The 62,792-nt window shown below is 41.9% G+C and overlaps 3 protein-coding genes and 1 long non-coding RNA gene across 7 annotated transcripts in view; 1 reads left to right on the forward strand and 3 right to left on the reverse strand.

The window, feature by feature from the left end:
- VTI1A (vesicle transport through interaction with t-SNAREs 1A) overlaps positions 1-9,991 on the reverse strand; it is a 306,094-nt gene extending 296,103 nt beyond the window's left edge. Inside the window, exons 1-2 of one of the 4 annotated variants that reach the window (XM_068139374.1) lie at positions 9,694-9,985; positions 1,274-1,332 (exon numbers count right to left, since the gene is read on the reverse strand). In XM_068139374.1, the coding sequence (XP_067995475.1) occupies positions 1,274-1,332; positions 9,694-9,787 (153 nt within the window). In that variant the 5' untranslated portion in view covers positions 9,788-9,985. Of the gene's footprint in view, positions 1-1,273; positions 1,333-9,693 lie in introns of all 4 variants that reach the window. The other 3 variants (XM_068139375.1, XM_068139376.1, XM_068139377.1) reach the window with 3 other exon arrangements.
- LOC137441700 (uncharacterized) lies at positions 4,312-9,680 on the reverse strand. Its single transcript, XR_010987480.1, has 3 exons — positions 9,255-9,680; positions 8,040-8,178; positions 4,312-7,202 (listed from the first exon to the last, which is right to left on the reverse strand). It is a non-coding gene; the product is annotated as an uncharacterized lncRNA (long non-coding RNA).
- A 261-nt stretch (positions 9,992-10,252) lies between the features above and the next one.
- ZDHHC6 (zinc finger DHHC-type palmitoyltransferase 6) lies at positions 10,253-21,335 on the forward strand. Its single transcript, XM_068139372.1, has 10 exons — positions 10,253-10,717; positions 11,967-12,058; positions 14,229-14,388; positions 15,666-15,827; positions 16,408-16,461; positions 17,981-18,148; positions 18,370-18,411; positions 18,788-18,933; positions 19,020-19,063; positions 20,757-21,335. Exons 1-10 carry the CDS (start codon positions 10,469-10,471, stop codon positions 20,858-20,860), a joined length of 1,221 nt encoding a protein of 406 aa, XP_067995473.1. The 5' UTR covers positions 10,253-10,468; the 3' UTR covers positions 20,861-21,335.
- Positions 21,336-25,476: 4,141 nt separating this feature from the next.
- On the reverse strand, positions 25,477-57,582 carry ACSL5 (acyl-CoA synthetase long chain family member 5). Its single transcript, XM_068139378.1, has 22 exons — positions 56,216-57,582; positions 48,003-48,184; positions 38,258-38,443; positions 37,619-37,727; positions 36,937-37,001; positions 36,757-36,858; positions 36,364-36,463; positions 34,925-35,103; positions 34,222-34,254; positions 33,958-34,009; positions 32,835-32,908; positions 32,321-32,398; positions 31,704-31,838; positions 31,093-31,227; positions 30,923-31,018; positions 30,309-30,381; positions 29,344-29,432; positions 29,148-29,264; positions 28,553-28,696; positions 27,227-27,328; positions 26,826-26,897; positions 25,477-26,426 (listed from the first exon to the last, which is right to left on the reverse strand). The coding sequence occupies exons 3-22, from the start codon at positions 38,411-38,413 to the stop codon at positions 26,286-26,288; spliced, it is 2,052 nt and encodes a 683-aa protein (XP_067995479.1). The 5' UTR covers positions 38,414-38,443; positions 48,003-48,184; positions 56,216-57,582; the 3' UTR covers positions 25,477-26,285.
- Between the last annotated feature and the right edge of the window lie 5,210 nt (positions 57,583-62,792).

A 62,792-nucleotide genomic window follows, 5' to 3' on the forward strand; every position in this document is an offset into this window, starting at 1 on the left:
ACACATCCAGGGTTGGCAACTCAATCACCTCCCTGGGCAGCTCATTCCAATGCCTGACCGCTCTTGCTGTGAATTTTGTTTTCCCTAATGTCCAGTCTAAAACTACCCAGTCATAGCTTGAAGCCATTCCCTCTTGTTTAATCACCTGTGAGAAGAGACCAGCACCAGCCCCTCCACAATGTTCTTTCAGGCAGTTGTAGATAGCAATGAGGTCTCCCCTCAGCTTCCTCTTTTTCAAACCAAACAGCCTCAGCTCCTTCAGTTGCTCTTCATAAGATTTATTCTCCAGGCCCTTCCCCAGCTTCATTGCCCTCCTCCGCACTGGCTCCAGCACCTCCACATCTCTCTTGTATTGAAGTGCCCAAAACTGGACACAATATTCAAGGTGTGGCCTCACCAGACCTGAGTACAAGGGGACAATCACCTCACTGCTCCTGCTGGACACAGTATTTCTGATACAAGCCAGGATGCCATTTGCGTTCTTGGCTACCTGGGCACACTGCTTGCTTATATTTAGTTGCTTGTCAAGTAGAACCCCCCAGGTCCCTTTCTGCCAGACAGCTTTCCAGCCACACTTCCCCCAGCCTGTGGCATTGCTTGGGGTTGTTGTGACCCAAGTGCAGGACCCAAGAGTCGGTCCAACAACTCCTTTACTTTCACATTCTATCCAGATGCTGGACATGACAGCCTACAATGGGAACAAAAGGAAAATTAAAAAGTAATGCAGCCAAAGCTTTCTTCTGTCAGTGTGGACCACTACTTCATGCTTGGTTTACATATATACTCTCCTCAGATCAGTTCCCCACACTACCATCACCCCCTTGATCTCAAACAAATAAATACCTTTATGCCTCACTTGCTAAAAGAGAACAAAACATCTACTGCTCCGTGAGACATTCAGACAGATTCAATTAGATGCATGTGTCTCACAAGAACAAAACAAACAGGCCAGGTGTGTAAATATTTAATTAAAATCCTAAATTAAAAGATCTAAATCCACAACTCAAAGCCTCCAGCAGGCTTAACAGCAATAATAACAAACACAACTTACAGCAATAATACAAACCTTAAATCACTTAGCACACAATTAAAAACAATTATATACTTGAGTATTTCATATCCTCAAATAAGAGGTATTTTAAAAAGTAAATCCATTTTCTAATATAGTGCTGTGAAGTATTTTTAGACCACCATGTGCACTGGATGTTACCACTCATGATCCCACTATTTTCCCTAGGAATTTCTAGTGAACATATGAAAAGTCAGAACCTACCAGTTCCCTCGCTTCTTCGAGCTGTTTCTCAACATTTGCAACCATCTGCTTCTTCTCATCTGAAACAGAATTGTGACAATACCAACACAATTACACTCTTGCCATGAAAGAAAGATAAAGAGAAGAGTTTCAGAAGCCTCTATAGATCAGTTAAAACGGGCTCAAGGAATTTATTGTGTGACATCATCACACACTGAAACCAACTAACCAAAGAGACTGGAAATTCCTTGAAGTCTTCTGCTTTGTTACGCAGCATGCGCTAGTTAGGAAAGCACTTGAAGCTGCTCCAGGTGTAGGAGCTGTGCCTCAGCAGGCTCTTACTGGGTGTGTACAAATGCATGAGGTGGCACATACTTCACATCAAATGGAAAAAAAAAAAAAGACAATCTGCCTGAAGAACAAAGGCTTATCCTATTTATTTGCAAAATATGAGATGCACAAAACTGAGCATCCCGCTCATAATGAATCCAGGTACTGAAGAAAAATGAGGTTTCCATTCTGCTGTGCCTATGCTGGGTCCGGAACCGTCTCTTTTGCTTCAACAGAGACAAAATGAAATGTCATGGGAACTACAAGAGAACCACTGCCCTCTATCATCAATAAACATGTAAATTTGGAATAAAAGATGAAAATTGAAAACAAAATAAAAATAAAATCAGCTACAAGCTGTATGTAGTTATTAGCATACACCAGGCTCCCCAACAAGTCTACACCCCAGCCACAGAAAGCTTGCCTGACTTTTGATCTGCCTCTAACCATCCATTCTCAGGCAGAGAATCCGGTATGAAGCAAGATTTAGTGTCACATCTGCCAAATATTCCAATTGCTTGACCACTTGGTTTGTTATGGCATGAAAGGGGATTTTCTGAGGAGTATTCAGTCACTGGATAACAAAACCTCCCCACATTGATTAATTACCGTGGGCATTCAGGGGCTTCAAATAGTACCATTAGCACTCTTTTGCATTGCCCTGTGCCCCTCTAATGGCTACATCCTTCACCCTTCAGACAGTAAATCCACCCTTTGCCTCAGTGATGTTAGCAACAAAACTCTGAACATAGAACCCTTCAGACCACTGTTTGCAGCCAAGATCATCCTGAGACATCTATGCTAGCAGTTCACTTGATAAAAAGTGAATTACATAGAAGTATCTCCATTCGTTGCTCCTCAGAGATCACAGTGGATAAGGTGGCACAAGAGTTTTGATCTGTGTATCTTCAGACTTTATGGGTTTCTTTGTTAGCCTGAATTCCTCTGCTTGTTCCACATGATCGCTTTGTATCCCGAAACTGACATGCTGAAGACTATCTGATGATCTCCTTTAATCCTCTCAATGCTACAAGCCACTGAATTTCAAGAGGGACTTCCTTTACTAAATGTACATAATTTAGCTTCTATCAGACTGAAATGCTGTTTTTAAGCAAACCTAGTGCCATAGGCAGGAATCAGGGGATGCTGAGCTAGCAGACTGAACCAGAATGTCTGTCACCTAAACATGTCCTTAGAGCAACCTTCCTCAAAAGGAACTTCAGAAAGGACTACATTGCTGGTGAAGCATCCTCTGCTTAAGCAAGTTGTGTTTCAGCTGAGTCCTCCCACTACTGTTCCACAGTATCCTGCATCATATTTGCATGATTCATCCATCTTCTCATTTACCTAAGCTATTTTACACTCTCATTTAAGGACACATGAACATCATGATCTGTCCTTCAGTTACATACATTGGAACTCTGTCCAGAGAGCAGATCAGATTCAAATCATCTTTCCACCTTTAATATAACAGAGATCTTTGCAGATAACTGGCCATCTTCTGAGGATAGGATAAAATAGGAATAGGAATTAGAATATAATAGGAATTAGAATAGACCAGACCAGACCAGGTTGGAAAAGACCTCAGAGATCATCAGGTCCAACCTACCACCCAATACCATCCAACCAACTAAACCATGGCACCAAGCACCCCATCCAGTCTCTTCCTACACACCTCCAGTGATGGTGACTCCACCACCTCCCTGGGCAGCCCATTCCAATGGGCAATCTCTCTTTCTACAAATAACTTCTTCCTAACATCCAGCCTAAACCTCCCCTGGTGCAGCTTGAGACTGTGTCTTCTTCTGGTGCAAGCCACCTGGGAGAAAACCATACAGCTCATGATTCACAAGAATAATAAATTCACTGGGCTACCAAGAATCTGTTCTAGTACTCAGAACATGCAGGTAATTAATTTACAGTATAAAACCAGAGACTATAGTCTGAGGTCCTTCACTATGACAAAATTGCTCTCAGAGAAGCCCAAGTTCTCAAGAACATCTTACAGCCAACTGAAAAGGCAACAAAGACTCCTTCTGAGACTGGACTTGATACACAAGTAGTCCAGTGCTGATGAGTCACCTAAAGCTGAGACTTTCAGGCTCTGACCCTGCCATATCCTGTATGAACAAATCAAGGTGTTTCTGGATGGCAGCAGAACAAACTGAACAACAATTTGTCTGGCAAAACACAGCTAGAATAAAATCTTGAATTACTCTGCAGGCCTCTGAGTACAGGGAACTCTGCCAGAGACACAAGAGAGAAGGTGGCACTTTGTCTCTCCCCCCCAAATTAAAAGTTAGAGCTCACCTCTAATTCCTCCCAGTTTCCCTTCATAACCTTGAAAGAGGCCCAGAATTCCATCAAAGCTAAACCATGAAAAACCAGCATCTTGCTTACAAATCTGGAATTCACACTGCCACATCAGGTGGACTCTACTACAGCAGAAGATGCAGCAGATGCTCATTTCTGTGCAGCACTTTTAGTTCTCTGCTAATAATGCCTTTCTTTAATTCACCACAAGGTTCTCATGATGGCACCCAAGTCAGAAAATGTAATTAGTGAAATTTATCTTCCTGACATGACTAAACCCAAAAGAAAAGAGAATTTACCATGTTTGCAGGCACATTTCAATTCTCCTACCCAGCATCCCCGAACACTTCTATTCTTTGCTCCCTTTGGAAGCAGGCAAGGTGGCAATGGATGAAAGAAAAAAAACAGTGTAAGATACAAAACACAGAACACCAATTTATTGAAGCTGAAATAAAATTCAAATACAGCAGCAGAAAATAAATGTACTACAGCAAGGTCAGATTTCCCTGAGTTTGACTGGTTTACAATTTCCATATGCATTAAGTAACATGAAATTTAGGAAAATAAAGTTGGGGTTTGGGGGATGATATTTCATGATGTACAAATTGTCTGTATTTGTGATCACAAGAACTGCACAGCACTCCAGTGACCTGCAAGACCTTACCTACCCACAGAGACACTAAAATACAGACTTCTGCTAGGGAAAGTACATATGAAGGTCTGGCTGAAACTGCTCCCATAAAGCTGGAGAGGTATTCCAATGATCTTCAATGGTTAAGTTAATTAATCTCCAACAGAACACCAGAGTTGCATTTTGACATCATCTCAGATTTGTCAGTACATAATCACCCAGACGGTGACCACAGCAAATGATGGGAGCAAGGCCTGCTGACAACAGCCTTTGTTCCTTTAAACACAGATGTGAGAGCAGGCACAGGGTAACATCCTGGCACTGCAGCCTCGGAGGGATACCTTCACAGATTTCCAGGAAGGCAGCTGAACTTATTGTAACTGCTGCTCCTCTAGGGCACACAATGCCAAAGCAAGAAGGGGCGGCAGGATCCACCTTCAGCAAGGAAAAGCAAGTACACCAAAATATCAATCATTGGTTTCCATTCTCCTCTCTTCCTTTAGCTGCATCCATGTAAAATCCTGGTGGGAGTATGCTGCTTGAAGCCACTTGCCTGCAGGACTGCCAATACCTCTAGGCCAGTTGTTGATATGAACAAAGGAAGCATGACATTTTACAACACTGTCAATCAGAAATCCCTTGCTGGAATGGTTTTCAAACAATTTACTTCCAATTTTAATGCCATGGTTAGGCTAAGGAAACATTTCACAGTCAGAATCCCCAGAGAAAGGAGGACACAATATCCACAGGATGACTTGCTCAGAGACTGCAGAAGAGGCAAGAGTGAGTTACTGAGAGAAGCTTGCCACTAATCTTGCAGATCAGGACAAACAAGTTACAATCCAATTAAAGGTCCTCATACTATATACCATACAACTTCACTATGTCTTAGTAGTTCCCAACCTGCTTGCTTGTTCATTTCCTTCCATCATATGTAATAATTAAAAAGGAGGGTTAAATACTTTTTTTATTAAGAATACAGAATTGGCAACATCCTTCCAGAAAAACAAAATATAATGCTCCATCAAATCTATCCAAAATTAGAACAGAATTTTTCTCTCAGCATTGCCAGATAAAAGGTCCCAAAGAAAACATCTCATGTAGCCTCTATAATTTAACTGGTCAAATTGACTAAGTATGGATAAAGACAGGGGAAAAAACAGTGGACTTTTTTCCCCTCTCTAGGTAAGGACTAAAACCAAAGAAATCCAGTCTGTGTTTTTCAAACAAGATGGTAGCATTTTTTTTTTCACAAGAAACAAGCTTTTACTGTGTTTTCCTCTGTTCTTTCAGCTTTGACCTTGCATTAGTCACCTGTTTGTCCCCTGAAATACAGCACTTACAGAAAGGCAGAAATTAGTAGACAAGCGCAGAAAGATAACACAGCAGTAGTTGGATCTCACAACCAATGAAGAGATTAAAAAGTGGACTAAGACTGAGGAGTCTCAGTGCTTGTGGAATTGCTTCTTTTTATTAGTAGATTCTGAGGAAGAGATGGAATAGCAAAGGGTTTAGTTCATAGACCATTTACAGATTTTGCTGTGCTGGCCAGGGTGGTTTATATGTTCATCCCTGCCAGAAGTTACTGTCCAACAGAAGAGACAAATGGAACAATACAGATGTGATTCTCAATTTGGGTTATAAAACTGGGTTCAAGAAGCACAACACAATGAGCCAGACCTGAAATAGAATCATATAATCATAGAATCAATAAGGTTGGAAAAGACCTCAGAGACTGTAAACTCCAGTACAGGGGTACAGTAGAAAATTAAAGGTGAGACTTTCTTCAGCTAAATCTATTAGACTGAAATAGAGTGCTGTGATTTTCCAGTAGAAATTGCAGGTATCACGAATGAGAGCACTCAAGGCTAAAACCATCACAACCCAGAGGTTATTGTGTTGGGAAAAGAATAAGGTATCATCATTTGTGCTGATAAAACTCTCTTTCAGATCAAGCAATCAACATTTATGTGAATTTTTGGACAAATCACAAGACAGGTGTTTCTCTGAAACACCATTAACATTAAAGAACATTAATAAAGCACATCAGGCAATGATCTTATTTTTTCAAAGATCTGCAGCATGATAGAACATCTATTTAAAAGCTATTTCTCTATTCAGAAAATTTTCTTTAATTCTCCAGATGAGATTTGCCTCAACAGAAGACATTTCTTCCCAAGACATTCTGTTGTCCCTGCTGCTTACTGTTTCTGTAGAATCAGAGTGCCTTTGTTACATTTCTTGCTGAACTGTTTATGCATTTCTGACAACAGAATTGTTTGTTGAGCCATCATCCTCCCAAAACACAAGACAGCATCATAGAAAATGCAGGAATGTTGCAAAAATAATTAACCAGTATTTCTCCAATTCAACTGAATGTGAAGCTTACAGCAGGTCCAGCTTTGGCAGCAGAAGGAAACAAACCCGTCACTAGACTTCAGGAGATCTCTGTATTATGCAGCAGTAGTGTAAGTCCTTATGCCTTTCATCCTGCCTCTTCCAGTGTGGAGGAAGAAGGTCATCAGCAATCTCTCTCAAATCAGTGCTGCTGAAAACTGCCACCTCACGTTCATCTCTCCTCACATCCCCCTCCCACCTCATAATTCTCTCTTTGAGGCTTTCCCAGCCATTTCCACAAGAACTGGTGATGAAGAAGAAAAGATCTTGCAAACATTCCTATTAAGAAACAAGGGGAAAATGTGTATTTAAAATAATTCTGATTAAAGTGTTCAGCATATCCAGAGACACTTTTTCCCCCTAGGTAGTCAAATGCCTCTATTAGCTATGACTGCAAAACGTTTTGAAGTTGTAATGAGTATTTTGCTAATCAAAGACAGAACAGCCCTGAAAATTGAAGCAATGCAGTCACTCATAAAGGTACAGTGCAAGAAGTAGCTATAGTGCAAGCCAGATCAAACCATGTACAATCAGACTCAAATCCTAATATGGAAAAGCCATATCTTAAAAAAAAAAATAAGAAAAATAACACCTGTCTTATCTTGAGACCATTTACCCAGTACCACACTACTCTTTCTGCAGGTGTGGTGGAATATGAACTCTTTCTTCTCTGAGAGGACAGTCAATTCTCAAACCAAAAAACCCTCTTCTCATGGCTACATAAAAGAGTCATGATTTCAAAGCCTGCTGCTTCTAGGGTATGTCACTGTTTAAGACAATACTCTTCACAGATGTCATGTTTAAGCTCCAAAGTCTTTGTGAGTGAATAAGGGAGGCTGATTGAATAAGATTCCACTACTACTGAGCAGAACATTCTTCCTACTATTGATCAGACAACAATTACTTTCAAAATGAATATGGTTAAGAAATTAAATCTCTGTTCCTTCTCTACAAATCACAGTAGCACTACTGATTCTCAGAAGAGGAGTCAGCAGTGCATTTATGTCTCTCTGTTCCTACAAGAGGTCCTTGAATTTACCCTGTTTAAAAGTGAGCATCCCTTTGTGAAACACTAGGAAATACTGCCTTGATTAAATACATTTGTGAGGAACTCACTGCATCCTTGCGAGTAAATTGGTTCCAGTAGCCATTTATGGGTTAAATATCATCGCTGAGCAGGCGAAATTATACCAGTTCTAAATTTCAATCACAGGAACTCTTTGGATTTCTCCCTTCTTCCTTTTGTAAGGCTTCACTACAAAACAGAAAAAGCTTTTTGTCTCATAAGCACCTGCAGATTTTAACTTTTTGTTAAGCTCAACAGCCAAATAGCTCTGCTCGCCATAGTTTCCTGTACTTTAATCATGCCTGTGACTGCTCATTGAACCCAGATTTATCAGAACACATTCTAACTTGCTAAGATTAGAATTGGACATGACCTTCCAGAATCACACAGGCTTCTCCTCAAAAAATCCATGTTTCTGTATGTCAGATTTTGGTTTGGACTTAGGAATTAACATTGGTTTAGGTGACCACCTATCTCAAATCCTTTTTACAGTCCCTACTTCATCACTTAATGATGCATTTCCCCGCTCACAAAGTAGGATGTTATTCTTTGGTCCTGAATGGGTAATACCTTTTCCTAACATAAAAATACACCATAGTCCCTTCTTGTAAGATACCCACTCCTACAGTTTAAGCTTTGGAGATGTGCATAGGAAGCACAGGCAGAAAAGTATAGTGACCTGGAAACAGAAGAGGCATTAAGTTAAGCTAGAGGAGAAACAGACCAGAAATTCACTAGCTTCAGCCCTGTCTGGTACTAGGGCACTAACTTACTATGCACTAGGCAATTCAGCTGGACTGGTTAAAGGGATGATCATTTTCAGTTTTCTACTCTAACATCCTTACAGAGAGATTATTTTCTCTACTGCAAGAATACATCATGAATCAGATCATGAATGCTGCAGGCAACTCACAAACACATTAAAGCAAATGAACAGTGATTTCTTTGAGTCTCTCCTACATGTGAGTCACCACAGTCAATTATCCAAATCAAACGTTTCAACAGTAAGCAGGAAAAAACCCCATATTTGAATTAAACCATGCACCAATTCTGTCTATGCTACATAAAAAAGATTTGTTTTCTATTACTGATGCTGTGGCACGATCATAGTAACAAGCATTCAGCAGTAACACTTGTACAGCAAACACTCATCCTGCTTTGGCAGGGGGGGTTGGACCCAATGATCTCTTGAGGTCACTTCCAACCTCTAACGTACTGTGATACTGTGAACACCCTCCCAGCTCTGACCCCTGCTCTTGCTCAACCTTTCAGTTGCACTGCCGTAACTTTGCGTGGCTCCACAGCAACGCAGCAGGGAAGGGCTGATCCTTACAGCTGTCCAGCCAACAATATTCTGTCCGGTTATTCACAACACATTTCACGAGAGAGCTCGCTGGGGCAGGGAATACGGGGCAGGGAAATCAATCCTGACTTTCCTGTAGCAAAAAAAGCACATTCCAGTGATGGGACACAGAGACACCACGCTGAAAACACACTAACACCTTCCCCAGCACTTGTTGCCGGGAGGCCGGAGGCGCCGGGAGTTGGAGAGATTCTTACGGACGAGGATCACAGGCCTGCGGTGCGGAGCGAGAGCCGTGAAGTCGGAGAGCAGCGCAGGTGAGAGCCCAGCGCGCCGGGCGACTACGGCCTCTCGGAGCAGCCAGGCGAGTCGCCCCCCCGCCGCAGGAGCCCGCCGCTCACCTCCTACCAGCTTAGGCACCTTCCCGATCCTGCCCGTGATCTCGGCCGTCAGCACCGCGAAGTCCTGCTCGTAGCTCTCGAAATCGGAGGACATGGCGGCGGTGCCGGGGGAGGCCGCGGCCCCGCTACGCTCCGCGGAGATACCGCGCTCAACCGGGATGGGAGCGCTCAGCCGCTCCGCACCCAGACGCTTCCGCGTTCTGCTACCCGCAAAGGCGTCCCCCCGCCTCCAGGCGCCGCTCCACAGGTTCCGGCGAAACGCTCCGCCTCTTCTCAGACGCTTTAACCCGCACAGCACGGCCCAGCTCCCCGCTACCACCCCGCCACCCCTTAGCACTCTTAGCTTAGGGGCTCAAAACTGTAGCCCCTAGGCCCAAAGAAGGAGACGGAGGAGGCAGCCTGCTCACGTCTTGCAACCCGAGATCCCACAGCCCCACGCCTCTCAGCCTTGTAATCTCCGGGATCGGAAGCACAAGGCTGCGGCGCCGGAGGTGGGACGCTGTTTCCCGGCAGGATCCTATTGCCAGCGGACTGCCGGGAGGGCGGGAGCAGCTGACCGGGAGGCGCCCGCGGGCGGAGACAAGCGTGGGCCCCGCTCCTCCCGCCTCCCCAGGCCGGCGGAGCGGGGCCGAGGTCCGGCGGGTCCCGGCACCTCCCCTTCCCTTTCCTCACAGCGCTTCTTCTGTCTCAGAATCCGGCGGGACGGTGCGGGACTGAGCGTGGCGGGAGTCATGGGCGGCGGCCGGGCGGCAACGGGTGGGCGCCGGTAGCGGCCATGGACGGGCCGGGAGGGCTGCGCCGGGCGCGGCGGCTGTGCCACTGGGGGCCGCTGGTGGCCCTGGCGGTGGTGGTCGTGTGTTCCGCCACCGCCATGGCCGACGCTGCGCTGTGGTACTGGCCCCTGGACACTGCCGGAGGAAGCGTCAACTTCATCATGCTCCTCAACTGGACCGTCATGATCCTTTACAACTACTTCAGCGCCATGTTTGTGGGCCCGGGGTACGTCCCTCTGGGGTGGACACCGGTAAGCGTTGGCTCACGATCGCACTATCCTCGTGGCGGGCTCGGTAGGGCGGGGGCTGAGGTGAGGGGCAGGGCGAGCCGCGGGCCTGCCCTTGTGGCGGGGCCGGCGTCTCTGAAGTAGTGTGTGCAGGGGTTAGGAAAGCAGTGGAAGTCGCATGTTTTTTGGTCCCACCCTTTGCCGTTTCTCCCGCTCCAAACATGCAGCCAGCCCGTTGGGCCACTCAGTTCTCCTTCACTTTCTGCTCTTTCTGCTTTGCTGCTGCTTCACTCGATGCCTTCCTTGTTCTGCCTGTTACGGCGAGCTGGGGCTGAAGGGTAATGTTTCTTCATTGTCAGCAGCTGAAGGTTTTCAAAGCAGACCAGGAAACGAGTACTGCTAACTGGGAGTGAGAACTTGAGATTATTTAGCTACATGCTCATGCAGACACTGTTGCATTGAATACTTTGTTCCTACTAATAAGGATTAGGAAGAAAACCCGACGAACTTAATTTAGCCAATTTAATTCTTTGGCGTGAGTCAGAAAATCGCGTATGATACCATGTTGAACGTAAGATAAATACGCAAATTTCTACCTTAACTTGTCCTTTGCTTCAGTAAACTCTGGGAAGAGTAATGATACAGGTTAAGTACCTTAAGACAAACGGAGAGAGTTTGTTATATTACACTAGAGTGGTGTAATATAAAGATTAATAATCACGTTTCTGCTTGTGGAGTATTTCTCAATAGTAATGATTAGAGGATGCTGCTATAGTGCTAGCAGGATAGCTGGCTATTAGCTTGTAATCTACAAGCCTCAATCTCTCCCTCATCTTGCTGTGGTTGGGGTGTGTGTGTAAAAGAGAGAGTGGTGAAGGAGCTAGTTAAACATTAATGCTTACCAGTAGTAAGCCTAGAGTGGTTTATGGTATGTTATGGAGAGACAATGTGCACAAGGTTTTCTTGAAATTGTATAGGTGTCGTGCTGTTTTTTACTCTTAGAACCTCACTGTGAAACCTTACTTGCACTTTTCCAGATGGAAGAACTGTTGATTTCTTTTATCAACCAGCACTTTCAAGAGTGAGAGATAGCTATGTTGACAGCTAAGAGATTTCATATGTTTCTCTTCTCACCACCTACAATTAAATAGCGTTGGGTTATGAAACACACCTAGTCAGAAGAAAGCAAAGATGCTTAGCTTAGGAAAGTGCCAGGCTATGTATTGCCAGTAGAGTTTCACCTACATCTAATGCACCTATTTTTCTGTTGAAGGAAAAATCTCAGGATTGCATGTATCTTCAATACTGTAAAGTGTGTCAGTCTTATAAGGCACCACGTTCACACCACTGTCGAAAGTGTAACAGGTACTGTTATTATTTAAAATTGTTTTAAGTCCTTATTAAAGGAGTTTCACATCTAATGATGGGCTGTGAATATAGCTGGTTCTTCCAAGTTCTGTACTGCTGATTTTTAAGACTGCCATGTGAACACTGTACCCATTTCAGATGTTTCTGCTTCCTAGTTGTGTCATTTCTATACGGTTTTACTGCAGTTTGCTTTGATAAATCTCTCTTTATTGTTTTCTTTTTAGCTTGAAATCAGTTCCTCTTAAAACCTTCTTAAGAGCACTAACAAAACATTGCAATACTGTTTAAGGAAAGCAAGCCTATTTAAACACCTAAAAATCTTTAAGACCTTTAAGTTATCACAATATCACCAAGGTTGGAAGAGACCTCAAAGATTGAATTCTCAGTCCAAACACTCACCTGCTCAGAGAGTAGAAAAGCTTATTCTGACATCTTTCCAAATGCAATATAGATGTTGATTTATGTGGAAATTTTGGGCTGTGCTTTACTTTTCACTGAAGGTTGGGGTTTTTTTTTGAGGGGTGTCTGCATATTAAATTAAGAAGCCTTCTGAATCAACTTGAAGAGCTCCAGCCTTGCTATGTGTTAGTCTTCCAGCAGGCTTGTTCTGAAGTAAAGGATGTTTCTATTAAAATTAGCTGCCCTGGAATTTAGTGCAGCTTGAAAAAGGCAAGTCACTTCAGTTGTCTGCAATCCAGACTGTAGTTGTATTTATTTGGGTTCACAGGGCAGGCCCTCCTTTGAAGGACTGTTAGAGAACACAGTGAAAGGATATTGCTGCATACACACTCGTTTATTTCTATAAACAGAAGATGTGCAGTCATTGTGACTGCCTCAGGAAGTGGAGGCTGAAACTGTGCAGTAGTGCTGTAATTTGGCTGCATCATCCCAAGATCTAAAATCAGACTGTTTTTCTTGAGTGCCAATTTTAGCAGAAAATGGCAGCAGAACGTGATGATTCTTTGCAAAAGCAAGTTCTTTAGGTGAAATAAAACAATAAACTGCAGCACATTCCCCAGCTTGTTTTGCTGATGTGCTTCAGGAATTTTCTTTCCCTTCAACTCTGGCCAAAGTAACTCATTCCACATGTTATTTCTAGCCTGTTGCAATGAAGTAGGTAACTTGAGCCTTTGCTGAAAGTCTTCCATGCTAGCAAGTTTCAGTGCTCAAATGGAGCCACTTGTGGCCCACCTGAACAGGGTGAGGTTTCTAGCTAAGATCTAGGAACTTCTTCAGAAACACTTTGCTTAAAATTATGATTGCATGTTCAAGAACTCATAACAGTAGCAGCTGAATATATGCTAATTAAGAATAATTAATTCTTTAAAGGGAGAAACAGAACTTTTGGGAATGGACCAGCTTAAAGGATAATGATGAGCTTCCAAAACATGTAACTTCTTTTCAGAGGAAGTGGATGTTTGTGCAATTCAATCCCTTGTTTAGGTTTGGTGTAGAGGAATTGGAATGTTACTCTGATTCCATGATTTTTAGTTAGTGACTTTTATGCCTGTTAAATTAAGTCCTTGCAGTCTGTGACATCAGCAAATCTGTTACCAGATACTTTTTTTGCACCTGTAAACTACACCAAAATAACCAGCTTTATATTGAATACAAGAGTGTCTCTAGAGTGTTTAGACTTGTTAAACAGATTTTGAAAAGGACTTAACAATATTGTGAGGTCGATATGTAGCAACTGATGAAGCTTTCAGAGGGTCTGCTACTGAAAAGAAAGAGGCATTGACATGCCTCTGTGTATCTGTATGTTCTTTCTGCAAGAGTTCACAGGGGATTTGATGGTTTCTTTATTTTTCTGGTGGGCTTATATAGAATTTGGCAATAGTATTAGTGCTAATTATTGTGTTGATAGCTCTTACATGTACTGTTCTAGGCCTCTGGCTCTGTAATATGCTGTTTATTAGCAGACAGCAAGTTTGTGTGAAGGGGAAAAGGCATAACTAGGGAGGGTAGGGCACGGGAGTACTTTTTGTTTTGCTTTCTTTTGCTCTAGGACATAAAATATCTTGGAGTAGCAACAAAAAAAGAAAGTACTGTGTTGATCCTATTGGAAATTGGTGGGTTTCAATGAATGAATGGAGGTTGAAGAGCAGAAATTTACCTGTCCTTTGAGCTTTTGTCCTTTATATTAATCAGTGTTTATTATTCACAGATGTGTCATGAAGATGGATCACCACTGCCCTTGGATCAACAACTGTTGTGGATACCAGAATCATGCATCTTTCACTCTGTTTCTTCTCTTAGCCCCACTGGGATGCATTCACGCTTCTTTCATATTTGTTATGACTATGTACACTCAGCTTTACAACAGAGTAAGAAAACATAATTCAGTGCTAAAATACCGTTAAGTCAGATGGGCATTTAATCTATGCAAGTATGAGACAATTTGGTTTCCTGAGAAGCATCAGAGAATCATAGAATGTTTTGGATTGGAAGGAACCTTTTAAAGGTCTTTTAGTCCAACCCTCCTGCAATGAGCAGAGCATCTTCAGCTAGATCATGTTGCTCACAGCCCCATATAACCTGACATTGAATGTTTCCAGGAATAGGGCATCTACAACCTCTGAGGGCAATGTGTTCCAATATTTCACCACCCTCATCATAAAAAAGTATTCATTGTAGGTGGTCTAGAGCTACCCTCTTTTCATTTAAACCCATCACTACTTTCTTGCAACATGTACTCTTGGTTCTGCTCTCTGCATCTCAGATGTGTGTTTATTATTTGGAGGAGGATTCAGAGAAAGTGCCTTCTGTTTTTTTTCCTGTTTCTTGTCATAATCTGAGAGTTTCCCAGAACGTTGTATTGACTGAAGACAGTTTCAAAGTATCACTTTATAGAGAGAAAGAGACAGGCTGTGTTTTGGCTGGCACAGAATCTAGCTGCTATTTGTTTCCAAGACAGAAGGTAAACGCTGTTTATTGGCTTTTGCTAGCCATTTTTTATTTTGATTGTGTCTAATTCTTCAGGAAAAAAAATAAACAACATTAATTTTTAAACTAAACATAAATTATTTGGCCTGTTTTTAAATGGAAAAATTTAAATGTGTTAACAGTGAGCAAGGCTTGTTTGAAATGTGTCTCTTATCTCAGATCCATGGTTAAGATTTGATTTCAGCTTTTGTGGTTGCAATGAGCTGCTTGAAAACATCAGCTGAGCATGACAGATAAAGGCTGTGTGTTGCATTTGCAGAGCAGTGATGTTGAGAACTGTTATCTGCTAAAGATTTGGGAGGAAAATGTGTTGTGTGTCCCTTGAAAATGGATACTGTGCTATTCAAACGTTTTCTCTCTGAAACTGGTGGATAGGTTTTTGTTCATGTGCCGAAGCCCAGATTTATTTCTCTGATTTTGGGCCTAACTTGTGGAGCTTCCAGGATGGTGACTTTAGTTTAGCTTTCCATCTATCAAATAATGTATTTCTGAAAAGTCTTGGATGCCTCTTGTTTATTTGGGGGGTTTTGTTTGTTTCTTGCATTATAAACCTGTCAGAAGTTGAGCACTTGGCTTCAGAGCCAGATTCCCTGTTGGTGACTTGTTTTGTTTCAGCAGTCTGAATGTTTTAGGGCTGAGTTGTATTTTCTCTCTGCAGATATCTTTTGGGTGGAGCTCTGTAAAAATTGACATGAGTGCAGCCAAAAGAGACCCTCGACCCATTATTCCCTTTGGACTGTCTGCATTTGCTGCATCTTTATTTGCCTTAGGACTGGCGTTAGGAACAACTATAGCTGTCGGTATGCTGTTTATTATTCAGGTAAGTTTTATGGCTTCTGTGACAAAAAAGTTAAAAGCTTGTGGAGCAGAAACAGAATTTGGGACTGAGATAGGAGCAGTTGTTTAGAGCAGATGTTGCTGTTTTAAATTTTCCAGGCGTTTTTATGTTGCTTTCTTCCAATTTCTCTGTTGTTAGCACAACACAGAATTTGAAAGTGAAAATCTAATGAACTAAGAAAACATGATGTAAGGGTTCATAAACTCTCTGGAAAAGGCAAAAAGACTTAATATTTCAGCATTACATTGCCCTGTCCCTGAAAATAGGTATAAACATGCCTGATATGTTGCTTCCAATGTTTGGTATGTTTGGAAGGAAGCAAAAAAATGCACATATTAAGTATACACTGAAATATCTGTGTGCTACTGTCATAGCTGTATCATTCTAGAGGACAGTATTTATCAATACTGAATCTTAATTTTGAATGTTTTACATTTCAGTTAAGCATTTAAAAGTTGTTCTGTTCTTTAAAGCAAATTAGCTTGTTTAGTGAAGTTTTCTTAGCCTAGCTTGCTTACATCTGCAGAAAATCTGTGCTAATTTCACCTAACTTTTATTTCAGATGAAAGTCATTTTGACAAACAAAACTTCAATCGAGTCCTGGATTGAAGAAAAGGTAAGCTTCTATTACAGTATTCTTGTAGTATCTTTCAACTTCTTGTTTTATCTCTCTGGATTTAAACTAAATGTCATGATGTCTTGGGTGACAAGTTGGACTTGATGATCTTTGAGGTCTTTTCCAACCTTACTGATTCTATGATTTCAATTCACCACTGACTTAACACCTACAACCAAATTTTCCCTTACTGTCTCTGACATTCACTGAAACATAGGCAGTTTAATGATTTCTCATATATTTTTCTTTCTTGTTTGGAGGAAATTGAAACTGAGAAACATTACCTTTTAAGAGACATGTTTTCTTGAGTAGTCTTTGTTTCTCTTTACACCTTCCTTTTAACTGTCCACCTTCCCTACCCATTCTGGATGGCATGTTCGGGCTCGTGATTTTCCTAATATGCTGCTTTTCTCATTAAACTTGGGAGGATTTTTCCTTGATGTTGAAGAAGCACTAGAAAATAATGATATACGTAGTCTTCTTTATATGTCTTTTTAACTCCCATATCTTTTTAGAGATTTTCACAAGATTTTTCAGAAGAAATAGCTTCTGCTGCTTGGCTGTAAGTTAAAAGGAAGCAAAAGTGATTCGATGATTAGAAATTAGTTGTGCCACTAGGTTATTTTGTATAAATCCACAAACATTTCATGATTATTATCTTGTTTTCCTTTTATTCTGTGCCAACATTAACATGGGGATCTTGACTGTGTCTAAGTACCTCAGTATTGTAATACCTTTTTGCATGGAATCAAGCAGAGCTGGAACCTAGTGCCATTAGGCTGTTGTACTCAATCTCTGGAGGTCCCTTCCAATCTCTAATTTACTGTGAGTAATAGATCAACGGAACATAAATGCATGAAAACACTGTTAAAAGGTATAGGAGAACTTGGAATAATTTGTTGAAATTTTTGCTGTAAAACAGGCTGCTCTTGTCCCTTCTGAAAACTGAACACAGTATTGCAGATTGTAATACATAAATAATAAAGAACAGCAAAGAGAACAAACTCTTCTGTGGCTACTCCACTAGATGTCATTGTTTCTGAAAGAATGAAAAGTTCACAACTGCAGAATGTGGCAGAATCTCAACATGCTTGTGATAGAGTAGACACTGCAAATGTTAATTATGCTCGTGATCCTTAAGGAAGGAACCCTGAGCTGTGGAAGTCCTTGTGTGTAACTGAGAAATAGTCAAGCATCAGGCCTTAAAAGCCTTCGTGAAATAAAATCATAGCATGGAGTGTATTAATCAGTATAGTTAGTTGTCTGTATTGTTAAAAGAGTAAGTGGAAGGGAGGACAGGGAAGTCAAACTAGACACACTTTGAACTCCTGTAACTGTGTAAGTAGCCTTAAAAGCCTGGCGTAGTATAGCAGGAATTCACTGCTTTTGCCTTAAAATGTTTGCCTCACAGTCTCATGGACTCATTCAGGACTTATGACCTGGCCTTCTTAATACTTCCTGCTTGATTGCGGTTTGTAGAGTATGTTCTGATGTACTGCATTTCTGAATTCTTTGCCAGGCCAAAGACAGAATCCAATACTACCAAACGGGTGAGACCTTTGTTTTTCCCTATGACATGGGAAGTAAATGGAAGAACTTCAAGCAAGTGTTTACATGGTCTGGGATTCCTGAGGGAGATGGCTTGGACTGGCCAGTAAGAGATGGCTGTCATCAATACAGTTTGACGGTATTTGTTCTTCAATCATGTCTCAAGTGAATCCTCACTACCCAACTGCCTGCTTTCCTTGGCCAGTCATATACCAGCTTTTCAAACAACGGATTAGTAATGCATATACTTAAACAGGAGTTCTGTCAAGTGTTTTTTAAATGGTTTCAATACCTGAATTCATTTTCTTTTGAATGCCCAATTCCTCTCAAACTAAACACTGCCTACATTTCTGTTTATAGATAGAGCAACTGAAACAGAAAGCAGACAAGCGAGTAAGAAGCGTAAGTATTTGTGAAGCTTGGTCTGAAATTAGTTTCAAATACCAGCATAAATAAATGTCCTTGCTGAGACTCTTTCTTTTCTTGATTTTTAAACTTGACCATTAAAGACTTTGTTGCCACACAATGTGCTGCAACCTCTACTTAATTAAACCTCATGTTTAGCTTGCTTTGCGTTTGTTCCTGGGTTTTCAGACAGTGAGAAATGGGGTAATAAAGATGACTGTGCTTCATTGTTAAGCCGTTTAGATTTTAGTCCCTTTGACAGCTGTTGTCATTATGCTTAGATCTGATGGTATGCTTGAATTGTTTTTTTGTGGGGTATGAAGCTGTCAGCTGCTTACAATAATACATTGCTGTGTTCTGTTCGCATCTGTAGGTGCGGTATCGAGCAATAGAAGATTACAGTGGTGTCTGCTGTCCTATGACGAAAGGCATTAAAACATTCTTCACAACACCATGCACTGAAGAACCCAGAATTGCACTGAGCAAAGGAGATCTGATTTTAGCCACAAGAGGCTTAAAGTTAGTGGCTCCACAGCTTTGTTTGATTAAAAGAAATGTTGAGATGATTTCTGGCATCTAATTAAATTTTACACTTTCTTCCCCAGACACTGGATGTATGGTGAGAAGATTCTCGACTCAGCTGCTGATGGTATGAAGCAGTTATTTTCACTTTGTCTGTTGAAAATTGGAAATCCATTGTATAGCTGTCTAGAAATATGGACAATATTTTATGTTCAGCTCTCAAAGTGTATAATGACTGACCTTACTGGCATTAGCTTTTGTTCCCACAAAAATCACATCCAGTTCTTACTCTTTCTGTTAGATTTGCCAATTTTGAGAAACATTAATTCAGTCTGTCAGATTGAAAGAGCACTCATGTAGTACCTTATTTACAGGTGAGTTGGAAGGGCAGCACTGCTTCATATTCTCAGTTGTTAGACTTCTAGACTCTGAAGAGATTAATGATGATTAGTGGTCTGTCTTTCTTTAACATACTCAGATTTCCTATCTAAATAACACATATATTTATAGGACCTCTACACTTTGTAGATCTTAAAAACAAAGAGATGTTATGTCTTTTGGTCTGAGATCAATTCCAAGGACTTTGATATGCTTTTACCAAACTAACAACTACAGCTATCAAAAACATTAAAGACTCCTGCTGGTCTGCAGAGAGACAACACCACAGCTACCTGCACAGAAATACCTACATTATTTAATTTAGCCCTTCTGCTTAGGACTGAGCTAAAACTTTACCTGCCAGAGTGTGCAGTAGATGCTGTCATCTCTTCCAAACAATTGTTCATTCATTGCATGTATGAGAGGCAGCTAACTGTTGCTACATGGAAAGTTTCTGTGCTTTTCATGGGAGGTCTCCTTCATGGGCTGGAATTGCTTTGGCAGCTCACTAAGATGAACTCTTTCAGACATCAAACCTAAATGAGTCATTGAAATGATTGTGGTAGTAGTTATTATGTTGCATATTATGAAGATTAGCAGGAAATACCTGTGCTATAGTCATGTCAGTTTTAAATCAGGTGAAATGTGGTCTGGATGGGGGACGTGGTGTCTACTGAAAGGCTGGATTACAATTCAAAATAACATTGGCTTTTTGGTGAGCTGGACTTCAAATTAGGATGAGATTTGTTAGGAATGTGTAGCAAAAAGCTATAAATAGGCAAGGAATAACAAGCTGCACAACAACAGGATGGAAAAATGAAGGATTGAGTAGCAGCTCTTCTGAGGAGAGAAGAGTCAATGTTAATCTTAAAATGAGTCAACCCTTCAAAAAAAAAAGCCGTAATAGCTTCCCAGATGCACAAAGTAGTCTTCCCATCCTACTCAGCGTTGGCAGAGACTCAGCTGAAATACAAGTTAAAACAGTTACTGCATCTTGAAGAGGAAGATCAGCTGTGGAGGATTGAGAGGAAAACAATGAGAATAAGCAGAGTACTAAAAAATGTGACATTTAAGGATAAGCTGAAAGAGGTGTGGAAGTCTGTAGCGGAGAAGGTTAGCTACTTCCTGCATCTCCAGTGCGTAGAAAGAAGAGTCATGAACTTGAATTATAGGCAGAAAGATTCAGATGGAGCGTTTGGAAAGATTTTTCTCCTAATAAGGAAAGCAGACAACTAGAAAACTTTGGAGATTTCTGAAGATATTTTAGGCAGTGGGAGAGAATTCGCACGTCCTCAGGAGGTGATGTTAGGAATGACTTAGGTGTACTGCCTTGAAGAAGAAAACAACCTAGGTAACCTCTTGATGTCTATTCCAGTCCTGTGTCTTTCCTCTACAGTAGCTCATGTTCTGTTCCAAGTTAATGTAACTTTTCATCTCTTAAGGTGGAATAAGAGAACGAGGCTGGTTCCCTAGGAAGTGTGTGGAAAAATGCCAGTATGACTCTGAAACGGATCAACCAGTGGATGGAGAGAAGAAGAACAGATAGCCTTCTTATTTTTTAAATAAGAGATGGAGTTTTTACTTCAAACCACAATCCTTTACTTGAAATTTTCTGTGTATTACTTTAGACTTATGCAATGAATATGTTAGGACAAGGGTTTCTTTTCCTTGCAGCTGAAAGAGGTTGATACACCTGTGCCATGGTTCCCATACTTTTTTGAACGCTTAATAACTGGAGAAGCCATTCAATGGATTGCCTTCAAAATTCATCTTTATCATCCAAAGACAATTCTCGTTTTTTTCCTGTTTAAATTGCATTCTGAGGGTTCATATTTTAGGTTTTTCCCTCAACTGCATCCAATCATGCTGTGTGCTGCTTATCTTTTGTATTTTTCTTTCTCTGAAGCTGCCCTTGAGAGCTCTGAAGGAAACACTTGATTCGAATTCCAGATGAAATTTGTTACCTGTGGCTTTTAATGATGTGAATTGTCCACCTCAAATAAATGATACATTCATATTCACTTGTGGATTTAATTTTTCTTAATCCTCCAAGGCATTGTTTATAGGCATGGGGATACAAACTAAGAAGTAAAGATTTTACTGTTAGACATCGGTTTTTTTTCAAGGTTAGAAAGACTTCAACACTTCCTTAAAAATGTTCTGTGCCTTTACTGACAAGAAGATACGTCCAGCTTAATCTGTGCCCTCAGCAACCTAAGCCCCAAGAGGCTGAAGTTCTTGATCTTAGACTGAAGCAGCACTACCAGGAATGAAAATTTTTGTGAGCCTAGTTGCTACTAAGTGATGAACACTGTTCCTTAAGCTGTTTTATGTAGCATCTGGTATCAATTATTACAAGGAAGACTTTTAAAAGGAGTAGCCTGTACCAGTTGAAGGCTTTCTAAATGTATTCTAAATGCAACAGTGTTTATTCTCATAGTTAATCTAGTTACAGGTCACAGGTGGAGAGTTTTTGCAAATTACTATTCAAAACCAGGACCTGGTTTACCTCTACCTGCATGTATTGTCTCAGGCAGATGAGCATTTATAGAAATACCTGCATACAGACAAGCCAGCATTGCTGCTGTATGTTCCTGCTCAGACTTTCTCTTCCACCACAAAGCCAGGTTTTTGTTGCCTCCAGCCTGCTGTGCATTATTGCTGATTGTGGGCCATAATCCTAGCCTGTTTCTGAGCTGTGGCAATGAGGAGTGCTCAGTTTCAGTAGTTTACAAGCAGGTGCTCTGCCCCCTTGCAAAGCCAAGTGCTTAGATTTTCCAGAAGCAGGCTTCATGAGAGGTAGCTGACTGTGCCCTATTCCTGATCTACTTGCTATCAAGAGCTGAAAGGCCATAACTTGGCAGGCTGTAGCTGTTTTGGAGTGTATGAAATATTCTGCCTCTGTTAGGTGTCTGGAGTCTAGAACCAAAGAAAGATTACAAAAATAAGCTTGTCTTCCAGCTGAGCAAGCTGGCAGCTTAAGTCATTTTGTTCCTGACTGTGAAATGATGAAATAGCTGCTATCTTTATTAGCAGGCAGCGATTAGCAGTGTGATAGAAACAGATTAACAGCAGTAACGACCACAGTTGGTCATTAGCTATTGGAAGGGGAATTTATGTAAGATGTGGTCCATTTATAGAGGACTGGATATCTTTTAGTAGTTGAGGAGTGTATTCAAGTCTGTTTCAACTTTGATCTGGGCAGCATGCCCAGGAGCTCAGCTTCAGAAGTGCACTTGCAATCTGAGATAGAATCTGTATGCCTTAACACACCAGTTCTATATGCTATTTCCTTGTAGTTGTGCCTTCACTCCTACCTCATCCTTTTGTAGCATAGGTAACCCATGTTTCTATTTACCATTCCAACACCTTCACTCAGCAGCACTTGCCTACAAACAGACAAAACAATGCATACCTCTTAAAGGCAGCTAGAGGTTCTGCAGGCAAGGAAACACAAGTTTTTTTCACTGCTGAAACAACTTTTATAGCATGAAGTTTAAAGACTGATTTTTGTTTTCTACTGGTAGTTTTCTTTTTCCTTTCCATCATTCTTTTTCCTATCATCCCATTCTATTTTTTAAAAAAAGTTCCCTAACCCTTGCTTTTTGCTCCAGTAAGACCTTTGTTTATCAAGGAAAAGAGCAGGTCTAGGTTTGACATCACAGAACACAGAACAGCTGTGATTAATAGGTTCAGATCCCTGGAAAAGCCAAGTCTAAGGGAAGCAAAAAGCAAATGTCTTTTTTCACACATTAATTAGCTCTGTTAAGGTATTTCTTTTTCCTTGAGGGACAAATCACTCTTTTTACTTAAAAATTTGAGCTTTGCATCCTTTCCACCATCTAACAGCAAGTATAGACTTGTAATGCCATACTAGCCTAGCTCAGGCTCTAGGATGATAAAGAGTACAGGTAACTACATACTCAGCTGAAACCTGAAATAGCTGCTCTGCTATTTAAAGGGGAAAAAATGCCCTTTATGAGGTTGATAAGGGTTCATATTGTCCTCTGAACCCTTAAGTTGCATGTACAGGGATTGTTTAATAGGAGCAGAAAATACACTTAATGAATGGTATGCAAGTCTTGCATGATTTGGAGAGCTGAAATCAGGGCAGTCTAATTCCTGATGCAGTACCTATGAGTTGCTTCCAATCTGCTTTGTGTGAATCATATCTTTATTACTCATGGTATCTCATTATTCATCATGTGTGCACATCTGTACTGCAGGCCAACTGGATAAATTCATAATGGACAGCTTCTAGGTGACAGCTTTTCAAAGCAATTGGAGAAGACTGGGTGTTATTTTGGCACCAGTCTTTGTACCATAGGAAAAGCATAGCAGAGAATTGGACTTCACTGTGCCTATAGCCACCCTTACCTCAAATCTTTGAAACACCAACAGTGTTTCAAGCCTGCTGTAGCTTTCTCTGGTGCTCAAACAACAGGCTGAAGTAATATTTGCACCATTTTAGTGCAAACATAGTTAAAGTACTCTAATTTTCATGTCAGATTGATATTGTAGAAGCAGGTCATATGGCAGGAGAGGCACCCAAGACCAGTTTCACACTAATTTACACTTTAATTGCTGTGCACAATTTATTGCTTAGTGTCATTACCCATTCAGTTCCTTGTGGCAGCTACTAGCAAATGCCACAGACATGAAGTAGCTAAAGCATTGCAGTTTGCCACCATGAGAAGAGACTTCATTACTATTAAGAGCAAACCAAGTTCAGAGATTGAGGCATTTTCTCTTCTGAAAAGGTCTCTCTGTTGCACTAGAAACTGACCTGTACAGTTACTACTTTCTGAGATGTGGCATGGAAAAGTAGCCCTCCTTCAGTCATTTCTTAAAGAACAGATCTCGTTAAGCTGCTTGGAGCACTGCAATTGGTGTCTAAATGCTGCTTGTTGAAGGACTCACCATGAGGCCAGGCTTCAACTTCCAAGCAGATCTCTCTAGGGAAGTTTCACTTAGTGATACAATGAACAAAGTACTTTCTGGACACTGCCACAAATGGCATCACAGGATGGAGCCTCATCTATACAGATCTCAGCTGCATTAAATTTACTGTCCTCAACCAAATTGCTTATCAGAACCCCAAACCAATTTCAGTATACTTTCTTCCCTTTGTCCCTCTTTTTCTACCTAGTCTCATCTAAAGCAAAGATTAAGTCATCAGTAAGTTTTAAGTCACATTGCTTTAAGGAAGCACAGGAAAAATGAGCAGCATAGTTAGATGCACTTTCAGTCTTTAAAACCCTTATAGCCTTAGGTTATGACAAGTACAGTAATTGATGCAACAGTTTCCTGAAAAGGTATTTGGGTCCATTTCTCTAGTCAAAACTAGAGATGCCTTACAGTAAAGGCTGGGTCCTTCTTGACCAACAAATCCACTGGTTGCTTTCATTTTGGGATTTCTGACCAAGAGCATTAAATACAGAAAGGAACAAAGACTAGCTGTAAGAATTTGGTGCAGAGAGAGGATTGGCATGGAAAAGCTACATGTATTTCTCCATCCTTGCTACCATTGCATTGCCTTTTGGACTGATACAGCAGACTGACAACTGCAGGGACAGAAGAACTATCTGCAGAGGCAGGGTATGCTTCTTGAAGATGTTTCCAAAGATAGAAACAGTACTCATCTTGCCTAAGTAGTTCTCTCAAGCAGCAACTTTAGCCCTAGAAAATTGTGTCTGATGGCTTATTTCATGTGATAGGCTGAAATAAAATCAATTTCTGCTACTGACTGGCACATACTGCCTTACTACAAGAAAAGTTGAACAGACAAGCTTCACCTGATCTGGCACTAACTTTATTGTCTCATGGTCTGGGCTATGACTAAGCAGTGACAGCATAGGTTAGTGTTAGGATTAGAATGAGTGGTTAGGATTACAAATTAGGGTTAAGGGTTAGGGGGTTACAGTTAAGAGGTTAGGGTAAAGGTTAGTATTAGGTTAGGGTTAGAGTCATTAATGTTAAGGGGTAAGGTCATTAGGGTTAGTGAGAGGCTTAGGGCTGGGGTCAGGCTTAAGGGTTAGGGCTTAGAGTCAGGGATCAGCTTTCTGCAGCAGTTGTGTTCTGACTGTAGCTACCCATACTGAGGCAGCAGTAAAGCTTGCTGCTGACAGTCAGTGCAGCTGAGAAAGAAGTCATTCACGCATCTTTTGGGTTGATTATGCAGTTACAGTTTATTGCATCCTCTATCCTTAGGAATGACAGCTGAACTTTTCCACTTACCAAGTTCCAATTTCTGTGTGTAGCACTTTATCATTGCCAGTGTATTTCAGAACATGTGCAAAACCTGATCTGATACCTCCCATAACAGACACATTTACAAAGTACACCAGTTGATGCCAGACTGCTTTTTTAATGAAAACCAACCTTTACTGTGTGCTCCAGGGCTAGGAACTTCACTTCTGCAGTTTCTGAACATGCAAAGTTCCAATTCATAAGCTCCAACCCCCAGCTGGAGCTGAAACAGGTTGCAGCACCCTGAGTGGAAAGTTGTTTTCCTGCACTTGGTTTTTGAACTGATCTCCCCTAAGACCCTGCTACAAAACATGTAACTGCATGAAAGAGTTCAGGTTGATTGCAGATCAATCTGCAGAAGGTCAAAATGGAGTTCAGAGGGAAGCAGGAAAACACTGATTTGCCTTTGACAGTGAGAAGTGCATGCAGCTGCATTTTAAAGGCTGAGGCTCTTGAGTGTTTTTGCACTTCAGTCAGTCTAAGGAAGATGAAAGTTCTGGCTTTGCCTAGACAGCTGATGCTTAGTCCCACAAGATATGAACACTGCCAGTTGTCAGTTATGCTATAGCTGTCTTCATCTGAAAGTCATTTTTTCCCAGGACACCAGAAACAATGTATTAAAGCTCTTCTTTCGCCCCTTCAGTCAAGCCTGTGCTCTCCATAGGTCATGTAGTGTCACAGATTTGTTTGGATACTCAAGCAGTTGAAACTAAATTTGCCACTCATTCCTGCATACTTGAATAAAGAGCCTCAATCTCCTTCTGGAAGAATTTAGCAAGATCTGCTCGCTTTGCCTTCAGCGTTGGCGTCAAAAGTCCATTTTCTATAGAGAACATCTCTGTGTGAATGTACAGGTCTTTAACCTACAAACAGAAAAAAAAACCCAAAACTTAGTATGTGACACTTACATAATTACTTAGAGGACAAACAACAGTCCTCCCAAGCTTCCCTGAGCTCAGTGCAAGAACTTGCTTTGTCTCAGGAGCTCCAGTAACTAAACTGTTTTCTGTTGCAAGACAAATGCCTTTTGTCTGACATGGCAAGAGGGTAGGCTGGAACTACAGCTTATGGTGAACCTCCACCCCATCTCATGACAATTGCTACTCTTGTCTCATACAGCCATCTCTCTCTTGCTCAAGAGACAGGCAGCCAATCAATGTTTGATGGCCTACTCCAATCAGTTGTGCAGAGCAGCTGCCTTAGGTACAAGCAGTAACAGGAAGGAAGGCTTCCCAGCCATTGCAGGATTTGGAAGTACTTACTTGTTCAAAGCTTTTAAGGCCAGCCTCTTTCCCTAGTCTGATCATATCTTCTAAAATAGCTTTCTTTGTTGCCTAGAAGAAACAGCAGGAGCAGAGTGGGTAAAACTGCCATTCCATAATTGCAGCTCAAAACCATTGCCCAGTTCAGGTATGACTGAGTTTGGCAAGAATACATGCACATATGTCAACATTCAAGATCTCACATAAAGGCCGCTACAAGGTCATGTCTATCTTCTCATTGTAAAAGAAGTAGTGATAGCCCTTGAAACATCAAAAGACATCTATACTTAGTTCCATTTTTTGCTGTAAGGATGCTTGCCTGACTCACCCAGCATTAAGGCAGTTTGAGTTACAAGAAAGGTGGGTAGAAGAAAAAACATTAAAAACATAAAACCACTCACTGGATTTTTGCACATCTCTTCATAGGAGCCTTTTACTCCCAGTTTTGCTGCAAATTCTGGAAGGGTTTCAGGATCAGGAACCACTATACCTATTAGACAAGACTGAAAACAAGTGGAAGTGGTCATGTTGAGACCAAGACATCTGAAATTACCTTGACTGTCTACATGAACTTCCTTGTGAACAGTAACAATCAACATCTACATCCCCATTCATTTCCACAGTCACTTATCCGAGTTCTGACAGTACTAATGCAGGGGTTTTCTGTGTGTGCTGACCACTCCAGTAATTACTTTTGGCTGGCTTACAGGTTGAAGACTAGGCTCTGCTAGCACAGGTGGCAAAGGAGTGAAGAAACACCCTTCATAAGGCTGAGAGAGCTGGGGTTGTTCAGCCTGGAAAAGAGAAAGCTCCAGGGAGACCTTCCAGCAGCCCTTCCTGTATTTAAAGGGGTTCTGTAAGAACACTTTGTTGAAGTTTTTTGGTCAGTTGGTATTTTTATGATAAAGATGGTGAAACACTGGAATGTGTTGCCCAAAGAGGTGGTAGATACCTCGTCCCTGGGAACATTCGAGGTCAGGCTGAGCAGGGCTCCCAGAAACCTGATCTAGTTCAAGACATCCCTGCTCATTGCAAGGAGTTTGGATTAGATGACCTTTAAAAGGTCCCTTCCAACTCAAATTATTCTGCAATTCTGAACTCTACAGAGTGGACCCGACATATTAAACCCGTACAAGTATGTGATTAGCCTCTTTAACCCCGCTTGCAACTTAATGCCAAGATCTTATCATAGAATCATAGAATCAATAAGGTTGGAAAAGACCTCAAAGATCATCAAATCCAACCTGTCATCCAAGACCTCATGACTACTAAACCATGGCACCAAGTACCACGTCCAATCCCCTCTTGAATATCTAATAAATAAATTCTTTCCTCTTTCCTCAAAGAAATGCTTCATAAGGCACTGAAGAAGTGAGTCAAAGCAGATTCTGAACTGTAAGTTCTGGAGTCTTCATGGTTAAGAACTTGTGAATACAGGGAAGGTCTAAGTGATCAATAGGAAGGTAAAAGACACCTACTCTCTGCTCAAATAGAGAACCTGGGGAACCAAGATTAATTAGTTTAATTTTTATACATGGTAACACATGTAAATTCTCCTTTTCTTCAATGTCAACTGGGAAGGCTAAATCTGAAAGGGTATTCCTATAAACATGCCATTCTCAGAAACAGATACTGTTCCAAGACTCTTGTGTATGCATACATTTGTGATCTTCCAGAACTCCTTGTGTGAGGAATCTTGCAGAATACTCACTCCCAACATCACTTACCCTCAGGCTTTCTCCATGCACAAAGACCTGGGCTACAGGAAGACTTCCAACATAGACATTTTCTATCTTCTCAGGAGCAATGTATTCTCCTTGTGCAAGTTTAAATATATTCTTCTTCCTATCAATGATCTTCAGTGTTCCATTCTAGAAGTTAAAAGATGGAGGCTGTTAGTTTCAAGTCTCTGTCTTGCTGCTGTAAGTAGAAGATAATAGGTTTGCTTTGGTTTTATGAAAGCCACATGCTAATCTGGAACTGATCTTAACTCCCCACAGGGAAAAGAGGCACTTTGTCTCATTTTCCCAGTTAGCTCAGGACATGATTAGACATCTCCTTTATTCTCCTTTGACAGAAATCAAGACATCTTGTTGTTCATTGCTATGGAAGTGACATAGTCTTAACTATTGGCCTAGCCGGTGTTATTTGAGATCCTGTAATCTAACTGATCTTTGGAGCTTTGCCTGGAGTTACTTGGTGAATGATAAAAGTACTGTGTAAGGCTTTTATCCTAGAATTCACTTCTCCAGCTTTTCAGATTACTGTAAACTAGCCAGGGATTCACATCCAAGGGGTGGTTTGTATTAAGCAATTACTCACTGGCAGCCATTTCCCTATGTCTCCAGTGTGAAGCCAGCCATCTTTATCAATTGCTTCTGCTGTCTTCTCAGGTTCTTTCAGATAACCTTTGAACACATTTGGTCCTTTAATGCAGACCTACAGCAAGCACAGAGCACTTGTTAGTCACCAAGTCTAATGTTTCAATGTTTCCTGGCACACAGGAGATTGTACCTACCTCGCCCTCATTGTTAGAAGAGAAGTAGTTCATTTCTTCCACATCTTCTAGTTTTATGATATTACAAGCTAGGGGAGACCCAACATGGCCTAAGAGGGAAAAAAAGCCCAACAACAAACTAACACACACACAAAATGTTTTAGGGATTCTGCTAGCAGTTGACCCTATTTTTATGCAAAGCTAGAAAGACTATGCCTTGAAGTATGATGGGAGAACTTGGGTGCCCCCCACATTTGAAAGACTTCAGGGACAGCAGATACTTAATGGCAATTTGTTCACTGCTTTAGCAAGAACCAGATACAATTAAAGGGGTCTGACACCAAGAGTCCAAAGAAGTTACTGTAATGCCATTTCAGGCACTTAATGCAGGATAAGTAGCAGCTAGATCCCAATGCTAAGAGCCATTTTTTGCTGTACACGGCTGGTGTAATTGATGACCACACTTGCATCCACAGAATTCCCTCATGGACTTTCATATTCATTTACATTTCATCCTCATTATGCTCTGCAGTTATTGTGTTCTCAAGGATGATGACTTGAGCTTGAATTTAGAATACTCAATAATAAAAACATCCTTGCTAAAATGAAAGCTAAATCTTCAAGTTCAGGTAGTTTCTTCAGGAAAATCCTCAAGTATTATGTCTGACATTTTGCTATTTGGGAGCTAAAGCTAGTTTCTTTAAGCCATTTGTGAAGTTCAGTTTGCTCAGCTCTGTACAGACACTACTCTCCTGTACACTGGGGCAGGGTCTAAGCTAGCCTGTGTCACTTTGCACAAGAGATTCTCACATACCTGAGTAAGGCATTTTGATACCTATTAAGCATACAGATGACTGTTGCTACCAAGAATCCCTTCAAGATTAAGTACCCAGACTTAACTTTCATTGAACTAAAAGTAGTAGAGCACATAAGCTCAACTTTCTCTTGCCACCTGGGGGAGAGTTTCCAAGTCTCTGCTACCATACCTGCTGTAAAGTCTCCAGGCATTGAGAAAGTGCATCCAGCTGAGCATTCAGTCTGGCCATAACCTTCAAAGATCTGTATGAGAAAGGATCAATATTCTTTGACCATCAAGTCCTTGGTATGAAAGAGTTCAACTATGCCTGTATTCAAATCATATTCTTAGGAAGGAAGCCAAGACAATCCTAGTCTTTACGACCCTTTGGTCTTAGTGGTATAACCAGATATTCTTCATGTTTATCTATCCAAACTTTGCTTTGGTCACCTAATTCTCTGAATTCTGTTCTACAAATGTGCTATGTTGGGAGCTCACTGGCTGTCAGGAAATGCCACATGCTCAGAGGCAGCTGCCTGACTTTGCTGCATGTTCCTGTTTCTGCTGCTCAATTCCTTTTTCCAGAGCCTACAGGATAGTTTTCTGGTAGTATACTTTGAAGCCAGCCCTGCAGACTTTTCTTCTGGTTATAGCTAGCTCAAATCATGTGTCCTGTAAAACCCGAAGACTGACAGAAATCTTGCCAGGAACAAGCTGGGCTGAACTATAGCTGTGTCACTTCTTTGGGTGTAAAAAACAGGTATTAGTTTAAGAAAACAAACACACACACACACCCCATCTTACCTGACAGCCTAATGTTGTTCTAAGAAATGTCAGGACAGAGGGAGATATAGGGGCTGCACCTGTTACCATTAGGCGCACTCTTCCACCCATTGTTTTCTACAAGTAAAATAGAAGCCATCAGTTTCTCCACTACTACATTGCTCATCTTATTTACACTTGGAGTAACTTACCTGAACTTTTTTGAAGACTAGCTGATCCCAAATGCTGTCATTTCGAATTATGCCCTGTTTTATCTCAGCTGTCTTCATCATTACAGCCAAGTTTAAGAGGCAGCGTTTCACTGGGGTCTTCGCATTACTTTGTATCTGCAAGGAAAGTACCAGTGACTCTTTGGGCTAAACTCACATCTGTGACTCCAGTTTGTGTGTAGTCAGGAGGCATCATATCTTGTTTTGATGTTCTAGGCTCTGTCTTTACTACCGCCATGGTTTAGGAGACAAACCAAAGGGCAATGCTAATTTGCATCACTGCTGACATACCCCAGCCATAGCTGAGGGATAGGGATCCTTCTAGCTTTGCACTTGTTTCATTTGCATTCCAAAAAGTAAACACATTTTTCATTTCTGAACAGCAACAGACTTAGCCTAGTCATGACTGGATAATACTGTTCTTATACTCCTTATACTGATGACTCTTTACATCTCCTCAAAGGATTTTTAAGGAGTTCTTCCTGATGAGGAGTAAATCAATTAGCGGTGATGTTATAATTCATTCAGTATTAAACCTCTATGCTTGCTTAGATAGATGAACACAGCTAATTTAGGTAAAATTGCTCACATACCTTGTCATATATTCTGTTGAGCAGTCGTGGTACAACTGGAAACACTGTTGGCTTCAAGGTCATCACGTCATCTGTTAGTAACCTGATGTCTCCTTGGAAGAAGCCTATTTTACTTCCACAGCTATAGGCCACAGTCTGAAAATTGACCAGACTAAATTTAGTCAAGGGTAATTCCTAGCTTCATTATTCTCTACAACTACCTGAAGGTTAGCCAGGAGGGGGTTGGTCTCTTCTCCCAGGCAATCAGCACCAGAGCAAGAGGACACAGTCTCAAGCTGTGCCAGGGGAAGTTTAAGCTTGAGGTGAGGAGAAAGTTCTTCACAGAGAGAGTTGTTGGCCACTGGAATGTGCTGCCCAGGGAGGTGGTGGAGTCACCATTCCTGGAGGTGTTCAAAAAGGGATTGGGTGTGGCACTTGGTGCCATGGTTTAGTAGTCGTGAGGTCTTGGGTGACAGGTTGGACTTGATGATCTTTGAGGTCTTTTCCAACCTTATTGATTCTATGATTTGTCTCCTGAAAGCAGCATGACTCTCAGTGTCCAGTGGTAGGAAAGATCTTGTGTGAATAAGTTTTGAGGAAGTACCAATGGATACTCAGATGCAGAGATCTGTACATACCTGTACAACTCTCTCAAACATGTGAGCCAAGGGAAGATAGGATATGGAGACATCTGAACTTGTAATCTCAACCGAGTTCTAGAAAGGGAAGAAATAGAATTGTCTTAGCAGTCCTTATGCCTCAGTTACTCTCAGGTAGAAAGTGAATAAAGTTTGGATCAGTCTGAGTACTTTGAATTGCTTCAGTCATTTGAAATGTTCAGGCTCATCCATCACCTCTTCAAAATTTGCAGCTGCAGCTGAACTATGCTGGATCAAGATTAGTTTAGCAAGGCTTGCAATAGGGTAGATCAGTACTCTTGGCACTTGGGACTCTGACTCATTCTAGAATAACTTCTGTACACAAGTCCTTGCTCAATGTTAAACTCAATTTCTTGCAATACTATTGTCCCATTGACATGTAGGTATTTAGGAAAGTTTGCTGGGAGTGAATGGTTGGCAAAAGATGCCCACATTATAGCTAGTTTCATGACTGAATGACATAGCCTAGAGATCACCATTAGAAGTAGCTTACCTCTGTGGCTCTAAGGAAGGCAGCAGCATCTGAAACAACATTTTCATGTGTCAGCATGGCTCCTTTAGGGTTACCTTTGGAGAGACCAAGCAAAATCAGATGTGGCTCTGACTGCTGTTTCTGTCACTTTGTGACTTGTTTGGTTCTGTTTGAACTATCTTGGTATTGTGCTCAGTTAGAGCATGCATTATCATAAAAGATGACAAATATGCCTCATCCTGAGCCTTTTCATCTATGAATGTTATATAGATGAAATGTCTACTGAAACAGCAGTGTAACTAGGAGTAGCATAGAGTGTTGAAACAAGATGTTTCTCTAGCCCCTGTGCATAAGAGTACAGACAGTTATACAACTACTCTCTTTAATATTGTCATAGTTTGGGCTGGGTGCCCTCTGCTACAGGGGTGTTTCCTGTGTCCAGAAGTCCAGCCCAGGGGGTGGACACAGGAAATTATGTATTTCTACCATAATCCCTTGCACCACTATAAATTTTATGGCGGGGTCTGGCACTTCCTCTTTTCCTTCCTCTCCGCCACCCGGTAACTGGGGAGAGATCTCCCGGCCATGGGCCTGGTTAGGCTCAAGGCCACGGGGGCATGGGCAGTCTCAGATCTGGCCAGCTGAGACTAGCCTAGTGGGGGGGGGGGGGGGGGGGGGAAGGAGGAGCCCTGGGGGTTTTGGGTGCACCCTCAGGTGGGAATGGAATCTCTCTGGGACTGTTTTGGGATCTCTTTTGTCACTGTGTTTCTAGCTCTCTGCACGCACTCACTGTTCTCTATTTAAACTTTGCATCACTTTTGCAATCTGTTTGAGTCGTTATTTCTGCACGTGGTGGGGAGGGGGTTTGCCCCAACCCATCACAAATATGAAGAGACTATTTTTCATAGTGTAAGATAACATGAATTTGGCTATTCTTCCTCCCAGCTCTAAGTTTTGTGTTAGTGTACTCAACTTGCAGTGACAATGTCCCAAGTAAAACTGCAGGAGTGGCTTGACACTGTTCTAATTTACTGCTTTCCTTCTGTGGTGGTCACATTTCTTTTTTTGTGTGTGCTGGAAAGCTATTCTTTCCTGCACAGGGGGGACTGTTTTCATGTGGAAGTGTTACTACATTTTCTCTTACCTGTGGTTCCGCTGGTAAAACACACAACACTAAGATCTTCAGGCTTAGGAGGCTAGAGGGAAAAAGCCACACAAGGTCATGAGTAAGAATTATGTTACTTATTGGTATGTACATAAACTTCCCAAAGTGGAATGAACCATGAATTCCAGTTGGAAAGACAAGATTGAAAAAAAATCTGCCAGCCTCCTCTACTAGCAGCTGTGGCAAGAGGTGTGTTCAGAGAGTAGTTCTGCAAGTTTATGATTGTTTCACAAAAATACTTACAACTGGTTCTCTGATGTTGTTTTTTCCCAGCTCCTGTATTAGGGAGAAAATACATGTTAAAGACATGCAACGACATTAAATCAATAGGTAATTGCATTACAAATGCAACACTTGGGTTTGTGTTGCCTTTTGATGCTCTCTCTCATTCAGAGAGAGATGTCAGTCTTCCTCAATTTAATACACACAGGCTTGGAAAAGCTGATTCCTGTGGTTATGGAAAGTAAGGCTCTGAGTGTGTGGAAAGCAATCAGAACTACCTAAGGCATTTGGAATATTCATCCCATTTGATGTGGGCCACATCTCTTTACATTTGTGCACCATGTGTGGAAGATTAAGCCTACTGCTGGATTGTCAAAACAGCCAGTGATTTGCACTTAGGCTTTTGATTAGACTCAACTGTCAGCTTTGCAGTCTGATAAACCCTGTTAGAAAACCATTATGAATTAAGCTAAGGAAGTCTTCAGTTTAATTCATACTAACTGTCCACAACACATGGACACAACTCTAGTCAATGCTGTGAACTCTGCAATTCCATTTGGCTAAATATATCAAGTATCAAAATGACTACTCAACAAGATCTCAGGTGCAGGCATGACAACTGGACAATGCTTACATTAAAGTGTCATTGTTGCCAAAGAAGGTCCAGATGTCTAACTGGCAAGGTATTCCTCTGCAAAATCAAGCAGAAGCTTTAGTCACCTACCTCAACCTCCTGCAGTGCTAGAATTTCAACTCCCACTTTAGCTCCTCTGTCCTTGAGCTCTTTATCAAAAAGATCCATGAGAATTATAATCTTCACATTTGGGGTCTTTTGTTGCTCACAGTTCTCAAGCAAGAGCTTTGCCTTCTCAGGCTTGTCACAGACCACTATGCTTATGTCAGCTACAGAAAAGAAATGACATTTCAGAAGTCTATTTAGAAGACATGAGGCTAGTGACAGCTCAGTAGCACATACAGTTAGAATGTAGCATTTGTTTGTTCTAAACCCACTTGCAGTTCATATAGAGTCAGTGGCTGGCTTACAGTGCTAAGAAGATTCCTCCTGCCATGGCCAAATGATTCTACAGCTAGAATCTCAACTTTGGACAAAGTGAGGGCAAACACTGATGAACTGAAGCCAAATATATTCAGTCAAAATCAAGGCTGGCATTTAAACTTTTGCAATTGCCAAAAAGGCTCATAATTGTCCCCACTCATTGTTCAGGTTGAGTCATCTTCCTTAAATCTAAAGAAATTTAGACCTATTTGAAAGAGGTAGCTAAAATTGAGTCAATTCCTCAGCATCCCAGCATGTGCAAGAAAGGTCTATGCAATTATGAAACAATTTCCTCAGCAGAGGAATTGCATTTTCCTGAACAAGCTGGTTTCCCATTAACCTAGTAAGTCATAGCTGTGTAGTCCCAAGGCAAGACCTGTTTGCAACAGTTGAAGTGATCTTGCTTGTGAGCTTGCTTGGCAAATCCTCTTTATGGGTTGGAGGGTTGTGATAGCAGTGGGCATTTTTTGCCCCCCCCCCCCTAAGACTGGGGGAAGTTTGAAGCTATTAAAAGCTGTCTCCAAATCTTCTTCCATGATGGCAGACTAATTGTTGCTTCTGTTGAGCAACAGGCTCTAAACACATAGATTAAAGAGATTTAGGCATAAGTCTCTTTATTAGGCATGGGGTTGGACAAGACAACCTCCAGATGTCCCTTCCAACTGCTACCATTCTGTAATATCTTTACCCCTCCCCTCCTTCACTCTTTACAGCCTACAACTTTAAATCAGAGACACACAGCTAGTCTTAATTTGCCATGCTTGTCAGTATTGCCTGATTATTCAGCAGTGTGGGAGTTAAAGATTGCAGTCTCAGATAGCAAATAGCTGCCCATTCTGATTTCAGGATGGTCCACAGGATCTAGCAAGTCTTCAGTGGACTTGCCTTCAAGACACTAGAAAGCATGAGAAGCCCACTGGCTTCTTCTAGGTACTAAACCATGTCCTCTGCAAAAGAACTTAATTTACAGGAATTGTCTATAAATGTATAAGAGCAGTAAGGTTCAGGCTACTCTGACTTTTGCATCAAATTGCTGTGAATTTCAGTCTACTCAAACCAAAGTTTCTTAGAGAAAGCATTATGAAATAGTGTAAGTCAATATTTACCTTGGTTAACAATATATACAATGGCATCTTGCCCCAGAGTGTCATAGAGTGGAACAGCAACCATGGAGTAAGTGTAGCAGGCATACTCTGAAATGATCCACTGAAGAGAGAAAACAGTGCATCTCACAAGACAGGATTACCTGTAGATGTCACAGAACTTGACTAGCCCATGTACACATTAGTAGTGGGGTTTGTGTAAGGAGCATGTCCTTGAGATTGTAGTGAGGGGTCAAGATCATCATATTACATGAAAGGCAGGGTATGTGCATAGTCAGCAACAAGGGGTCTGGAATAGGAAAAGCCAGTTGTGATTGTTCCTCATGTGGTCTTAAGCTATTTAAATACAGACCCTCCTCTCTCCCAAGGTGCCAGAATATTCAATTTGTTGCTTACCTCTGGCCTATTCTGAGCAAAAATACCAATAAAGTGGTCTGGTGATGGTTTGCATCCTTTTTGCAGCAGCCCTGATCCCAGGTGTTGAGCTCTGTCCAAAACCTGCAAGATTGTTTTCCCTCAATTGAGCACCACAAGACAGTATCCCAGAGTAAATCGTCCAACATGTACAATACTCACCTGTTTATATGTCAGCCACTGATAAGGTTGCTTGGGCTTTCTGTAGCCTAAACAGTTGCCATTTCCTAATGGGAGAGTTCACAGAAGCCACTGTAAAGCTCAGTGTCTGAAGTTGTGTAGCACTTGAATGCAATACTTTGGGGAACATTTTCAGTCTGTCATCCAGCTAACTGCATGGAATGCAGTGTCTATAGTTAAGTACTCTGCCCAAACCAAGACTGTAGAGCTGTTGACTTTAATCCTTAAAAGCAATACCTCAAAAGTTTTCCCATTTCACAGCTCATGTGAGATTGAAATACCCTGCAAACTATCACATACTTCCACACATGGGACCCCTGAAGTCACATGTACACAAATGTTTTAAGCCGGCAGTAATTTTACACTGCAATGCAATGCACACAACACAAAACAGAGATCTTTCCCTCCAACTGTCTGATGCTTATATCCACTCATTCTTCACTGCTTTACCATCTTAAGCCTCTCATGTTTTTTTCCTGCCCAGTCTGCCAGTTAAGACCATTTCTACATCAGTGGTGAGGAAACAAATACGTATGGCCACTTGTCACTCCACCCCACAGAAGGCTAGGAAAGCTTTTGCTAGGCAAGAGGTAAGGTGAAAGAGCTTGAAGTAGTTTAATTTACTTGTGACAGGCAAGTACTACCTGGCAGATGCAAAGCTTACCAGAAACATGCATTCCTCTTTGGAAAACTTCATACAAGGTTTTAGCATCTTCAAAGTAATAAGAAACCAATTTATTGTCTGTCAAGAGTGCACTTCTTCTGGCTCCTCCCTAGGAACAGAGCACACTTATGAAAGAGTGCAGAACAGATGCAATGTCCTTTGTTCCTCCACCATTCTCCCAGCAATCCCCTTTAAAGCAATTCAGTATTGTTAGGGAAATATCTTTTTCCCTCCTGATTTTGATCTACTCAGTCATCAGTCATATGCAGATGAATTTTCTAGGTAGCCTAAATTAATACTGAATTAGAGGTTATTACTGAGTACTACCACTTGCCTATTCACATGAAGTGTAGCACTAGCCTCAAAACTGGTGCAAAGCATTTAAAATACTGAAGGAATTCAGTGGTGTCCAAGGCCATCTGGTAAAAATCCCACCTAACCCTGTTGTCAAGAGCTGCTGTTTGTGGCTCTCAAGTGTCTTAGTGGCTTCCCTTCTCTCAACCATACTGTTCAGTTATACACCTGTGAGAGAAGACTATGTATATCAGAAGAGTTTCCATTGATGCCCAGAATCAGAATAGATCAGTATTCAGATTAAGCACAAAATTAGTCCATGCCCACAAGCAGAGTAAGCATTACCTCAATTCCTACTGACTGCTTGTTCAAGTCAACAGGAGGCAAAAGAGGTTTTGGCCTGCTTATCACCCACAGGATGATGCCAGCTCCGAATGCTATAAGACTAATCAATGCTGGTGTTGGGAGCGGTGAAAACAAGACTTGAAGTATCCAGATCATTGTGCTGGATCAGTGGAGCCAGAGCTGAACCTGAAACAAACAGGAGGTTTAGTGGACATGAGTTAGAAACACTCACTACTTGTAAGCCATGGTTAGTTAAGTAGTTTGTTAAGCAATACCATAAATAATTTCAGCAGTTTGACCCTAAAGGCATAGCCTAAACCTGCCACAATAATGAAGCATGCTTATGCAATGCTTTAAGACTCTTAAGAGATCTCAAGTCACCTGCCTCCCATTAATCTTAACCCATGCTGCATCCACCTCCACAAAAATCTGAAGCTTGATGAAGTCAGACAAGGGACAGATGTAAATTCTTTCTACTCAGGAATCAAAATCTGCCTAGGGACAACCAAGACGTAATTCCCCAAATTAAGTATAACCAAAACTTGCCAACACTTCAGTGATATGAATAATGGAAGTAAGAAAACTCCTCAGTATTATAGCCATCCAATTGGAGGGGCTGTTGCTAAGACATTAGGGACATCACTAAATCACATATTTGTTACAACTACATATATCAGTCTGCAGGACAAGGATCATCTTCAGCAGCAGCTCTTACTGGAAAGCAGTGTTTATGCAAGAAAATATTTCAGATGGTGAATCATATTTAGCATGAGATATGGCACAAGTCAAAACTGTGAAAGTCACTTTCCACTAGGATGTAGTGAAGTCAATGTCTGCTGTCAAAGTTTAGCTGGGAAATACAGGAGCACTTCTGTTGCTTGCATCCTTCAGAGTCTCTTCCTTCAAGGGCAAGGAAGCAAAACCTGAAAACGCAGGATTTCTTATGAGAGATGGAGATACCTACCTTAGCCTCCTCCCTTGGAAACAAGTATTTTAATCTCTAAAATGTTCTGGTATGTGTAATATTGAACAACCAAGACAAATCTACTTACAGAATAGAATCATAGAATCAATAAGGTTGGAAGAGACCTCAAAGATCATCAAGTCCAACCTATCACCCAAGACCTCACAACTACTAAACCATGGCACCAAGTGCCACGTCCAATCCCCTCTTGAACACCTCCAGGGATGGTGACTCCACCACCTCCCTGGGCAGCACATTCCAATGGCCAACAACTCTCTCTGTGAAGAACTTTCTCCTCACCCCAAGCCTAAACCTCCCCTGGCGCAGCTTGTGACTGTGTCCTCTTGTTCTGGTGCTGGTTGCCTGGGAGAAGAGACCAACTCCCTCCCGGCTACAACCTCCCTTCAGGTAGTTGTAGAGAGCAAGAAGATCTCCCCTGAGCCTCCTCTTCTCCAGGCTAAACAATCCCAGCTCCCTCAGCCTCTCCTTGTAGGGCTTATGCTCAAAGCCTCTCCCCAGCCTCATTGCCCTTCTCTGGACATGTTCAAGAGTCTCGATGTCCTTCTTAAACTGAGGGGCCCAGAACTGGACACAGTACTGAAGGTGTGGCCTAACCAGTGCTGAGTACAGGGGCAGAATGACTTTCCAGTGACTGTCCAGTGGCTGTTTCATCTTAATCAACTCAGTTCTCACCAACATATCTTTGCTAGTATCTAAATGGCTGTGCAGGATGACACATCACACTTGGCAAAGTGAATAACCTCAGCCTTTGAAATTCCTTCAGACAGAATCTAGTGACTTGGTAGTGAACCTAGTCAGTACATAGTATGCCAGCTAGCAACAAACTACATCCTTGTACAAGAATACCAGGTGTTCTGGAGCAATGGGCTCTAGTGATCCTTCAAGTAAAATCTGAAGCTGAAGGTATTTTCCACACTGTCAGTAAACTCAGCCAGGTCTGTAAGTCAGAATTCAGGTCTCTGATCCCAGACCGACCAGAATTAGATTGCCTGCATCTGGTTTATAGATTTGTAGTTTTCAGTGGCTGTGATAATCAGCAATCTTAACATGTTCCCTGGTGAGGGAAGGCATGCCTTGCCTGGTCAACATCAAGGTAAGAAAGGGTACCCCAGAAAGGGTCTTGAAGTCCAGCCTGCCAAAAGCATGTCACCTATATAATCTGAAAAGTGCCAACTCCCTAGACCTCTTTTCTACTCTAGGCCTTAGTCAGCATGTACCCTTCAAACTCCTGACCTTGAGTTCATGCATTAAGAGTCCAACAGAACTGTCCTAGAGCAAGGCAGGCAGAAACTGCCCTTGGCACTCTGCAATGTCAGTTCTAGTCATTGGGGAGGGACAAACCTGTTCTTTCTGCAGCGGTAGATAAATGACTGAAAATCTTTCCATCAGAGTATTCTTGTCTCCTCACTGACTCACACGCAAGGCAGTTGTGGTGGGTTGAAAATTCCCTCCCAACATTAAATTTGCCAAGAAAAATTTTTAAAGGCGTAGCCTAAAAATATCCCAGCAGTTCTTGCCAAGCCATCTAGGAAAACTGAACATCAGGCCATGGAGGATAATGATGCTTGGAGCAGAGAACACAAAGTCCAGAGAGAACACCCAGTCAAATTGAGAAAAGCCTGAAAATTACTAGATGCAGGAAAGCTTTTGCCTTTGGATTCTGAATTAATTCCATAAGTCTCTTGCACGGAGAGAAAGAGAATGTAGACAGTAATCTAATCCCAGTGTAATTTAACCAGCATCCCTATAGCTAGTCAAGGATCATTTTCAGCTAAGCCAAACAAGTATTTAATTTAAAGAAAGTCCTGTTAACAAGTTCATCTCTAAAGCCTGAAAAAGTTCATTTGCTTCTTGGTGATGTGCTTGGTTTTAAATTACCTGTCTTCATTAGCCTGCTTGCAGCACTAAATGAGACCATACATGTGGGAGTCAAAACCCTAGCATCCTTCAGCGCTACAGAAGCTTGTGTTGTGTCAAAAGAAAATCACAGACACCCAGGTCTTGTTTGCAATATACAGAAAAATGGTTTTGAATTCCTCTGCTTTATCTACAGAATAGTCATAGTGGTTTGCTTTTGCTTTCCAGCATAGGGTGTGTTATTCAAGCTGTGGAAAGGCTGTCAGCAAATCTGCCTCAGTTCCCAGCATTAGGACAGCCATTTCATAGGATCACAGAATCATACAATGCTTAAACCTTCTACTGCAACTATTTGTTGAATCCCAAGTCATTGCTAGCTAATCACCTCCAGTATCCTCCAACAGCCACTCAAGTGGCTCAGAGCAGAAGAGCCAGCAGAGAGGACAGGAGTTTGTACTTGACAATTTTCTGCCCATGGGAAAAGAAAAGCTCTACGTTAGATCTTTCCCATGGAGCGACTACAGCCATATCCAAATGTCCAACACACACAGAATAACTGACCTACAAGAGCTGAGTGAAAACTCAGCTCAGCATGAGACAAAGCCACAACATTTTTAACAGACATTACCTTGAGCTGTAGGGCAAGTCTGAGCACCAGCTGCTTTCTCACACATGAAAGGGGCAAGGACAGAATGCCAGAACACCCTGAGTTTTGAAAGGCTCAGCTCCCTGTTAGCACAAAAATACACTGCTCAGGATGTCACAAGCAACCTGTTAGGCCTCTTGTGCAATAAGATGCTGGACATTTAAAGTGTGCTTATGTTGGCTGACCTGACCAATGGTCAAGGATAAGGTACACTAGGCTCCAGAGTGCAAAGGCTTAGTTTTTATCAGAAGAGATTACAGTGATACCATTTACAACCTTGAGTTCAGGAGTACATGTTCTCATTTCTACTGTACCCCTTTCTTCCCTCAACCTCTTGAGAGATTAATTCACTAGCTATTCACAGTTATTCTGTATTTTCTCCAAGTTTGGACATGATCCCCACCAGAAAGTGACTGAGCTCTGTACTACCAAGCACCTATCTATGAAGAAAGAAATCAGTGCTAACTGCATCACAGAGTTCTTTACAGACATCAAAACAAACTCTGATACTTGCACAATTTCAGGAGCAATGGTCATGCAATACCTGGGAGAATGTTTTCTGAAATTATATTCTTTGTCTCAAGTTCACAGTTTGTATATAGAATAGAATAGACTAGACTAGACTAGAAGAATAGAATTAACCAGGTTGGAAAAGACCTTTGAGATCGAGTCCAACCTATCATCCAGCATTATCTAATCAACTAAACCATGGTACCAAGCACCCCATCAAGTCTATTCCTAAACACCTACAGTGATGGTGACTCCACCACCTCCCTGGGCAATCCATTCCAATGGCAAATCTCTCTTTCCATGAAGAACTTCTTCCTAACATCCAGCCTAAAACTCCCCTGGTACAGCTTGAGACTGTGTCCTCTTGTTCTGGTGCTCGTTGCCTGGGAGAAGAGACTAACCCCCACCTGTCTACAGTCTCCCTTCAGGTAGTTGTAGAGAGCAAGAAGGTCTCCCCTGAGCCTCCTCTTCTCCAGGCTGAGCAATCCCAGCTCCCTCAGCCTCTCCTCATGGGGCTTGTGCTCCAAACCCCTCTTATGCTTTTGAGGCGATCATGAGAACTTACTGATGCAGATCAGTATGCTAACATTGACTCTTTCCAAGTAGGAACCAACCACACAGAGACCATTAATTATTTAACTGCCAGCAGCTCACTGTTCACATTTGCTTACACAGTGCAGCTCTTCCCTGGTGTCCTGCAGATGTGAGCCACTATGCCAGTTCTTACTCCTCGGAAGCATTACATCCCATCTTCCTCCAGCAGCAGTGAGGAGAAGTCTTGTGTTCTGCAGGGTTTAGGAACAGCTAACTTTTAGCATCCAGAGAGAAGCTAAAGTGTAAAAGCTCATATGCTGAACAGTGCCACGTAAAAACCACAAAGCAATATCCACAGTAACTTGCACTAAGCCCAAGATACACTTTATAGTTCAGCTTTGCTTTCAGAGTACCTCTTATGAGAGTCAAACAGTGCAAGTACCCTTTGATCTTGGCTGAGAAGCACTCTGCTAGAGGGTGGGAAAGAATGAGACCTTAGTAACTTACTTTCAGGAAGCGTAGTGCCCTGTGGTTTTGGCCTGCACCTTACAGGCTTTTTCTGGGCCTTGCTCATGAAGCCTGCTGAACTTGAGCTTCCAGTCTACTTGAAACAGAAAAGCCTTTTTTAATGAAGAATTTTACTATGTCTGATATTACTGTCCTCCACTGAGAGGGCAATGACACCATAGCACTACTTAGGACTACAAGCCCTAAATCAAAATGCTAAGCTTGACTCTATTCTTTATATAACGTTTTCTCCTGGAAAGCTACCTTCTCACGAAGACAGAATGTGTTCAAACAGCCCTTTAAAGTTCTGAAATGGTTTAAAAATGGTCAGTACTATGGGTGCTGTTTATCCTCTTAGATAATACAGGATCACATTCTTGCAAAAGATGCCTTCATCAACACTGTGTTAATAGGAAGTTATCTCTAAGACACACAACCAGCATGATTCAAAGAGCTAGAACTAAAGCTCGACTTGAAAATGCAGATATAACTCTTTAAGAAAGCTACATGCTTGTATTAAAATTTTATATATCTATTAATGCCTTTTATCACTATCTACTATTATATATAATTTTGAAGAGCAAAGAGCAAACATATCTGAACTTAACTCAGCCTAAGGTTAATATCTAACTGATAGCATGCTACCAAGAGATTCTATCAGATTCCTGAAAAACTCCTTATGTTGAGCCTTGCAGCTAATCCCTGCACTTGCACATAGGTTATAGAATCATAGAATCATAGAATCAGTCAGGGTTGGAAGGGACCACAAGGATCATCTAGTTCCAACCCCCCTGCCATGGCCAGGGACACCCCACACTAGATCAGGCTGGCCAGAGCCTCATCCAGCCTGGGCTTAAACACCTCCAGGGACGGGGCCTCGACCACCTCCCTGGACAACCCATTCCAGGGTTTCACCACTCTCATGGTAACGAATCTCCTCCTCACATCCAGCTTGAATCTCCCCACCTCCAGCTTCATTCCATTCCCCCTAGTCCTATCACTACCTGAGATCCTGAGAAGTTCCTCCCCAGCCTTCTTGTAGGCCCCCTTCAGATACTGGAAGGCCACAATAAGGTCACCTCGGTATAGTATTGCCTATGTGAGCAAAACCAAGTGAGACCACAAACAATGAGACAAATAAAAACAGAGCTTCATTACTTACACAAGAAAAATCTCAGAGCAAATATAGAGATGAGAACCAAACAAAAGAGTTCAAAATTCCTACCATTTTGAAGATGGGATGAGAACCCTTTTTTCCCCCTCTCAAGTAGAAGGGAGGCTTACCAGGAGAATGTAACCCTAAAAAGTAATTCTCATGCTAAAACCTGCAGCTACTTCCCTCTTCCCAGTTTAAATAAATCAGCAAGCACAAAAGCATGCCGGGAGCTTGTAAGTGGGTGGAACTTGCATGGGGGAACTGAAGGGATTAAGAGGAGAAAATAAATAAATAAATAAATAAAGTGCCTTGGAGGAAGTTGCTGAGTTGTTGTTTTTTGCTGATGAAAAGTGCTTGAAGCTTGCACATTTCTGAAGAGCTAGGTGAAAAGTAGATCAATGTCTTTTGAAATCATAATTGTCATTTATTGTTAACAATCTATTTGCTGTGCTTTTCTCTGAGCATAGACTGTGCTCACAACACTAGCAATTTTCTCTAGAGGTGTGTGGGCATTAAGCTGAGCAGAGCTTTGTAGCCTGTAATACCAACAAAATGCTGTTTGTAACCTGCTTGCTATGGGCTAGATCCCTGATTCTGCTGCTGCTTCAATCCCTGTTTCTGCTGCTGGTTTTAGTTTATTTGGTTTTGATGGGTTTGGGTTTTTATTGTTGTTGGATTTGGGTTTTGTTTGGTTTTGGTTTGAGAGTTTGGTTGGTTGGTTGGTTTGGTTTTCTTGTTCCTCCCCTCAAAGCTACCTAGTTCTTTCAGCTGTGGTATAAGTTTTTCTATATGCAATTATTTGCACATGGTAACAGGAAACCATGTTTCAAACCTCAGTTTTGTTTCCTGTGCTGACAGGGATTTTCTTTCTGGCTTTACTGTTGGCATTTCTTTGCTTAAAGGTCTATAGCTGCTGCAGTTTCTCTTTTTCTCTCTGATACTTGTCTAATACAACAAGATTTTTGCTGCAGGTTTGGAGGGATGGAAAGAGAGTAGCTTCACCCATCCATTTTCTTGCGTGTCTTGGACCTCAGAGCTTGGAATTGTTTTCCCATGTAACATTTTGCCCAGCTGAAAGTTTCCCTACGCTGCGTGATTTCAGAATAATCTGCTTATCTGGACTAACTATAGCTGTGATGGAATAACATAGCAGAAACATGCATCCAGAAGACAACCTATCCTGGACCTTGTCTTGCTAAAAAAAACCAAAAAAGAAAAAAAGAAAAAGCCTTTAATAATTGCAGATATGTTTTTATTGCTGCTATAAACATTATGCTGTTCAGTAAAGCTCATTTACACTGTAATTATGGTATTACTTAGTGCTGCAGATATACCTTTAGGGAAACTGAGGCTGGATTCATTGATTTTGCTGTAAGCATTACATGAAGATAAAAAAAGAAATAGTTTCATACCCATTAGGGGATTAAGATGAGCAGTAGGTAGAGCAGGTATATATGGAGTTCAAGTTGTTTCTTTTCATGTTGTCACTGTCACAAAAGGTTCTGCATGAAAATCCTCTTCCTTTGGCTTTGCCTACCACAGTTCCTGTGGCTGTGAGGTTCAGCTTTAATAGTGCCAGTTCAGGTGCACCAGTGTTTAGAGAAAGACAGTGCCCCTTACAGAGAAGTGAAAGAAGGCCAGGCTCCCAGCCAGCCAGCTCCATTATCACCTTCTTTGAGTGACTCTCAGAGGATTTTCTCTTTTCAGATATCTAGCCTTAGGCTGCTATTTTTCCAGGAGGAAAAGAAAAAGCAGTAAATTTGCCCTATCTCTGATCACCTGTTGAGTAGCAATGCTGTGTGTTTCAGATGCATTGACTTTGGCTGCAGGTGTGAAAGAACATGCCCAGAGCACTATCCTTACTGGCCTGCCAGAAGCCCAGCATGTGATGTGGAGGTCTCTGGACTGATAAGGTTACTCTTTATTGCCTGGATCTCTCTATTGCCTCAGTGGGTCTCACAACTCCAACATAAATTGCCTTGAAAAGCCTTGATGAGGATAGCTTTTCCTTAAGACAGGTTCTGTTTAATGTTCATAAATTAGAACACAGCTGATGCTCCTTCCCCAATACACATAAAAAGCAACATGCAAATTTGGAGGCTTTTAATTTTTGATAACACCTCGATGATCTGAATAAGCTCCAGATTCACTTGTTGCTAGTCATTCTCTGCAAGAAAACAGAGCAGTCATGAGCTACTCAACCTTTGCTCATTTTGGTACATGTATATAAAATGTACACCTGCATCTTCCATTCCTGCTAGGGAATTAAGATGAGCAGTAGATAGAGCATGTGTACGAAGAGTTCAAGTTGTTTCCTTTCTGTTATCACTGTCACAAAAGGCTTGCATGAAAGATGGGTAAGATGAGCTTGTATAACAACCCTAAGATCCTGGCACAACATGATCTTTTCCTATGCAAAGATGCCAAAATAGCCCATCTACCTATTGCAAATAGCAGATGATATAAATAAATGAAGAGGAAGCACTGGCTCAGGGTACAGTTTTCACTTCAAGACTTGGATCTAAATTTTGTGAGTCTGTGGGAAGTGTGGGCTTACTTTATTTGAAGAATTTTTGAACTCCAGTTGGTTTTCTTAATGCTAAGAAAATAATAATTCTTCACTGCTCTGCTACCCTTTTCAAGGGCAACCTTCTGGCTTTTATAAAGCACAGTAATGCACAGGGACATGAATAATCTTCTTGGAGCATAAATGGGTTCCTCAGACAAAGTAGTATGGTCAGGACGATGGGTTTAGGACTTGGAAGAGCTGCATGCGTTTTGCCATTTCTCTTGTAGCTTGATTTCTGCTTAATCTTTGTTTCTGATATCCTCTCCATTGTTACAGCTGTAGCTCTGTATACAAGCAAGAGTTTAGAGGTGGCTCCACCTCTGTCATTACACCAAGCACTTCTACCAAGGGAACAGCAGCAGTCTGGTGTGCTATACTTTAAGATCTGTACTTTTAACACATTAGAAAGGGCATCATAGCCAGTTTCTGTGTTCTCAGTTAGGGATTAAGGTCCCATTGTAGTCAATGTTGCCAATGAGCTTGTGTCTATAAATGATGTAGCACGTAACAAGTTTTTACTCACAAGATTTCGAAACCTGTCTCTGATGTAGTAGAATCAAAGGAGTCTTCTATTTCTGGAACTCTGTTTTAAACGTGAGTCTGAATGGGAGCCTGGCACTCATACTCTGTATCTTTAAATAAATATAACTAAGGAACTGATAAGAAAATTGCTTCAGCCTGGATGGTAGTCAGGTTTCAAGATCTAGCCAGTCTGTAACAACAGGGAGTGTTCAGATGGTTGCTCTCACTCAGGCTGTGATTTCTCTGTATGCCACCCTCGAGCCCTAACTTGCCTTTTTAAATACTGTGTAGCCAGTTACACATCTATTGCCTTTAACAGCCCAGAGTGGGAGGAGAAGGGTGCCTTGGATCCAGGCATTGCAACGAATGACGGCTCTTGTCCCACTTGTAGTGCCTCTCTGCAGGAGCAGGAAGCCGAGCACTTGGGGAATGGGCTCTGATCAGGAGACATTTGCTTACCTTCCTTCAGCACCGCGGGAGGGTGGAGGGGCCGGCGCAGGTTCCTTCCTTTGCTGCTTTACAACTCCAAGTGGGTGTTCAAGGGTTGGTGCTTCCTCGACGCCTGTGGCAGGACTAAGCCCCGAATCATCGGTGTGTGGCTTTAATAAAGAGACAACACTGCACCCAGGTAACCTTTGAACCTATTGCAATGCAGGTTCAAAGGTAAAAAAAAAAAAAAAAAAAAAAAAAAAAAAAAAGAAAGAATTATTCCTGATCAAATATAAAGAGCAATTTTGTCTGCTTAGAAATGTTAAGCACACAGTTCTTGCGCAATAGCCTTAGAAGAGAGGAGCAGACTGTGAAAGCCAGCCCCAGCCCTGTGAAAGCTGCACACTAGGGGTTTTCATAGGACTCTCATTTACTCTCACGCATGCATGGGACACTGAGTACGTTTGGTGCCACTGAGAAAAGGTGCCTCTTAGATTGCACTTTGAGCAAGCAAACACTTTCTGTTAGTTTTTGTTCTACTGCTTTGTGTAGGGGCCTCTCCTTAATCACATCTGACTGCTGAGGTGTGGGTTTCCTTTGCAGCTCGAGAGGTCTGTGAAGCAGCGTAGTTCCCCAACTTTATGGTAGTTGGGGTATATGGGAGGCTGGTCATCTTACCATGGTGCACCTGCAAAGGGTATTGTGCATGTTGGACTGTCATGTAGGATATGTCTGCTTCATCAGAGATTTCTTGTGTTAAGTGACTGATTTATCTTTGTCTTCGTCTGTGTAATGAGAGTAACAGAGCTGCAGTGCTTAATGCTGCTGGAGAAAGGCTCAGCTGTGAGGAGAGATACGCAGGCTAGGCTGCAAGGTGGAGTGTTTTGGCTTCACTTCCAAAGGCTGTGGATGTGATCTTTGGAAGAAGTTCGCTTCTCATAATCCAAGTAATAAGGCGAAATACCAAAGTCCTTTCAGCACTCACTTAATACTCTCAGGACTGGTCAAGATCGTGAAGCTTTTGTTGATCCAGACCTAGTTTGACTGGTGCTGAAATTTGATTCCTGTATGATTGAGGGTACATTAATAAAAGTATGACCAGCAGGTGAGCAAAGTTCTCCTCTCCCCATAGTGAGGCCACATCTGGAGTGTTGTGTCCAGTTCTGTGCTCCCCAGTTCAAGAAAGACAGGGAACTGCTGGCAAAGAGTCCAACAGATGGCTACAGAGATGATTAGGGAACTGGAGGATCCCTCTTACAAGGAGAGGCTGAAAGACCTGGGGCAGTTTAGCCTGGCGAAGAGAAGACTGAGAGAGTATCTTATCAATGCTTATAAATACCTGAAGAGTGGCTGTCAAGAGGATGTCAGTGGTGCCCCGTGATAGGACAAGGGACAATGGGCACAAACTAGAACACAGGAAGTTCCACCTAAGCACAAGGGAAAAAAACCTTTGCCTCTTTCTCTGGAGACATTCAAAATGCACCTGAATGCGCCCCTGTGCAACCTGATCTAAGCAAACCTGCTCTGTCAGGGAGGTTGGACTAGATGAACCCCAGCGGTCCCTTCCAAGCCCTAGCATTCAATGATGGTATTTGAAGACTAGAACAATATTAACACTTTTCACTTATCTTAATTATTCTTGATTGGGCTGGGGGAACCTGCCTGTATCAGTGGACATGAATAAAAGTGGAAGCACCTGTGCAACACTAATAATCCTCCTAGACCTTCTGATTGCAATCTCCTTAAAGATTTTTAGAAAGTGTTAGTCTGAGAAAGATGAAAGAAAATGAGTGAGAGAGCTCCAAACTTGATTTAAAGAGACAATATTGTCATGCAAGCGTCTTGGCTGCAGTCTGTGATGCTTCTTCCATGTGGGAAACCAAGCAGCTGATTTAATGCTGTTATGAGGTATGCATTAGATACTAATAATTAGTAGTTGGGCAGATTGCCATTCAGAGTAAGCAAATATTGCTTCACTGCCTCAAAAGAGGTGAAATGACTGACAACATCTGTGGGACTGGCTCCCAGATGCATCTTAGAGACCAGTGCGGGGAGGAAGCATAGCAGAGTCACTTGAGGAGGGAACAAATCTAATTAGCCAAGCTACCTCTATGTGTAAAGCTGTAACTGGTTTCCCCTCTCCACTGTTTCTCCCTGATACATAAAGTGCGTGTCATTTTACCTCCTTTGAAGAATAAATTAGTCCGTGTTGTGGTGTTTTGTCACCCCTACAGTTGCTTCCCAGTAAATGAAGACCATTGATTAGTTCATCATTAAAAAATATTCTGGGAGTCCTAAGCAACTCTGAGCAGTCTGTCATCTGAATATGAGCTGTCAGTGTGCACTTGCAGCCCAGAAAGCCATCAAGAGAAGTGTAGCCAGCAGGTCAAGGGAGGTGATTCTCCCCCTCTGCTCCACTCTGGAGTACTCCCACCTGGAGTACTGCATCCAGTTCTGGAGCCCCTACTAAAGGAAGGATCCGGATGTGCTGGAGCATGTTCACAGAAGGGCCACAAGGATGAGCAGAGGGCTGGAGCTCCTCTGCAATGGAGACAGACTGAGAGAGTTGGGGCTATTCAGTCTAGAGAAGAGTAGGCTTCAGGGAGACCTTATTGTGGCCTTCCAGTGTCTTAAAGGGGCCTACAAGAAAGCTGGTGAGGGACTTTTCATGATGTCAGGTAGTGATAGGACTAGGGGGAATGGAGCAAAACTAGGTCAGTTCAGATTGGTTGGTAGGAAGTTCTTCACCATGAAGGCGGTGAGACACTGGAACAGGTTGCCCAGGGAGGTGGTAGAAGCCTCATCCCTTGAGGTTTTTAGGGCCAGGCTGATTGTGGCTCTGGGCAACCTGATCTAGTGTGAGGTGTTCTTGCCCATGGCAGGGGGTTTGGAACTAGATGATCCCTGAGGTCCCTTCCAGCTCTGACAATTCTATGATATGTGATTCAGGTAGGTTGGGCTCTTGGTCAAAAGTCTTGCTGAATTGCTAATGGTGGAGAACCTTTTTCCAGCATAATATTTTGAAAGAGGGTGTGAGAAAACATGCTCACAAGCCCTAGAAGACACATGGGCTTATGTTCTCTAGTGCAGGCTTATCTGTGTTCCGTGTTGTTTCTGAATGAGTGATGCTGTGGTTTGTGATCTCAGTGACCAAAGCACATGAGCAATAGCATAAAATAGCCCAGATCAGCTGTGGAAACATCACCTATGTCACAGTTCTGAAAAAGAGGAGCTCAAGTCAAACCTACTCACATAGTTGGATTTTTTGTTTGTTTTTCTTTTGGTGGTTTTGGGGTGGTTTTTTGTTTGGTTGGTTTCGGTTTTGTTTGGTTTGAGTTTTTGTTGGGTTTTGTTTGTTTGGTTTGGGTTTTTTTTCTGTAAAAGTTGAAAAATATACTTTCAGTTAATGAAAATGCTGGCAATTTCCTCCCTTGAGACTGAAATAAAATAAGATAGTGTTGGATGACAGGTTGGACTCGATGATCTCAAAGGTCTTTTCCAACCTGATTGATTCTATTCTATTCTAGTATGAAAAAAACAAATGACAAATAAAAATTAGAATAAACCTTTATTAGAATAAACCAAACCAGGTTGGAAGAGATCTTCAAGATCATCGTGTCCAACCCATCAACCAATCCAACCCACCCAAACAGCTAACCCATGGCACCAAGCACCCCATCAAGTCTCCTTCTGAACACCTTCAATGACGGCGACTCCACCACCTCCTTGGGCAGCCCATTCCATAGCGCAATCACTCTTTCTGTATAGAACTTCTTCCTAACATCCAACCTGAACCTCCCCTGGCGCAGCCTGAGACTGTGTCCTCTTGTTCTGGTACTGGGTGCCTGGGAGAAGAGACCATCATCCGCCTGTCTACAACCTCCCTTCAGGTAGTTGTAGAGAGTGATAAGGTCACCCCTGAGTCTCCTCTTCTCCAGGCTAAGCAGCCCCAGCTCCCTCAGCCTCTCCTCACAGGGCTTGTGTTCCAAACCCCTCACCAAGAATTCTTTGTAGGCTAGCAGGGGCTCTGTGAATTGTATCAAGCTAGAGAGTTTTAAACTTTCTGATCAGGTTATAGCTCAAAATAATTTTTCAAAGTATGAATTCTTGACAGAATTGTCTCTATGCATGTGGGTTTTGAGAGTCTGATAATCCAAATTGTCTTTTGCTAGTTTTCATTGAGTTTAAGAAGGACGTCGGGACACTTGAACATGTCCAGAGAAGGGCAGTGAGGCTGGGGAGAGGCTTTGAGCACAAGCCCTACGAGGAGAGGCTGAGGGAGCTGGGGTTACTTAGCCTGGAGAAGAGGAGGCTCAGGGGAGACCTCATTGCTGTCTACAACTACCTGAAGGGGGATTGTAGCCAGGAGGGAGTTGGTCTCTTCTCTCAGGCAACCAGCACCAGAACAAGAGGACACAGTCCCAAGCTGTGCCAGGGGAGGTTTAGGCTTGAGGTGAGGAGAAAGTTCTTTACTGAGAGAGTTGTTTGCCATTGGAATGTGCTGCCCAGGGAGGTGGTGGAGTCACCGTCCCTGGAGGTGTTCAAGAGGGGATTGGACGTGGCACTTGGTGCCATGGTTTAGTAGTCATGAGGTGTTGGGTGACAGGTTGGACTTGATGATCTTTGAGGTCTCTTCCAACCTTGGTGATACTCTGATACTGTGATACTGTGAAAGCTCAGTACTTTGCCTTCTCTGTTTAGCTGAATTTTTCTGTGCTTATCTGAATGAATGAACACCAGTCACATTACTACTTTCAAATATCACACAAGCAATGTAATTATTTTCCCTTTGTGCAATTTACTTGATGTTTGACTGATTAAGAATATACACCAAAAGAGAGCAAAAGAAACTGAAATGAGTGTTCCTTCCAGCTTTCTCACTGACAGCAGGATTCACACAGGCATGTTTTAAATACCTGACAGTGAATGTAAAACTGGGGGATATCCTTGTATGCTGATCAAAAATTATTCTTGCTGAGGTTGTGTAATTGGTTTAAGCTGTGAAGAGTGGAGCTAAAGGTCATGCCTACACAAAGGTGGAGTTTAGTCACTTCTAGGTAACATATAAGAAGCCTTTCTTTTTATTGGTCTTGTGAAATTACTCAGATGCAATAGGTTGTTGAGTGATAAACATGAAACAAACCCTAACCCTTTAGCCTATATAATTGCTGACAGTAACTACTGACAGTAGTAAAGTTTGGTGCCAGTGTAGTTAAAGTGCTTGAATATTTGCAGATGATCCGTAGTGCCCAAGAGCAGCACCAGACTTATTTCTTGGCTGGTATGGCTTCTGCATAAAACTGAAGGATCTGTCTGAATTTGCTACTTCCAAGTTACTATTGACAACCTTGCATTCACCTCTCATTATGAGTGTCCCAGTAAGCGTTTATGGTTTTAAAACCAGATGAAACAGACTTTTAAGATAACTGTATGTTAAATATGCACAGGTATGAGCTGGTACTAGTCACTTTGCAAGAAATGAAAGCGTCTGACATGTGTCTTAATTTGCTGACTCTAAGCATAACAACTATCAGATAATTCTATTGGTTTTGACTGGAAATGATGCAATACTGTGGGTTTGCATTGGTCTATTTGAGATCAGAATTTGTCCCCAAAAGACTAGTTCTTGTGAGCTCCAACATAAAAACAACCAAAAAGTTTGGCATTGAGCACATCTCTTCCATCTAATAAGAATCATAGATGAAAAATTAATGAAGGTATGTCTGCATCATCTCCAACAAAGTAAAACCGTTCTTATCTCAAGAGCACTGAATGCCTTATATTGCATGTTAGCTCTGGAGACCATCCAGAACACTTGCTGCATGGCTGGGACAGCAAGGCACTAATGAAAATCTGTGGACAGGTCTTTTCCTCCTCTAAAGGTCAGTGACATAATGGGGCCTGTTCAAACATGAAGTGGGCAGGTACAATGGATACAAATGAGCTTAGGTCCAGCTTACAGCAACTCATTCAGATTTCACAGTATTGAACTCCTATGTGGAGTCCCCATCCCTGGAGGTGCTCAAGAGGGGATTGGATGTGACACTTGGCGCCATGGTTTAGTTGTCAGGACGTGCTGGGTGACAGGTTGGACTTGATGATCTCTGAGGTCTTTTCCAACCTTATTGATTTGATGATTCTATTCTATGATTCTATGAAAATGAAAACTGCCTGCCAAACAAGAGGATCTGCTGACATGTTGAAGCTCAACGCAGTTTTGTTGTGTCCACGCAGAGCTTGGCTTCTGCATCAACTCCAGACTTTCAAAATCAATCCTGAAACATGATCTGAGAACTGAAGCTTCTGAATCAGTATTTTCATAGCTTGGCTTTGTTATTCTGCTTACACATTTACCTAAGTGTTTTGCTGTACTTAACCTCCCCTACTGCCAGGGTAAAATGTGGGCAAGACCATAACAAAGAAACACTTTGACTATTGGCCATGGAATCTGGAAGTGAAAAACCGGAGCAAATCTTTCTCAGTGACTTTAGACTTTGGATCTAATAAAAGAGCAAAGAAGCTAATGTTCACAGTGAGCAATCTCTGACGTATAATATTTAGATGAGGAAAGTTTAAAGACCACTTGAATTGCCTCTAAGTGTTATCACAGTGCTGTAATTTGTTTAGGTGGTTAAACTTCTGTTGAAACAACCAAGTTCCAGGCCCCGTCCCTGGGGGTGTTTAAGGCCAGGCTGGATGAGGCTCTGGCCAGGCTGATCTAGTGTGGGGTGTCCCTGCCCATGGCAGGGGGCTTGGAACTAGATGATCCTTGCGGTCCCTTCCAACCCTGAATGATACTATGATACTATGATAATATAGATAGCCATGAAGATTTGATTTGTTAATGTCAATCCAGAGAAATGTAGATGAATATGAGAGCCAGGAGATTGTTTTTTCGGTTGGTTGGTTTTTGTTTTGAGAGACAGCACTTAATGATGATGGAGCAGTAAATACATTGGTTTGCTAAGGTGTCTGTTGCAGTCCTTCATGTGTTGTGTTTTGAGTTCAGCTCTTGTTCTAATATTCTGAGGAGCCCTAATTTGAGTTTCATCTCTAATTTAGAAACTATAATATAGTGGCTCTTTCTTCATTTGAGACTAGAGACAATTGATGTTGACTAGGTGCCATTACAAACCAATGCAGAGTTCAACTGTAACTACCAGCCTTTAAAATACAGCAGATCTGCTTATATCTACTGTTGTTGGAACAATGCAGAATGCCTATAATGTTCTGAAAACTTTTCTTTCTACCTGTGCTTCAGTTCAACCCTTGATTGAGTCAGTTTTGTCCCAAAGGCCAGGGTGAGTATAAGAAGTGTGGACTTTGTAAGATGCATAGATTTCAAAGGCTAAAGAATGATGCTGTCTGATGAGTACTGGCATGATCTTTAAATTCCAAAGTGACTGTATGTATTTCTATAGGAATCTGTGGCAACAGTCCACTGGAGGTAGTATTTAGCAGGTTTTTTTTTATCATCATGGTGCAAGATCACAAAAAGAGACATTGCTTTAAATCTGGCTTTACAGAATCACAGAATCAACCAGGTTGGAAGAGACCTCCAAGATCAAGTCCAACCAGTCACTCAACCCTAACTAATAAATGAGACCATGGCACTAAGTGCCTCATCCAGCCTTTCTTAAACACTTCCAGGGATGCTCACCCCAGCACCTCCCTGGGCAGCCCATTCCAATGGACAATATCTCTTTCTGTGAAGAACTTCTTTCTAAGATCAAGTCTAAACTTCCCCCTGCACAGCTTGAGACTGTGTCCTCTTGTTCTGTTACTGGTTGCCTGAGAGAAGAGACCAGCCCCCACCTGGCTACAACGACCCTTCAGGAAGGTGTAGTGAGCAATAAGGTGTCCCCTGAGCCTCCTCTTCTCCATTAAATTATGCCTCTCTTGTTGAAGTTCCTTATTGCAGTGAAGGCACTTGTGTTTTGGCACCTTAAAGTAGGTTCAGAATGTAAGGACTGTGTTTGAGGTCATTTCAGTAGCACACAAAGCTTTCAGTGGGGTTGTGCTGATAAAATGTCAATTTTTTGCCAGCTGAAGCTACTGAACTTGAAACAAACAAACAAATAAAAGCAGTACTATGAGTGTATATTTCAGTTCAGGGAAATACATGGAGAAAGAAGGTAGTGATATTCAAACTCAGTCAATCAGTATTTCCTATGGCTAAGTTATAACCCCTGGGTCATGTTTAGAAAGGGTTTGGAATGAGGTGAGTAAATGCCTTTGCCTACCTGATTAATCAGCATGTGATGTACGGGTGTGTGACGCTCTACAGCACAGCTATGGCAAGTACACTGCAACCACTGCAAGAGACTCACAAAAGGGATGAATGAAATGGTTTTTGCTTTAGCTACAGTAAGTGTAATTCTCAAAAGGCACTTCAGCCTGTGGTAAGTCATGAAAAATCACTAAACAAACTTGTCATGGTGAGCACTTAAGCACAGACATTTTACTTGACATTCCATTGTGTTCAGTGGGGCTTCTCCTGTATTTCAAGCTAGCATGTTTTCCAGATTTAAGTTGCTATGGATAGAGAGAGGTCACAGCAATAAATATGTTATTAGAATGGGGATTTTTCTTGGGTTATGATGACACCATAAGTATATGCCAATGTAGGGTACAGCTGATCCTAGCTTGGCTAGGAGATACATTAGAGGATCCCAACTTGCAGCTCATCTTGCAATGATTTTTATAGCAGATGAATTCAAGATAAAACACATCACAAATTTCTACACCTTGTATGACCTTGTGGTTTGAATTGCAATCACCTAATTAGTTTTGATTGGTAACAGTATGAGATCTTATCCAGAAACCCACTGAGATAACTATTGATGTACTGCTAAGTTACCTCAAGACCTGTGTCCCAGCCCAAAATGATTTGGAGAGGGCCTACTGCTCATGCTGCAATCACTTCTTCAAAGATTTTAGGCCTTAGATGGGGCAGATGGCTGTGTTTTGTCAGAGCCTATTCAGGACAAGCCCAGGGAGATTATTTGGATTACATCTGTTTTGGAGCACATGAGATACTTCATGTCAACAAGATAAATTGAGACTTGGTCACTACATCACTAAACCATACTGGATTTTTTTTTTCCCCTTGGTGTCTAATGAAGAATATGCAGTGCTTAAAACTGTTAAAAAAGGGGGGTGGGGTGGGGGGGTTGGGGGGAGGGGAATAGGGGACAATACTAAATAAAGAGAATGCAAGAGAATAGAAAATATTCATGCTGGTCATGAACATATAAGCAACCTATTCTGCCTTTTGTCACCTGTGGTATTGGTGAAGGTCAAAGAGAATTGTTTGGGCAGGAAAAATGCTTGGAGCAGCCATTGGTAGCCCCTTTCTGCAGGACACTGCTGGTACCCTGAGCAACCCAGAGGACATCCATTTCCATCTGCTGCATCTCCTGGATCTTTTGCTGGTATCTGAAGTTGTTTACCTAGATTGCTGGAGGATTTGGAACTTCTTCAACTGTTCTGGTTGCATTCAGTTTCAAAGCAAATTAAACCACTCATCTTCCATGAAATGCATGTTGTGTCTCTTGGTCAGTTGAGCAGAGGGGGATGTCCAGTACTTCACAAGGCTGCATATATTCATTCAGTTCTTACTGGAGAACCAAGGGAAATATTTGAAAAGCAAAGAAACAAAAAAAAGACCCAAGCAAATAAACCATAACTAAGATTGCTGTTGTTCTCCCCTATCACCTGCCAGACTCTTCTGTCCAGGAAGAGAATTTTTACCTTGCCTATATTACATATGATGTAACTTCTGGCTGAGACGGAGAGAGATGAATATTAACACTGAGGCAATCTCACACTCCACTGCTAGTGGTACTTGCTTCACCTCTCAATTACTGTTACACTGCATCTCATATACCCATTTGTTTTCTTTCCAGCTGAAGTGTGATAAACAATACATGACAAGCTGTAAAATCTGACCTGCCCTGAGTTGCAATATATATTGAGTCCAAACAGACTCAGGATTCCATTGAAACAATTAAACCAAAATGCTCTGATTAATTAGCTGGGATTTTTTGTTTGTTTGTTTGTTTGTTTGAATTAAGATCTGGTGACAGACAAAGAAGTTGGAGCCAGCAGAGTAGAATGAGGAATAAGACAAAAGTGTCTGAGGCTCAGGAGTACTGCCACTTGGTAACAGCAACCAAGACCTGCTGGTCTCAGTGTGCCTTCAAGGCCAAAGAATGGCTCCTGTCTGTTACAGTGATGCAGTAGCTCTTGCTCTGATGAGCCTTGCCAATGCCATGGCTAATGGGCCAGATACCTTCAAGCTTGTGGTGTTTCAAGCATGTTGGCATGCTTCCTACCCACGTGGTAGTAAGAAGCTGGGTTTAGCCATCCAGATTGCCATCAACACTCTAATTTCAGACCAGTCATTCTTTGGTAACTTTATCCTGGCTTTTTTTTTTTTTTATACTGATTGTTTGCAATGCCAAGAAGTCTCTTAATGCCTTCACCTGCCATATTTAGCAGGAGAATGTTTCAGCCCTTTTGCACCAGGTTGTTAAAAAGCAGCTGAGGTGGAGTATGTATTTCTATGGTATGCTCTTTGTTTTCTCCTTTTTTTTCCTCCAGTCCTTTGATTCTCAGGTTCTTTCATTTGAAAATAGTGCTTGGACCAACATCTTCCCAATTTCAGTGGGACCTGCTGGCATGGGAGAAGCTTTTGCCTACGATTTAACTCAGCCTTGCATATGTCTTCTTTGTTAAGATCCATCTTGACTGCTGCTTTCCAACAGATGAAAAAATAGTGTTCCTTTTCCAGACATTTCTGGGTAGAGAGTTGGAGGAAAAGAATTGCTCTTAGGAGCCAGGAGGATTTTATCAAGTATTTTTTTTTCTCATCTGACATGTTTCTTCTGCCTCTGAACTCATAGGTTATTGCAGTGCAAACATCTCAAAGACTTTCTCCCTCAGTAAAACATACTGAAATTCTAGTGACACTCCAGTGATCTTGCTGGTAGTTGCTAAAATGACATGAGACTGTGACAGCAAGCTGGGAAGTCTGAAGTGGAAAGGAGGTTGAAAATTGCTGCTCTTGTGTAAGTTTTTTGTGCTAGTTAACATAGTGTTAACACAGTGCTCCTGTGACTTCCCATCTGCTCATGGTGAAACCTGACTTTGATGTGGATTGCTTTGTGCCTGAGCCAAATCTTGAAGCATGTTTCTTGTGCTATGATGTTGGTATTTTCTGTTAGGAAGTGGGGGAGAAGAGGGCTTGTTTGTCTGTGCATTCTAACAAATGACAAGAAAGGAGAGCATGTAACAGCAAACCCAGGCAAGTAGTGCTCTTCAGCTGTACTGAGTTCCTCAGCCCTCCATGGTTGCTTCCAAAGGCTTTTTGCAGTCAGCTCTATCATTTGCTTTTACAAGGAGCTGATTTCTGCTCATACTGTTTCCTCAGTAAATTCTAGAAGATCTTAATGTTAGAGTTGGTTGGGAAGGGGGTTTCTTCTGTCTCTAGCAGTTTTAGAAAGCTGGTTCATCTCTAATTTGCTCTGAGGATCTTTCAAACCTTTAAAAGCAAGAGTACAATCTTAGAACAGAACTGCACATTTTTCTCTGAAATTCTGTGGCACGTTGTCTTGGCACTTTGTATCTGGCCTTGTCTGTTTTGCAGGATGAGTTCCCACAGTTGATACAAATCTGAGAAATACTTTTAAGTAGTCAGAAGCAGGCTGTGTCTTCAGCCCCAGTCTCGTACCTCCTGGGGTGGCACTTCAGGTACTAACTCATGTTGCCTTGTGTACCTTTTAAGCCTGAAGCAGCTCTTTCATCAGGACCACAGTGTGCACTGCCAAAATTAATCTCTGTGCCTTGGGATGGTACTGCCTTTGAAGCCATTTGGAGCCCCTCTTCTCTGGAACACAGCCTGCTCCTTTCTTAACCTTTCAGATAGAACACCTGCCATAGTATGGTATGCCCCGAGACTGCACTTTGAGCTCCTCTGACTGTCTATAGCTTTAAATTAATTCACTCTGACTGTAATCACAGCATTTTGACTCACTGTAGCAATCCAAGGAAGGTGCTTCCTGGGAGAAGTATGCAACAGGAAAGCAAATGATCAAAAATATTCCTGCAACATCACATCTCTGCTTATAGCTGGTAATATCCAACTTAAAACTTTCCCTAAGGCAATTAGGGCATCCAAGCAGGGCACATGTCTATATCATATGTGCAGTCTGTGCCTCTGATGTAGGAGCATGCACTCTACAAATGTCAAATCAGCATCACCAGTGAGAAATGGTTCATTAATTATGAGTATTTGGCAGATAATTGTAAGCAGTATCTGGTCCACATGCTGTGTATCCTTCCCCCAAAAAAGAATTGTTATGTGGTAACACCATTTGTCTCCGCTTCTGGGTGCTGAGATCCTAAGCTTACTCATGTTTCAGCTCATGGTGTGGAGCATAGGTCATTGCAAGACTTCCTCCTGATATGCCATACTTCATTTTTAACACCCACATATTGTTGTAATAGCTTTGTCAGAAGTAATGTCATCAATTATTGCAGTATTGGAGTCATGCATCCAGATCCCAGCTTTTTGACCAAATGTAAGGAGAGGGTCCCACATTCAAACATGGAGCAGGAGATAAGGTAGAAAGTGTTTGACTTCAGCCTCCCAACAAAGCTGGAAGAGAACCCAGAGCTCTGGAGATTCTGCCAAGTGCTGGAAATGAGTCTTTCTTTACTTTCCTTATCTTCTCTTTCATTAAAAAGTCGTGCACACTGGTGGATTAACTTTTTTGCTTGTTGTTGAGTTTTTGCAAGAAGACACATTAGGAAACACCCCTGTAACACCCAGCTAGATTTCATCTCATTTGCATTCTCTTCAAATTTTGCAATCCATGTTTATTTAAAAAAATAAATAGCAACACCAAACCAAAACCAAAACTAAACCAACATAAGGGAAAACCAAACCAAACCAAACCAACCCAACCCAGACCTGTGATAACTGACTTGGGAGATGTATTCAGGCAGTAGAGTTGATGGCTTCACTTAGTTCTGTGTAGCCACTGGTGCAGGTCATATTCCTTAGTGCTACTTCATTGTTGTTGCTGGGGTCTCCTTTTTTGTCTCGGGGGTTGCAGTGCCATTTGCCTTCTTCCAGTCTTGCAGTATGTCCAAATGCTCTTCAAAAATATGTACCAGCATACATTGATTCCTTATGTCACAGGTATCCATGTATAAAATAGTTGTCATAAGAGTTAGGAACTTAGAATTTCCTCTTTTTCCTTCTCCATCCCCTTTGTTTTTCCCCATCTCCATCCCCAAAGGGCAAGTGTACAAAGCAAGTGATCATATAGTAGCTGTTAGTCAAGACTGGTATGTGGGATTAGATGTTCTGGAGAAGATACTCCTCATACACAAGACCATAAAATTCTCCTAGCATCTTTTAGAAGGTAAATGTTATCCTGTAGTGCAACTCTAAATTGTTCTATAGTCTCCATTAATCACAATTGCCATTGGCTTCTGCATTTTATCTCATAGACCCCTTGGGGTTTATTGGTCCATCACAGATTTCAATAGTTTTCATACTTCATAGTATCATCATCTATTTCCAAGATAAATCCTAGGCTATTATCTTATACAGTTGCCATACAGCTGAAAACTTACCCAAACTGGCCTAAATCCCAAAAACTGTGATTTTCTGTTTTACAGGACAAATTCATACCTAGAGTAAATCCATTGATCATGGAATCATAGAATTGTTAGGGTTGGAAGGGACCTCAAGGATCATCTAGTTCCAAACCGCCTGCCATGGCCAGGAACACCTCACACAGAGCCACATCCAGCCTGGCCTTAAAAACCTCCAGGGATGAGGCTTCTACCACCTCCCTGGGCAACCTGTGCCAGTGTCTCACCACCCTCATGGGGAAGAACTTCTTCCTAACATCCAATCTGAATCTACCCATTTCTAGTTTTGCTCCATTCCCCCTAGTCCTATCACTCCCTGACACCCCAAAATGTCCCTCCCCAGCTTTCTTGTAGCCCCCTTCAGATACCAGACGGCTACAATAAGGTCTCCTCAGAGCCTTCTCTTAATATCACTGAAGTCTTAATTCTGTGGCAACAGGAAGTTGTTAGCATCAGCTGAGCACCTTTGCCCACGAGGTGGACAAAACAAGCAACGTTTAGTTTAAAATGGAGGTGTTTTTTTTCTTCAGCAACTCACCTCTTTCAGCAGAATATCCCTTGTTGTTCCTGTAGACTCCTTAGCCCTGTTGTTAGCTCCTCACTCTTTGCTATTCAATCTGCTTACTCAACCATCTTTTATACTGTGACAGCTACACCCTCACGTAATAACAACTTGTTTTTATGCAGCGCACTCACCGTAGTGATTTACCCTGCCTACTCACGAGCTTACAAACCTGAAGGCACTGGTTTAATGGAACACTGCCTACCAACTGGTGTTCTAGTCTGTTAGTGGTATCTTTGGTGATATTACAAGATCACCTCAAGCAGGGTTTTAAAGAGCTGCAGAAAATGGTACAGATTTTCTAGAGATCTATAAGGTAAAGGAAAATTCCAGTCTGAAATGGCTTTTTCCCCATTAAGTTGCAATGACTCGGGAAGAGATTTTTTTCAGTAAAAGCCACTTTTCCATATGCTTTGCAGACACTGAAACTGCTCTAGTGGAGGTTCAGTGCCCAGAGTTAAAATGCAGTTTGAAATTGAAGAGCTAAGTAACCTTTTGATCCAGAGAGCCCTTGTGATTGTTGGTTCCAGTCATCTTAAGACAATGCCTTTAAAGTACTGCCTATACCTGCTGGAGGCTGAGGGAAGTCC

The sequence above is a fragment of the Melanerpes formicivorus genome, unplaced genomic scaffold (assembly GCF_026170545.1).
Source record: "Melanerpes formicivorus ecotype bairdi unplaced genomic scaffold, bMelFor1.0.p_v2 SCAF_6, whole genome shotgun sequence".
Taxonomy (NCBI): Eukaryota; Metazoa; Chordata; class Aves; order Piciformes; family Picidae; genus Melanerpes; species Melanerpes formicivorus.

Bases quoted from the DNA above. Each gene is read 5' to 3' on its own strand.
- ZDHHC6 (XM_068139372.1), top strand. From the start codon at position 10,469: ATGGACGGGCCGGGAGGGCTGCGCCGGGCGCGGCGGCTGTGCCACTGG. The intron at 12,059-14,228 runs GTACTGTTATTA...TATTATTCACAG, and splicing joins CACTGTCGAAAGTGTAACAG to ATGTGTCATGAAGATGGATC. The intron at 18,934-19,019 runs GTTAGTGGCTCC...TTTCTTCCCCAG, and splicing joins TTAGCCACAAGAGGCTTAAA to ACACTGGATGTATGGTGAGA.
- ACSL5 (XM_068139378.1), bottom strand. From the start codon at position 38,413: ATGATCTGGATACTTCAAGTCTTGTTTTCACCGCTCCCAACACCAGCA. The intron at 34,010-34,221 runs GTAAGTATTTTT...TTTTCCCTCTAG, and splicing joins ACAACATCAGAGAACCAGTT to CCTCCTAAGCCTGAAGATCT. The intron at 31,019-31,092 runs GTAAGTTACTCC...TTTTACTTGTAG, and splicing joins TAGTCTTCAAAAAAGTTCAG to AAAACAATGGGTGGAAGAGT.